Source organism: Nymphaea colorata, chromosome 6, assembly GCF_008831285.2.
Source record: "Nymphaea colorata isolate Beijing-Zhang1983 chromosome 6, ASM883128v2, whole genome shotgun sequence".
Taxonomy (NCBI): Eukaryota; Viridiplantae; Streptophyta; class Magnoliopsida; order Nymphaeales; family Nymphaeaceae; genus Nymphaea; species Nymphaea colorata.
This window is the reverse complement of record NC_045143.1, coordinates 236,910-305,096: the sequence shown is the minus strand read 5'-3', so window position 1 is coordinate 305,096 and position 68,187 is coordinate 236,910. Positions and strand designations below refer to the sequence as shown.

At 38.5% G+C, this 68,187-nt stretch overlaps 5 protein-coding genes and 1 pseudogene across 8 annotated transcripts in view; 5 read left to right on the top strand and 1 right to left on the bottom strand.

The window, feature by feature from the left end:
* The first annotated feature begins 12,000 nt into the window (after positions 1 to 12,000).
* Positions 12,001 to 13,284, top strand: LOC116255861 (elicitor-responsive protein 1-like; annotated as a pseudogene).
* A 3,196-nt stretch (positions 13,285 to 16,480) lies between these two features.
* On the top strand, positions 16,481 to 20,486 carry LOC116256328 (uncharacterized). 4 transcript variants are annotated; one of them, XM_031632665.2, is made up of 10 exons: positions 16,481 to 16,573; positions 16,676 to 16,870; positions 17,303 to 17,419; positions 17,499 to 17,781; positions 17,871 to 18,270; positions 18,340 to 18,439; positions 18,535 to 18,594; positions 18,694 to 18,777; positions 18,864 to 18,971; positions 19,173 to 20,486. In XM_031632665.2, exons 2-10 carry the CDS (start codon positions 16,802 to 16,804, stop codon positions 19,482 to 19,484), a joined length of 1,533 nt encoding a protein of 510 aa, XP_031488525.1. In that variant the 5' UTR covers positions 16,481 to 16,573; positions 16,676 to 16,801; the 3' UTR covers positions 19,485 to 20,486. The 4 variants fall into 4 exon arrangements, with proteins under 4 accessions (XP_031488525.1, XP_031488527.1, XP_049934187.1 ...); XM_031632667.2 differs by having other exon boundaries at positions 16,514 to 16,870; XM_050078229.1 differs by having other exon boundaries at positions 16,517 to 16,870; positions 17,303 to 17,350.
* A 165-nt stretch (positions 20,487 to 20,651) lies between these two features.
* Positions 20,652 to 33,433, bottom strand: LOC116255739 (AP3-complex subunit beta-A). The gene is made up of 11 exons (XM_031631690.2): positions 32,945 to 33,433; positions 32,192 to 32,268; positions 30,734 to 30,983; positions 30,017 to 30,643; positions 29,660 to 29,833; positions 28,753 to 28,879; positions 28,558 to 28,664; positions 27,656 to 27,856; positions 23,357 to 24,426; positions 22,962 to 23,228; positions 20,652 to 21,773 (listed from the first exon to the last, which is right to left on the bottom strand). The coding sequence occupies exons 1-11, from the start codon at positions 33,158 to 33,160 to the stop codon at positions 21,407 to 21,409; spliced, it is 3,483 nt and encodes a 1,160-aa protein (XP_031487550.1). The 5' UTR covers positions 33,161 to 33,433; the 3' UTR covers positions 20,652 to 21,406.
* Positions 33,434 to 48,446: 15,013 nt separating this feature from the next.
* Positions 48,447 to 51,449, top strand: LOC116255860 (protein INVOLVED IN DE NOVO 2-like). Its single transcript, XM_050078292.1, has 3 exons — positions 48,447 to 49,496; positions 49,985 to 50,043; positions 50,937 to 51,449. Exons 1-3 carry the CDS (start codon positions 48,599 to 48,601, stop codon positions 51,162 to 51,164), a joined length of 1,185 nt encoding a protein of 394 aa, XP_049934249.1. The 5' UTR covers positions 48,447 to 48,598; the 3' UTR covers positions 51,165 to 51,449.
* Positions 51,450 to 60,036: 8,587 nt separating this feature from the next.
* On the top strand, positions 60,037 to 67,343 carry LOC116256181 (factor of DNA methylation 1-like). Its single transcript, XM_031632446.2, has 7 exons — positions 60,037 to 60,228; positions 61,091 to 62,083; positions 62,741 to 62,922; positions 63,873 to 63,962; positions 64,071 to 64,352; positions 64,901 to 65,128; positions 66,786 to 67,343. The coding sequence occupies exons 2-7, from the start codon at positions 61,186 to 61,188 to the stop codon at positions 67,011 to 67,013; spliced, it is 1,908 nt and encodes a 635-aa protein (XP_031488306.1). The 5' UTR covers positions 60,037 to 60,228; positions 61,091 to 61,185; the 3' UTR covers positions 67,014 to 67,343.
* A 658-nt stretch (positions 67,344 to 68,001) lies between these two features.
* Positions 68,002 to 68,187, top strand: part of LOC116256182 (syntaxin-112-like) — a 1,151-nt gene continuing 965 nt past the window's right edge. The window contains exon 1 of the mRNA XM_031632447.2: positions 68,002 to 68,187. This exon is cut by the window's right edge and continues 965 nt beyond it. Within this exon, the coding sequence (XP_031488307.1) occupies positions 68,118 to 68,187 (70 nt within the window). The 5' untranslated portion in view covers positions 68,002 to 68,117.

Sequence of the window (68,187 nt, the reverse complement as noted above, 5' to 3'; positions counted from 1 at the left end):
AGTTGCATGAGTCCTGATTTAACTCTAGCTTTCGATGTTTATTAGTAAATGGTCTTATATTTTCTTCACAATGTGCATTATGCACATCGTAAGTGTGACCCTTTTGAGCTTTGATTCTTCTTATGTGAGTTTTTTCACATTTAGACAGTTGCATGAGCCCAGATTTAACTCTAGCTTTCAATGTTTTAATAAACAATATAGGGCCACTTTCTCTTTCTCTTTCTCTGTGTTTGTTATGCTCCCTTCACTATTCTTTTCGTGTGCTGCTGGCTAAAGGATTACAAGTTGCGGCAGACAAAATAAGGCCCTACTTCAACAAGCTTTCAATCTATTTACTACTCAAGAATCATGCTAATATTCCAAATTCAACATAGCTAAACTTTTGGTTGTCGCACACCACTTGGCTACTTCCTTTCAGTTTCTAAACATCAATCATGGTTCATGATAATCGGATATGTTTTGTAAGGTTTTAAAAATTAAGAGTTATCCTCTTGAGACTACAAAAATGATTTTAGTCATCAAAATTTCATACAGTTTGCCTTGTTTCGACTTGCTTTCCATATGTTAGTGTCGACTTTATATGTATATTCGTTTCATGAATATCATATAATGAAAACTGCATCATAGTATGCTTGCTACATGATAGGTTTCAACTGCATCACATTTAAAAGTGTCGAGTAACCAATTTGCATCTGTAAGAGCCTCATCAGCACACCAAAGTGCATAGGCTATGAACCTTGCGATGTGTCATTACTTCATTTTATGAGGCCTTCTTATGCATGGATTGAAAAAGAACCTGCTGCCATATTCCAAAAAGAAAAGCAATACAAATCAACTTTAAAGGAGCATAAGAAAATGATAAGGAAGATTTTTATGTTTATTAACTTAAAGAAAACGTGTGCACATGCTAATAGCATAAAAACAATGAAGAAAAGAGCATGGAATGGATTGGATGCCATATCTGCCAGGCTGCAATGCATCTTCAAGTTATTAGATTTGTAGACAAATTATGTAATGAGAAGAGGACAAAAAGAATAATATTGCTTGGAAAAAAACAGAGGTAAAACAACACCAAGATACATCATTTAAATGCAAGGAAATGAATAAGCAAAATAATCATCTCCATGGTGCTGTAAGTAATAAGAGATACCACCAACATATGGTGCTGTAAGTAGTAAGAGATACCACCAACATGAATAAACTTGCCACCTACATATTCAGAGATTCCTTCCATTTCCCAAGAAATTTCAAATGTACCTCTTGCAAAGCAACTGCAACAGGAAAAATACACAGGAGAAATGATAAAATGCTCCGAATCCATTTCTTCACAAACTCTTGGTTGAGCTTCATTGGCTAGCAATTTTCCTCATTATGAAAATACAATGCATACAAAATGTCGGACATATCCATACGTCACACAAGATACATGATTAATGGCTCATGTTGGCTTCCAATGAATCCTCAGCTTAAAAGATGTCCTTTTTCACACACTCGTAAATTGAACCATAGAAAGAAATGCTCCTAATCCCTTTGTTCACAAGTTTTCATGCAAGGAAAAGCTTAAAAATCTATCAAAAAGAACTGGAAATTCAAAAAATCCTGAAATTTTTTCACAAAACACCAAGAATCAAATCCAAATTCAATTTTATTGCACAAGGCATACATTGAAGAGAGAAAGAAGAAAGAGATAATTGTCATGGTGCTGGTGTCTTGAAGGCGTCATTAGGCTCTATATTGGCATACAACTTGGCATATAACTAATGCATTCAAGTGTTTGAGGACACCGCTAGGCATACACCTTAGCAGCAAGGAAAGCTAAGCATTAACAGAGAAAAGAAAAAAAAAAAAGAAGAAATAGATGATTGAGATGGTGCAGATGCACATACCTTGACAGTCTCATCTGGCAACCATAAAGCAGTGTTTGAAGACAGAGCTAGACATAGTGACATAGGGAGAATACAAAGCATTTTGCCAACAACACCATTACCTGATCTTATATGTGTATGTGTGAATTGTGAAACACACAAATCTTGTTTACCAAGAAGAACAGAAGAAAATGAAATTTATGATGATCCCAAATATTATTGAAAAGGGGATTAGTTTTCCACCCACGGTTGGACCTAGGAGGTGTAAAACCATTTTCAGGGTTTTCTTGAAATGTTTATATATTCAAGACTTACCTAGATCCCATGTTGTAATATTTACTTTTTCAATGTCAATAGAGGGAAGCCCAGAAGTGCCTAGCAATTAACGTTGCTTCAATATTAAACAAGTGGAAATGCAAACTAGCTGAACAATATGTGGACATGATAGCAAAGAATACTCACCACCTGAAAGACCAGCACCCACATGCTGAAAAGAAGAGATTTTCTGGTTGGAAGGAGACGAAGAGAGATGAACATGGCAAGTAAGGAGAAGAAGCATAAATGCACATAAAAAAAAATGAGAAAAAATTCCAACGAGAAGAAAAAAACAATTGAATATGATAAGAGAACAATACTCACCTGAAGAGGGAAATCAATACCATGGAGAAAGAGAGACAGAGTCGAAGAGAGAGGGGAGACCCAATTTTGAAAAGTTTTTAACCCTCTACTTAAACCATGTAGACCCTTCACAAACAAAAAATATGGAGATCAAACACAGAAAAGCCAAAGCCAAGCATGGCCTAAATGTAATTCCAAACTGAACCAAACTCCACTAATTTCAGTCTGCCATAAGAGAAGTTAACAAGAAGAAGAGAAATCAACCAAAAACAAAAAGAAAAAGGTTCTATCCTGCACCTCCTCCCCGGCAAACTAATTGGCCATCCCTCTTCCACTTCCCTAAAACCTCCAAAGAAAGCATTTTTGCTTGAAGTAGAAAATACATGGTTGCTTCTCATCAAGGACCCCTTCAAGCATCATAGTGTTATGATTTAATACTCTAATAAGAACAAATAGCCTTAGGTTTGACCCTACTTTGGTGAGACAGCAGGGATTAATTCTGGGAAAAATAGTTCGATGCAAAGGGGGATGAATTTTGTTTGAAAACTTTGCTTACACTTTTTCATGAGCAAAAGGTGAGCAATATATCAATAGGATCACAACTTTATTTGCCAGAATCTCTAAGAATTTCAACTTGAGCTTTGTGAGTGCAAGTGTTTGTTCTCTTTTACCTAAAATATTTCATGAGTATTAAGATGTACCTCATGGCAATGCTATCAAGCTTCTTGAATGGAACTCTTTACATCTCTAGGATATGAACATAGAGGAGTAATTCTCATCCTCATAGAAAAGCACAACAAAAGAGTAAACATTGACTTGGAATCTCGCATGTACAAAAGATTGTTGCAATTGATACTTGAGATTTTGACCCCCATAATTTTACAATTCCTGACAGGTATCATTTTTTTTTCTTTTCTTCTTCTTTTTTTTAGCACTTCTGAGGTTTGCTTGGAGGAAAGACCATTCCATCACCTTCAGCTTAGTGACAGTACAGAAATTCCCCCCCTTTTGGTGCCTTTCTTTTTTTTTTTTAAGCACTTTTGAGGTTTGCTTGGAAAAAGCTCATTCCATCACCTTCAACTTAGTGACAGTAGAGAAATTCCCTCGCGAGAAAACCCATTCCATCACCTTCAGCTCAGTGACAGTACAGAAATCCTCCCTCTTGGTGCTCTCATATATATATATATATATATATATATATTTATAAGCACTTTGGTGGTTTGCTTGAAAAAATCTCATTCCATCACCTTCAACTTAGTGACAGTAGAGAAATTCCCTCGCGAGAAAGCCCATTCCATCACCTTCATCTCAGTGACAGTACAGAATTCCTCCCCCACGGTGCCCCCCTATATTTTTTTTTATAAGCACTTTTGAGGTTTGCTTAGAGGAAACTCATTCCATCACCTTCAGCTCAATGACAGTAGAGAAATCCCCAAGCCCCCTGCTCTAGGTGCTCTTGTTTTTTTGATATCCTGTCAGAATCTTATAGAATATGAGGGTTTCTTCTCATAGTATTTCCTTGTTGAACCCTTGCAAATGCCTGATTGTCAAAGTCAATGTAATATCCTTTGCCAAGCTTTCTCAACTTCATCGAACTTCACCTCATTGCTCATATCGAAGGTCATCCAAAATTCCATACAACCAACTGATAGCAACAACTTGAAATTTCTCCCCTTTCTCAAGGAAATATCAAGGGTAAATAAAGATATATCTTGATGTAGACATGGCACAGTGATGAAGCCCGAATAGAATTCTTAGAGATTACAAACAAAAGAAAAGCTCTCGACCATAGATTGGTATACTGCTCAACAGATTATCTCTGCTCATGAAATTAGAACTTTACAAAATCAAGATTTCGATGACAACAAAGAAACAACTTTGAGAAACCTTATTGGGAAGTGGGTTCCAAAATATTGAAACCGACCAATTTGAGAAAATTCACTCATTAGTCGGACTTGAACTTATATAATATATTAAAACTTTCTCAAGGCGAGCTACATCGACGCAGAAACTCTTCGCCTCAAGGTAGAGGGTTTTTCTGAAAAATCGTCCACCCCGAAGAGAAAGTTTCAAAGAAACTCTCTCAAGCCTCAAACCCTCTGCCTAGAAGGCAGAGGATTTGTAGAGGAAACCTTTTGCCATGAGGCAAGGGTTTTCTCTGAACTCTGAGACCCTCCGCTTGAGAGTGTTTCAGAGGAAACCCTCTGCCTCGAGGCAAAGGGCTTCCTCTGGTTTCAGAAACCCTCGAAAGAGGGTGTCTAGCATTGAGAGCGAGAGAGAGAGAGAGAGAGACATACCTCTTACCATGGTTTCGTGAGTGGTTGTCGGAGATCCGCTCCGGGGACGCTCCGGTGCATCGCTGGTTGCTGGTGAATCGAGAGATGAGAGAGACCTTGAAAGATCGAGAGACGAGAGGGGAATTGACGTTGAAAATGAGGAAAGAAAACGAGGAAAGTATTGCTCAAAACAAAGAACCGTTGCGATAACCTTGTTTTTTCGTTTCAAATTTTATCTCTTAACATTTAATGGGAAAGGCTATAAAAGGGAAGTAAAGGCTTCCCTTGCATAAAACATTATCGAGAGTTTGAGAACTTTATGCACTCTTTTCATATGTTCTTTCACTGAATTTAATAGTCAAAATTAATGAATATGAATATAACTTCAAAAGCAAATTAAGGAGAATGTTCATGTTCGAATCCAGTTGGTTTATTATACATAAAGGAACTGAATCTGAATCTCAGTTAAATCAAAATATTTATCTTTTCTTGCTCTCGCTTTTAAAGATTGATCCGAGAACTCGGATCAGACTCCTTCATCATAGTCGGATCTGAGTCCCGATTACCAATTTTGGTAAGAGCCTGACCGGTGTACACAATTACTATTTATTTATCCACCGGTTGCCTTTTCTCAATATCTTTAAATGATGTTTTATTCACGAAAGTTGATTATTTTTCTCCCAAATTTTAAAAACAATGATGGTTTTTAAAACATTAAATTTTAATTAAATAAAAAAATATAAATGGGATCTCTATGTCTAGAAATATGAGCTTGTCTTACCAAAATATATGAAGAACAAGGTCGTTGACTTGAAAATCAAATCCATATGTGCAACTAGCTAGTTTTTATAAAATGACACTTGCAATAATATATGAGGAAGATTTTACATTTTATTTGTTCAAGTATCCTTGATTGATCATGAAAATGTCTTTGCCTCCCTCTTGACGGAGTAACTCAAGTACCGAAAACAATCCATATGGAAGATACTACCGACTCAGGTGCCACCATCTTATGACTCAGGTCTCTCTCTTTCTTTTGTGATTAATGTTGGATGAAATCGATGACGTTGTATTTATTGAACACAGTCTGTTGAATTAAATCGTGAAATTTAATAAATGTTTGGTAGAATCTTAGAATTTAGGGATTTATTGAACTTGTGACCAATGCATGAAATCGGCCCTCTCGTAAGTATATTGCTCAAATTACAGAAAGTAATTTTTTTCCTTATAATGTATTAATCTTTGATATAAAATTGTTAATAACAGCTAAAAAATTTTTGTCGGCATAACTGGCAAAACATGTGATCGTTCATTTCGAATTTTGACGTGAAAAAAATGTCATTTTCGTGTTACTTTTTTTATTTTTGACATGACCTTATATATTAGACTATTTTTGCCCTGCTTCACTATGCATCACTTAGCTATGCCTCACTTGCTTCACAGGCTTAGCGCATCGCTTCGTCTTGTTGCTTACTACTAGCTAAAATTTAAAGATACAGCAGCCAGACCAATGAAATTTGGCAACTGTTGAAAAATACTCTATGCACAGGAAGTGCATACTGATAAGATTATGACAAATAACTCAAATCCAAGCAACCAATTAATACTAAAATAAAATTTAAATATTTACCTCAAGAAGAGACTGAAAAAAGGCTCCACATAATCATGCTTTCCTCTCCTTTTTCTTTGGCTAACAAGACAAGGGTTAGGCAGAACCCTCCAAGATTATACCAACAGAGTAGCACCCTAAAGTATTTTTATAAGAATTAGTCCAAATCAGCATGAATTGGCAAATGGACTCAATCAGATGCAGTGGTTAAGTCCAAGGGTTTAAAAAATCTATCAATTTTTTGGCAAAATAGCTTGATATGAATTGGCAAATAGACCCTTGTTTGCAAAACTTTCCAAACCTCACATTCAAAATTAACTGTCAACCATGAAACTCAACTCTAATCCTTAGATGCATCATGTAGCTAAGGGTAGATCGTTATATGGCCTATCATGACAATAAGGACATCTCATTAAAAAATTCTATGTTCTGAAGATCAAATTAGATTTTAATAAGACATTACTTTAAAAACCTAGAACTTTTGTATTTTATTCTTACGTTAGGATGAAGATGATATTTAGATACTTGACAATAGAAAGGTAAATCCTAGTCTTTAGCTTTGGTGAAGCCGTCATATGCAGTCAAGCATCTGACCAATGGTTCAGGTCTCATCTCCCTTTAAAAAAAACCCCACGTAACACTTTTGTAAGTTCTGCAATTTTAAATTGACAAGACTTCTTTCCATCGAGTCCATTTTAACTTAGAACACCCTTTCTATTCCTTTCTCCTCCCTCCAAACAGAGTGTTATAGTTCAAGTGTGACACCATTTACTTACGGATCAGACTTTTAACAACATTGACAAAATTGTTAATAACAGCTAAATTCTTTTTGTCTACACAACAACTGGCAAAACAGTGTCGTCGCTTAGCAATGCTTTGCTTTCACTATGCATCACTATGGGTCGCTTAGTTATGCCTTGCTTTCACTATGCATAGCTTAGCTATGCCTCCTTGCTTCACAGGCTTAGCGCATCGCTTGGTCTTGTTGCTTACTAATAGTTAAAATTTAAAGATACAGCCAAAGCAATTATGAGGCAACTGTTGGAAAAAAATTTGCAACGTTTTTTCGTTTTTAAAAACATGCAAATCAATGGTAGCCAACTTACAATTTTTTTAAACTCGTTTTCCTTGCTTTTGCACTTTTCTTTGTTGTTGAAAGGAAGGTCAACCGTCGAGGGTAAAGCGTAAAAAGAAAACGACGTTTAAAAAGAAAATTGGGTGTGTCCGCATGTGGACGCTGGTACGTGACCCAAACTGCCGTATCCGTGTGACACAACATGTAGATCATTAGTCCTACAAGATCCATAAATTGTTGGATGTCGATCTTGGTATGAGACTCAATCAGTGGTTTTCTCAGATATAGAAATTGTTAGAATGGGATCAGGTATGAGGTCTAGATCGGTGGTCTCATCTGATATGAAAATTGTTGGATTTGAAACTAGCAGTGGGCCCGCATCAACGGTCTTATATGATCCAGAAATTGTTGCATTTGCTGCCGGTAATGGGCTTGAATTTAGAATTGTTGTGGTTTTCGATCAATGTTGATATCAAATCCAGAAATTGTTGGACTTCGCAGTGGTTATGGCTCTGGACCAGTGGTCTTAGCTGATTCGAAAACGTTGGACATGGATCCGGATCAAGGGTCTTGTCTGATCCTTAAATTGTTGGATTTCGATACGTAATGGGTCTACATATGTGGTATTACCTGATAAAAAAATGTTGGATTTCAAATTAGTAGTGGGTTTGCTTCTGTGGTTTTATCTGATTTTGAAATTATTGGATTATGATCTTATTGCAAGTTTAGATCAGTAGTCTTATCTCACCTAGAGATTATTGGACTTGCATATGACTCTGTGTCTGGATTAGTGGTCTTCTCAAATAAGAAACTGTTGATTTTAGATCATGTTGTTGTCTGGATCATTGGTCTTATATGATCCAAAAATTGTCGGACTTGGATCTCGTAATAGATGTAGATCATTGGTCCTATGAGATCCATAAATTGTTGGACTTTGATTTTGGTATGGGCCCCGATCAGTGGTCTTATCTGATCTAGAAATTATTGGAATGGGATCGGGTAGGGAGTCTAGATCGGTGGTGTTATCTGATCTGAAAACTGTTGGATTTGAAACTAGCAGTGGGCCCGGATCAATGGTCTTATATGATCCAGAAATTGTTGCATTTACCGCCGGTAGTGGGCTTTGATCAATGGTCTTATTTGATCATAAAATTGTTGGTTTTGCATTTGGTTATTTCAAGGAATTCATCAAAATGACAGTAAGGGTCTTCTTGACTATGTCAAACAAAAAAAAGATGTTGTAGTTGTATAAATGATGACTTGATTTCATATTGAGCAGCTCCTCCACTGATTCCCCAATGCAAGAGTAAGGCAACCAGAAAATATCACGTGAGAAGTCTAACATGGGTATCGTCACTGCTTGTGACATGATTATTTCCTTCCTTAACCTTTGGTTTTGTCCCATAAGACATATTAAACGAACTAGATAAGCTCCACTTCCACATGAATAGATTGCATCACCTTGTGTATTCCCTTTCTTTATGGGTATTTCATTAAAATCTCTGCAAGCTTTAATTGTCATGTACTTAATATTTTCAAGCACATGTCTATATAAAAGCAACATCATGACACTAAGTTCCTGCCAAATGATACTTGAACTGAGTAATTCCTCCTGAGAATGGTACATTGCAACACTTGTAAGCCACTTTCCCATCTTAAATTAGATCTCCATAAGACCGACCAAAATACGTTTTTGGCCCTAGATGATTGTAGTTGTATAACTGATGACTTTATTCCATGTTGACCAGCTCCTACATGGGTTGCCTAATGCAGCAGTAATGTAAGCACCAAACACCCATTAAAATGTCTAACTGCCAATGCCTCTCACATGATCATTTTCTTCATTAACCATTGATTTTGTTCCAGAACGCTTCAGAAAGAAGGATTCACATCCTCCAACAGTTCTCTAGTCTCTCCTTGCAGTCATCTCCTCACTTTCATGGACTTCACAAAGACGCTAGATAATGATGCACACGTACGATGCCACTTACCTACATAAAAACCTAAAAACAACCTAAAACTAGCTAAATCCTAGGCTAAGAACACAAGATTCACACAAAATTTAAGGAAAACACACAAGTAAGACTGCTTTGTAGACAATGAAGCAAACAGGCTTACAACAATAAAAACTAATCATAAAAACTAGACAAAACAAGCTTCCAAGAGACAAAAAAGTTGCTCTGCACATAAAAGGTAAAATTTGGGCAAAATCAGGTAAATTTTAGAAATTTTAAGTTTGTGCAACTAGGTAGCAAGAAACAACCTCGAACAAAAATTCTATAATTTCCAATCTATAGGTCCAAAAATTTTGAAATTTTGAGGGTACAAAGTTTTATATTTTAAACAGTTTTTAATGTGGTGAAAATTCTGTCAAAGTCAAAGAACAACAGGTACAATTTCGAGGATACTTCAAAAATGATCCTCAAAATTAAAAAAAAAATCTAAATTCTTCAAAAAAAAGCTATTAACTCAACAAAAACAAAAAGAAGCAATCAATTTCAAACATCAAACACAAATATCTATGATACTCTATCCCCACCTGTCTAATCACTCCTTCCTTGCACTTTAAGCTCCATAACTTCAAGAAGGAAAGCAATTTAAAACCAATACATACCTTTCCACCAGTGCCCTGCAATGTTAATGAGAAACATTCAAACTTCTAACAAGAAAATGATGACATAGTAAATAATGTTGCAAATCCAACTTGAGGCCCAACCAAAAGCTGGTTTCTATTTGACAGATATCAAAGTAGTTACATATAGAAAAGCATAATTTTCAAAAGGCAGTTCTATATTTAAAACAGAATTTTACAAAACTGCTTTGCTCATTCAGAAAATTGTAAATTCCAAACATACAAATCCAACAAAAGAGGCCCGACCCAAAACTGGTCTCCATTTTACAGAAAAAGAAAACAGAATTTCTTGATGTGATTTCATAATTTAAAACAATTTTTTAATATGCTGAAAATTCTGTCAGAAACATATATAGCAGCTGCTATATATCCAAGACCACTTCAAAACTGATTATGAAATGTAAAATGGAGTAAGGAAGGTGGGAGTAAGAGCAAGTTTAAACTCTTAAAAAGAGCCAGTCGCAGACTTTAGTTCTCAATCTTGAACTATGAGCGGTTAACCACCATGTACATCATCACTGCCATCCTACGATTCCGATTTTCTTGCATTTATCTACGAAAGAACAAAATTTCAGGAAGCAGCACCGGATCAGAAGTGCCCTTACAGACGACCAGAACAATGAAATACACGTCCTTTCCAAGGGAAGGATCCAAAACCAACCATAAAACTACAATTTACTTCGTGGGTTTCATCATTTACCTTGTATTTTATTGAAGTTTATCGATCAGAACGGATTAATCGGAAACAAAAACATGTCTAAATCACGACCTAAAAAAGAAGAAGCAGGAAAAGTGTCTGAGATTCACTGGGGTCACAAAATCAAACATGGAGAGAAGAGGGTTCTGCCGATCGGTGCTGTAGACCAGGGAGCCAGAGCTGCCTAGATTAATGGCGACGAATCCGGTTGCGTTGGAAGCTAAGTAGTCGATCAGAGCCCTGCCGTTTTTGAGGCAGCAGAGAATGGTCTCTTGAGCTCCTGTTGGGCTCTTGGCCACCGATTCCTCAAACACCGCCAACATCCTTCAAGCCGAGCGAGCGACAGAGACAGAGACGAAGCGCAAGAGAGGAAGAAGAAGAGGGGGGAGATCATCAATGGACGAAATAACAAAATAACCTATACCGGTGATGATGACAACTGGTGCAGATCTATACCAGTGATGATTACGACAACCGTATAGATCTATACCGGTTCTTCCTGGTAAGATGATTTTGCTACGTCTTATCCAAGTATCTCAAATACGAATTTAGGATCTCAATTGTGAGACTGGTTTATAGGAACTGCCAAGACTAGTAGCTTACCGAGAAAAAAATTGTATCGAGAAGATCTCTGGTTGTGAGGCGACTCTGTTTCTGATCTGAATGTTATTGGATCTTATCTTATTTATGATTCCACAAACCATGGAACGTGGACAATCTTGAGATTCATACGCTGAGAAGAACAAAAAATGGTCATCTTGACTGGACGGCCGCAATCCGGCCACTTTCCTCTTCTTATTGACTGTAGAATCGAGGAAGAGAATATACATACATATATATAGAAGGACGTATATAAATAAATGTATACGTTCTTCACTTGATTCATCACGCCCAGAAACCAGAGTCAAAGAAGAAGAAGAGGAGACATCATTTCCTTTTATGTCTTATTCATGGTGTGTATCTCTCTATCTCACATAAGGGGGACGGGGGACATCACGTGCATCTTTTACTGCATCACAAGAAATGAAGAAGAAGACAATCTAATTTCAACTTTTCCCGTTTCATATTCACTACATGTGAACTTTTATCTGACCCTTCTTTTTGTGGATGATGGGATTCTTTCTCTTTTCTTTGTATTTGGATTTTCTTTTCTTGTTCTTTTCTTTCTTGGGTTTCTGATTTGTAGATTTGGATATTAAATGATTAATTAATTGGTTAATCAGGGAAGATGGATCCATACGTCGTGATTTAACGCACGAACTATGAACGCAAGAGCAGTATCGCCAAAGGTCTCTCTCTCCTTATGGTATTGTATTTAAATCTTGAAATTGATAGTAAATATTTACATTCAACATTTTCCTCTTCTCTTCTTTTTTCTTCTTTTGCAATGTATTCGCAAATGTTATATGAGGTTAAATGTAATTTTCCTCCTATTTGTTTGATTTTTTTTTATGACAAAAGATCAAGGAAGCAACCCTGTGTGGAACGAGAAAATCAGTTTCCCTGTGCAACTTCCGTGTGTAGATGAACAGTTCAAGTTCGTGCTAAGGATTTAAGACAAGGATACGTTCTCCAATGATGATTTCGTCGGCGAAACTTCGAAAGCTTTTATTCTTCTTTCATTTTTTTTTTCTATTGATCATATGATGCATAAGTATGTGTCTCCAATTGTACAATTATAGAACGATAGGCAACTAATTAGCCAATCTTTTGCTCCTAATCTCAAAACTGATTAAGGACTCTCAAATATGGACTCAAGTTAAGAAGATTATCACTCGGATAAGGTGTTTGAGGTTCCCAACATTGATCTAAGTTCCAACCCCCAGAAAGAACAATTTATACAATATAAGTGAGTTTTTAACCTGAGAAAGTCCTCCTTTTGGCATTTGTTCAGGAACTTGTTACCTAAACTGATAAGTTCATCAGATTTTTTTTTTTGAGAATTAGGGATAAAAGGTCATTCCTAGACTTTCAATAGGCACCAAATCTTGGTGGAACTATTGTGAAATACCTCAAAGTGAATCTCTGCAAGGAAATGCATCTCAAATATCTATTTTTTAAGTTGTGAATTGGAATTCATCGGTAAAGAGTTCCATCAAACTTTTGGTCTTTGATTACCAATTGATGGAATTGATCACTAAAGAATTGAGATTCTAATGAGATTTGAGATTCATCACTAAAGAGTTAACAGTGAAATCTCTCGAACTTCTTGGTACCAACTTGCGCTATAACCAACGATTTGAGATTCTAATGAGAGATCAACTCAGCACAAAATTTTAAAGCTTCAATACTTGAATGACAATCGACACTGCCACACTGAGCATGTTTTAAATTTCAAGATTTGAATAATAAGTGTGAAGAACAGCTATTACCTATTGACTGTCATTACTTTTAGTTGTTTCCTTTAATTTTCATCCTGTTGGGATTACAGGAAGAACAGACAGAGACAGGGAATGGTTATGCGGACCAAGATGAAGATTTGGGAGGATGGGAAGAGAGTTTTAGGGATTGATGATGTTGAAGTTAATAAACACGCAAATTTAAGTACCTTTGTGGTATTCAAGCTATGTTCATAGATTGATTGAGACCCCAAGAGTTTGGCACCTATGCCTCTGTCTGCAAGTTATGTTTCTCTCTGTATTGTTGAACGATTTCATGAAATTTAGTTGAAAGTAAGTAATCTGCAAATTCGGTTCCATTTTTACCAATCATCCTTCAAATTAGTGAGCAATCTTCCTGGCCCGCATTGTTCCTCTTACTTACTACAGTAGTCTTGCAACAGGAGATGCAAATGGATCTGTTCTAATCAAATATCACATCTCGAATGGACTATGGACCCATTATTTTCACATTCGGATCATGAGAAAGGAACTGTGTTACTCCTCGAATCGGATGTGGGCTTTGCAAAATTAGATTTAATTCCAAGGCTTAATCCATGCTTCAAAATGGATTAGGCTTTGATCTGGATCCGATTTTTCGAGCTGAATGCCTCTTGCGACCTTTTGTCAGACCCCATCTCTTCTCGGCTACTTCCTAATACACCTTTTAATAGCACAAAAGCTGTTAGGTTTGGATCCGATCTCCGTGAACTGGATAGTTTCAGAAACACATACCATTGAGACTTAATAATAGTATTCTGGATCTGGATGCAGACTGATCCACATCCGACCTGATTGCAGACCAGTTCAAGGACATAGGCATCATGAAGGTGGATTTTCGAAGAGACCTCTTCACTACAATACAAATATAACTTGGCTCTTGGAGTATGCAACATTGGCTAAAAGACACAAGAACATGTCCAAGTTCTTATCTGGTTACTTATTTAAGAATAAACACATGATAGGGGACATGGAGGGAGACCAAACTGAACCATCTCAATCACAAACAGGCTCCTCAATATGCCTGGACGTCTTTATCCCCGATAGTAGGATCCAAACAGGTCGGATTGGATCTGGATCTAAATAGGAAGGAAATTGTACGCGAATCAGAGAAACGCAGAACGTCAAGACCAGAGCGGCCTCTTCAGGTTCCGACTGAAGAGTGTTTGATTCACCTTCCAAAATCCGAGTTTACAGTATTGGCTTAAGGTGTATTCCTAATTCCTTCTTGAGATTAGTAGTAAAACTATACTTGAGTACATTTCATAGATGCAGATGGCAGCCAGTGGTGGAGGTTCATGTGGGCTTGTGTGGGCAACTGCCTACACAAACCCACACAAAGCGGCGTTTGATTGTCCTTGATTTAAAATCCTCGGGATTTTAGAAAACATGAACTTAAGATCCTTTGTTTGATGAACTATCAATTTTCTTGTGGATCCGTCAACAAAAGTATCTCACATCAGTCAAGGCGTTGCTAAGGTACAAGATGTTCTGCCAAACGGCCCCTTTTTAAGTATAGAATTCCTGCTTTCTAATGACAAAAAATCATCAGGCTTACAGCATGTAGAATTCCTATCAATTAAAACGTAGGCTTGTTTGCCTGATTTAGACGTCTGCATGTTCTTGGCATTACATCTTTTTTAGAAGACCGTGGGATTAGTTTCACAAAAAAAAGCTTGTCCATTTAATTACAAAATGCAAATGCAGTTCTGTTTGCAGTAACGTTCTTGCTCTAATGAAAAAAATGCGTGGTCCGATGCACCTCTTTTCCATAAATAAGTTGCAGAAAAAATAAATGCAATTCATGTGAATAAAGCGCCTGCACTTTTGCCTTTTTCTGATTCAGTTAGGATAGTTATGCAATTGAGTCGTTCTGAACTTACCTACTTTGCCTCCGGTTGAACTCGAGTATATTACACATATGCATGTGTGTGCCTTAATGGTGCATGTGCATTATGAACTTGAACCAAGCTAGAGCTTGGTGTGCTCATCGGTTCAATCCGGGCTCGCTCTCCTTTCCTTTTTCCTTGTCTCCAGGGTTTGTAGCTACATTAGCTTGCTCAATGGTTGGCTCGCTTTGTAATAGTCAACTGGCAAGGGCAGAGCCAAAAAATTTTGGTTAAGCGGGCACCAGCTATATAATTTTAAAATTGTAAATGAGAAAAACTGTTATGAAATTTCGTTATGAAAATAAAACTTTTTGTGAGCATGCATGAGCAATCGCCCGCACCATGCCCACACATGTCTACGCCCTTGGTCACTAGTCCAACCAACTACGCCAAATCCCTTGAGTCCTTCGTAGACACCTCAAACACTTCCAATTTATGCCACACCTCAAACACTTCCAATTTATGCCACAAGGACATGCAATTGTTGTAGCTTTTGAGATAATTACTATTTATGTTTAAGTTCAAAAAACTTTATTTTATTGATAACTACACATTTTGAACGCCTTAATATGTGCCCTTATATTCTCTTTTCTAAGAAAAAGTACATTTACATTACGTGACGACCATTGGAAAAGGACATGAGTCCAAACAAGCCCATGAAAAGATGGGCACACCTTTACCTAAACCTTGACTAAGCTTTGAGTCCAAACCAAAGTCTCCAAGCATTCATTTTTCCCACTTGAGGAGAGCCTGTCTGTTTCTCCAAAAATGGAAAGAAAAACAACCGATAACAATAGTTTATTCATTTCTTAAGTCAAAATCCAAACTAGCCCATCCCATGAAATCATGCCCATTTTTTTCTTGTCACCATTCGAGATCTGACTGTACTCTTCTATATCCCCGCCATCACCAACCTTGTCAGACACTGAGATTCTTGCACTCTGGTGAAAAAAAAAGAAGAGAAAAGGAACCCTAAATTTTTACTGTTTTACTGTGCGGTTTACTTTGGTAGGAAAAAGAAAGGGAGCATTTATCCCCCAACCAGATGCAGCTTTCCCCACTTCCCTTCTTGATACAACCCACTTGAAGTGAAGGTGGTCATGCTTTTCTTGTCATGAGGGTGACCAAAGGTTGTAGGTGGAGGCATGTGATCCACTCCCAAATTGAAGAAAATCACGGCCACATTTTTGTTCAATCTGTATTTTTTAGATTCTTTGTTCCAGATTGGTAGTGCCAAAGAATCGTGTTTGATCCAACCTGACCCGCATGAAGAAGGTTACACCCAAGTTCTGATTAAAATCTGATTAAAGAACTCATTTGTCTTTGACGAGTAAGTTGGGGTTAACCGGACTACGAATTTTCGTTAAAAAATTGTATGTGGACGTTGAACTCTCTATATCTTTCCGACTTGAAAAGATCTCAGACGCTCCCTCGTTGCCAACTGGATTTAACTTGTAGTTGGCCACTTGGGCTTGGGTCTTGACCATTTTGCTATGTTGAATTTCGTTCTGGACTTAGCACGCTGTGTGTGTAGGTACAAGCCCTTCAGCACCGCTGCACCAGGCTTTTTCATCTTTTTAATTCGCCACGGTTTTCCTAGTTTAACCATCTTTGTTTTTTACTGTTTTAATGGCAGTGATATGGAATTCAAGATTTCCCATTTTTGGCCTCCTGCGAAACAGATTTCCGGAATTTCTGTACTCACCGTTATTTTTCTCCTTATTCTTTGTTGAAATTTAAGTCACTTTCTGTCGGGTTTATCATGAAATTGGTCGACTTGTTGAAGCAGAGCAGTAAGATGGAGCAGAGGAGGATGGAGTTGCAACAGGAGGTACTGCAAGTTCTTCAACATTACGTAAAATGTTTATCTGGGAATGTTTTTCTGTCAACTGTAAGGAAGATGGCTCTTGCTTGATGAGTTTAGTGGTCTCACTGTGGAAACGTACTTCTGTAATTGAGTTTTCTCGTGGTTAATTAAATTCGCCATGAAAAGAGATTTTTAAGTTCTCGACTGGATTCTTCCACATGAATTTGCAGAAATAGTAGTTTCATGTACAAATGGTCGCCGATAGAGAACTTTTGAAGTTTTCCAGAATGATTTCTCAAATGGGTTTTGTGGATTCAAGAATTTAGTGGGAGTAATAAAAGTTTGCCTCTGCTATTGAATGAGTTCATAAATTGCTCGGCTCCTGGAAGATATTTTGCTCCATTTCTTCCCGTTCCGTCTATCCAGACCATCTGATTTAATCTTTCTCCATCTCAGGTGGGTGAGTTGCAGAAAATCTTGAAGGAGCAACAGAAGTTGAAGAAGGTTCTGCAATATGCCCTTCATAAACCTCTGACGTCGCATTGTTACTTCTATCCATGTCTTCCACGCAAGGCATGAAGCTCGTCTTCTTATCCCAAATTGAATTACTTCACTGACCGACTCAATTTGTTCAAACATTTTAAATCTTCAGGTTCAGCTTCTTCTGTCAGAAATCACCATCGTGGAGGAAGAGATATCTTATCTTGAAAAGAAAATTAGTGAGCTCAAATTGCGCCTATATGAGGAAAAGATACAAACGCAAGAGATAAAATCTCGCGGATGGCACCGGCACCACGAGAACTTCTGCATGTTTCAGACTCAAAGTGCACCTGGGGACTTGGAAACGTCTTCCCCACAAAGAGAAAGGAAAACTTCGTGGAGCTCATGTTCTGAAACCAATCCTCTGTTCTGCGATCAAAACTGTACCGTAAAAGGTAGCCAGAGATTCATAACCTGATAATCGATGCACAAATTCTTCCAAGAAAGTGTCCTACATTGTGTAATTCCTTGTTTTTTGCCGCAGATGAAGAGGAACCAGAAAAGAGCAGTCAGAAAGATACAGAACCCGTTAGTGAAAAGCCCAACCAGCTCTCAGAAGAATTGGTGAAGTGTCTGATCAGCATCTTCCGGACACTGAACAAGACACCTTCACAGCTAGACTCTGTATCTTCAGCCACCATTTCCAAGCTAACACTTTCGTGCATGAGCTCTAGGAGCTTCGTTTCCAAGTCTTCTTTCAACGGAAAGCCACCAATCCCTCTCTGGCTTGATTCATATCCACTATCCGACCCTTACGGCGTGGCAGCAAATTACGACTGCTTACCAGGAGATATTGGCCCTTACAAGAACTACGTTCAGCTCACTCGGAATTCGCTGAACTTTAGCCAGATGCCCCAATGCATACCTTCTCTTGACAAATTAAGGTGCGTCACCAAGTCGCTTCTCCTCAGTTGCATGGTTGTTGTCAATCTAACTCCTCTGTTTCTTTTCAGGGACTTGATGGACAAGCTACGTACAGTGGACTTAAGGCTCTTGACTTACAAAAAGAAGCTGGCATTCTGGATTAACACATATAATGCGTGCATTATGCATGTAAGTTTTGCTAGCAAGATTTTATCAAGGGCATATTGCTGTTTGAATCATAATTAGTATCGTTGAGATATGCTTAATCTTTTCTTGCATGTCAGGCATTTCTTCACTATGGACTGCCTTCAACGACGGACAAATTGCTTGCTCTAATGAATAAGGTACCTCCAACAGCCGCTGTTATCGTGAAATTCAAATCCAGAACAATAATCTTCTTCTTTGAATGTGCTAAATTAAGAGCAGAAACTCGTGATTCACAGGCTGCTTTAAACGTGGGTGGTATAGTATTGAATGCATTGGCAATTGAGCATTTCATTCTGAGGCATCCGTCTGACTACAAAAATGTAAGCTGCCATTTTCTCTGTTGTGAGCTAAAATAGCGTGTGTGATGGAAACTCTAAAACGTTGTTTACTTCATGGTCATGAAAAGGGATTAATGGATGAGAAAGAAGTACTCCTAAGGCGCGCTTATGGTCTAGGATATCCAGAACCAAATGTGACCTTTGCTCTTTGCCGTGGAAGCTGCTCATCTCCTGCGGTAGGTGAACTGCTCTTCTTCCAAGCGTGAAATTGACCTTATTTTGGTTGTGCTCCAAACAATTCCTACAACATGTTGTAACTTCACATTGTTACTTGAATCCTCGTCTTGAATATCCTTTCTGCTATTACTTGATTCTACAGAGAGTTGCTCACACTGTGTCAGCTACGTGAACTGACTTGAGATCTGTGGCAATTACAGATAAGGGTGTATACTGCAGAAAATGTGATGAATGAACTGGAGAATGCCAAAACAGAGTTTTTACAGGCTTCAATTGGAGTTACCATCAAGAAAAGGATAGTACTGCCCAAGCTTCTGTACTGGTATATGCGCGATTTTGCAGACGATCTGGAATCGCTGCTGGAGTGGATCTACAGTCAATTGCCAAGAACCACATCCTTGAGGAAGTCAATAATGGATTGCTTAAAAGGAGAAAGAAAATGGCCGATCCAGAAAATGGTAGAGTTGCAGCCGTATGTGTCTGACTTTCGCTACATATTGGCATTATCTTAGTCCATTGAATTCTCAGGTGCAAAGCAAAAAGGCAGCCAGCCATCTTCCACATCCCATTTCCAGTAGAATTTTGTGTACATATGCAAAATTTTAAAATTTTCAAACATGGAAATAAGTTGAGCTAATGGTGCAGAGTCGACCTCGAAGCATCCATTTGTACATGCGTTGTTTCGCAGTGTAAGAAGACGATATTAAATTCTTGAGGAGCCTATGCTGATCCTTTGTCTTCTTGGTAACAACTGTAGTATGTAAACAGTTAACAATAGAGAGGGCAGGGGTTGGTAGGCAGCCAGTTCCCATGGAGACATCAACATGCAAGTTGATATATAGTGAGGTGTTTCCCTAAGGTACCGTGAGTAGGCCCAGTACCTTAGTCCAAGGTTGCACAATTGGATGAAATACTCCACATAAAAATAGATCCAAATCTGACGTACTCGTGACAAACCTATACACATATTCAACCAGCCTTCTTTCAAATAAAAGAATCCCTTTAATACTTTTTACGTGACGTGAATTTTTCTTGAATTCAGAATGACCTCTCGTCTAACAGAAACCTGGCTCCCAATACAACCTTCGACCAAACAATAATCAGATCCCACAGGTCCAAGCCAACTCCATAAGCGGGTCGTCTCTATCAAGAGACTGGAGACCTACTAGGTTATTTGTAACCAAAAGAAAACCCGAGAGCCCGTTCAATCGAAGCTATGGTAAATTGCAGACAAGCACGAGTTTCTTAGACAACCATAATCACGCTTCGAAAGAACGAGAAAAAAGTTTAGCTATTAAAATGGCCAGCAAGTATTTCTCAAGACACCAGACCAATCATCGGTACCTCGGTTCAAAAAAATGGGGTTGATTTTGGATGAGCTATTACACTGGTGCTGAGGCTAATCACCCGCTTTATGTTATTCTGCTCAGGAATTTTTGTAGATACTGGAATCCTGGTTGCTATGGCTGGGATCCATTTAAAGTACCCTTTGTGCAGAATTAGAACCTTCTGGCGGTTTCACAGTGCGGCAATCTATTATTATCAACATGCCTATGAAATTCTGACGTATAAAAACAATACCGTGGGACGCATTCCTACTTCCCCGTAGTCGAAGATTTACTCCGACGACTGTAGAGTGCAACATACAAATGATAATGACATACGGGAAAAGAAACAAATAAAGTCTCAACCGAACAACTCAAAAACCGGCATATTTGCAAGAATAGCATTTGCTCCTCAAACGACATCATTCTCTAGTATCAGCTAGTTACAGGGAGAACACGACAAAACACATTTCCGTGTAATGCATGGACGCTTCTTCCTCTAAAAAAAATTCTGAAGCATCACCGCTTTTTCATGGGTCCAGTCATTGGATGCTCAATGTTGCATGAAATGAACCAAGAGATCCTGAGCGTCAGCCCCACACTGTTACCCATAAATGTGTTACAAGGGCCCTTCCTCATCTGGCCAAGAAATTCAAGTATATTCATCTAACTAATAAGCTATTCTACATTATTGCTACCAGAGCTGAACCCTTCATAGGTTTGCAACTGATATCTATTTCCCAGTAAGCCCCTTTGCTTTTCCATGTTCACTCAGTGACTGCGCAGAAGCATCCATAGCTTTTCCAAGTTACTCACGTGTGAGACCCATTTAGTCGTAAAAAACCACTAGACGTTTCCCTGCACCAACTATATGCAGACCCAACATATCTTGCAAAAAAGATCAGAAGATCCATGATCATTCTCCTCACTCTCAGAAAATCCAAAACGACCTTTTGAGCCTCCAAAGTTCACCACTTCTGACCCGATTCCTTGCTTTGTCGCTAAAATCAAATATTGCCACCACAAAAAGAACATGTTGCTGACACAAAAACTGAATGATAGCAAACCATACTTCTATCTGAATCTTGGGCACATCTTCATTATAAACCTCAAGCAAATACTGCACCTATCCTATTCAACAAGTTTAAACCAAATATGCTTTCCTCGCAGTTGATTCTTAATACAACTGTGAGAGGTCCACTGTATCTACCTTCAGCAGTAACAGTAAGCAGACAGGGAATAGAACTACTAGAGATTTCACAACCAAATCGCAAGCACAAGCCAGAAACATCATCAACGTCCTTCACATGAGCATCAGTTACAGAGACTGGTATGGTAACTGCGACCAGTGAAATATTTGCATTGCTGAGTATTTCTGATGCTAACCTCTGGGCCACCACAAGAACCTTGTCGCTGCTTGCAGAGCCATCAAATCTCTCAGAATGCAGATCACCAATGTGGGCAGTGAATGTACATCTGCTTAGATGGAAAATAACCATAATGTTTTCCCACGTCAATTGCAAGTGATCCACCAAGCAAAGACAAGATATCAAACAAGACAGTGAAAGGCATCAATACCAGGAAGAAAAAAAGTTTGTATATGCATAACAGAACCCATTTCAATGAAAAAGTCAACAATCAAGCAAGTATACAAGCATGTTACAATAATTAACAGTAGAAGGAAAGATTAAACAAACAATTAACAATGAAAAAGTGGTCATAATTGTTGAAGAATCATATAAATTCTAATCTCAACCTCCAGCAATGCATGCATATAAAAGACTCTAGCAAGATGGAAATTCAAATATCTTCCGCCGATGCAACCAATTCCTCTTATCTCCTTCCCATTCCCTGTCAAAACGGTAGGAACCAGGCCAAGACATGCATAATGGGATTCATTGAGACATTCAGATTGACCTAAAATTTTAAGAGCAGACCCAAACAAAAGTTGTTTCCTTTTCATGTCACAGCATGCGGAAAGATTGAGAAAGGAACAAATTAATCTAAAATTTGAATATCAATTCCAAACAAACAAACTTGCTTCTCATGTTATAACATTAGGAAAGACAAGAAAAGGAATCTCTGGATCTCATGGTAAGAATATGTTGAAGATTAAAGCACCATTAATTAACCAAGAACATGAAAATATCTCCTGCCCCAACTCATGTTACTTTATCATAACATCGTTCCCAGCATATTGGTCTTGATATGTAATTACACAATTTCCTCATCAATACAAGCTTGTCACACTACAGATGCTGCCACTTACATGCTGTGCAACCTCACAATAATGTAGATAAGACTTTCTGGAGAGCAATCAAAATTGTGCAACATTATAGACTACGTTTAATAGCGCCAAGGTGATAGACAGTATGATGCTATATGCAAATCAACAGGGACAACTCAACTAATAAGTTCTTTATGTTGCTTTGCCTGTTTTAATCTGATTCATGTCTACAAAAGCACCATTTACAAATGATCAGCCTTCATGGTGTAAAATGAAAAAAAAAAAAATGTGACATTCAAAGACAAAGTTAAGGGAAGTTACGACTTGAGATCCTAAGATACAGTATTTCATCCTTAACTACCAATAGCCTATGTTTAAGAACTTAAAAAAGCAGGGAACTTGTAATTTCTGCAAACAGAAAGAAAAAATTTACTAACCTTCGAGTATATTCAAACATTCCAGGAAGCTGAGATTCCTTATCAACAAAAGTTTTCAAATCCAAGAAAAGCGGCTTTATAAAATATCCCACGTCTGGCCGCAACTTAGCAGGATACTTCTTGCCACTGCAGCATATAGAAATCTTGATAGGCAAGAGATGATGGTGAAAACGGACATGCAAAAATCTTTTGATTCCTTCACCAGGATGAAGACAGGGAATTTCCTCCATTGGAACTATCCCTTGCATCTGAGTTGGCGTCACTGAGCTGCAAAGTGCAAGAAGAATCACTAAAGGAGGGAAATCCAATTCTCCTATATAAAATCTTGAGACAAGAAAGAAAAAGGCAAGGAGTATCACTGCATAAAAGGTAGAGTGTAGGAGTTAAATATTTACATTTCAGCTATTTCAAGTTTTTGAGCCACACTGTCTTGACTTTTACTTGAACCTTCATCCATCACAGATATTTTTGTCAATGGTTCAGTAGAATGGTTCTCAAAGTAAATCTCCAAACAAACAAGTTCTGGAGAAATGCCTGAAACCTCAGAGGAGAAAGAATATTCAACACCCAACCCATTCCCACTCGTGGGGTCTAACAGTTTATGGACTTTGGGTTTGATTGTTAGGTCAGTCTCCCTTATTGTAATTCTAGCTGTAGAAGGTAATGAAATCCCTTCTGCTGGACACCTTGGCTCAGACATGCTTTGTTGTTGTCCCAACCATGACTCCAGCTTTTCCTTAGATAACAATTCAGAAACATTCAGATGAGACGATGAAGAACCATTGCCGTCTGCAGCTTGATTCAGTTCGTTATACTCAGCATCAACATCTGAAAAATGTATTAGTGCACCTGAGGTCTGCATGTCCTCAACATCAGCAAGGAGTAATCTGCTAGTACCATTACCCCTTCCACCGTCAACAGAGGCAGCCCCTTCATTTTCATTAGAATCAGGCCCTTGAGAATCATAATCTGATCTCTCTTTTTCTGAAGATCCTGACAATGAGTCAGAATCACTTGACCCATTCTCAGTATAACTTGAGCCAGGAGAATTACATTTGTCACCAGTCACCTTTTCCTCATGAAGATCCTCCAGGCTACAATGAAGGTCAACATTTGCAAGACTACAAGGCTTGGGAAGTGATTCATAGCCCGGAGCAGGATGCAGCACAATATGTGAAAGAGATCCAGGAAGATAAAAGCGACTGCAAGCTGGAACATGTGAAATTGGTTTCACTTTCCTTCCCAGCATACTCTCTGCAAGCTCATAGTGCAAGCTTGGATTTAGAACAGGATGGGTTCTGCCGCCTTCAGCATTTTGAGAATTGACATGGCATGCTAGAAGTTTACTTACAATGCGTGCACGATCACGCACATCATAGTTCAAGTCACACCTTGCTAGTTCCAGTACATAAATAAGCACCTTGATGCATGTATGCATATCTTCAGTTTGGGAACATACTACGACCTGCAGAGGAAAGAAATATATATTTTGTATTTTGGTCAGAAATGACGCCAAATTATTGGTGTAGCTGTATACTGCAAAAGTATATTACATGGACACTCCTTAAGGATGCTGCACAGTGCCAACACAACAGGACGTAATTGCAGTCTCAAACACAGATAAAGCAGTGTTAAATGCAGTCATGCACTCATGTTCATTCTCATTTAAAATTGGAATTAGTCAACAAGGACCCATTTTATCTGGCAGATGAAAGAAAATTTTATCCTACTTTTGTGAGCTCATTGAGGCATAATTTTTTATTGTGGTAATTAAAATGCTTTTGCACAATAGTTACTTTTTCTTATCTGATATGCTGCTATTAGGGTCTCCAACTGCTCAAATAGCTTAACATTGTTGTCAAAAGTAAACTATAATATTCAGTGTAATTTAGCTCGTTAATTCTACTCTTCATGTATTAGTTAAAAATGTTTATTGATTTTCATCAATTATTTTTTATAAACCTACTCTATGATTTTGTTTTGTCATCATACTACTATATGCATGTGTGTGTATGCATCTGTCTTCTTTTAAACGTAGTAGAACAAACATCCTTCTATAAGCTTTCAACTGTGGAGTCAGTTTATAAATACAATTTCATTGTGTCGTTGGTATTGGACTTTTGAAGGTAAAATAAGTGATGTTCTTATATTCAGTTTGCTTTCCTGTAAATTTAAAGATTTAATTGCTTAACTTCTTCATGATAACATAGCTTCTTATGTTTAATATTATGTTGCTTGACTCGTTATAGCACATTTGACTTCATATATACTATATCTATCATTGACCCCGATCAATAAAATATTGTTTTATTCTTGAGTATCTTTTGTAGGGAGTCAACCACCTAAAACTGTTGACTTTATTTGACATGGACTGAGAAAGATCGGGATAGGATAGAACATGTGATTAAGGCAGGATGAAAGCAAAGCACATATATTATTCCAAACTTACTGAAAGGATGCCTCAACAGATAGACAACAATGACTTGAAAAGCCAGAAAATCGGGTGACTGAAAACTTAGACAACCATAGGCATTGATCACTTATGGCACAGTGTGGTTTAATGGCAGATTGGATCCCAGACTCGGACCCAGTTAGCCTTTGGATTTGGTCTTAGTTGGCATTGATTTTCTTTGGGATTTGGACCCTTTTGTTTAGTGGATCCAAGATCCAATTCGGATCTAGGGGTTAGGCTTCTTAAAAAGGTCTTTTTTCTTTTATTTAGAGCAAAATTGATGATCAAGAAAACCTTAAATTCCCTCTGGTATTGTTTCATATTTTTTCCTGTTTTTCCCATCATTCTTTGCTCCTGGTGCTTTTCCCACGAGTATTAGAGTGAGGAACTCTAATCACTCCTTCAAGTTACTCCTACATATGAGAAAGAACTTGAATTTTAAACTCCAGACACCATGGTTAGCCCTGCCCACATCTTTAGTGGTAACCTAACAAGGATGTGACATAGTTTGTGCCCCTCAACAAGTTAATGCAGAACCACTTGATCTGGCATATCTGAAGAACGTGTATACATTTTGTCTGTTTTCTAAAATAATGAGAGGATAGTAAAAGAAGTTCTGGAAAAAAAAATAGCAGAACAACATATTACAAACAGAAAAGAAAATGAGATTTTGCAAAATCAAAAATTTAAAGTCATATTCAAATAAAAAAGATGAAAAGAAAAAAAGAAAGGAACTTGCTCATTGCAATAATATTCAACGCTTTTTCAGGGTGATCTACAGAAAACAACAAATCCATGCCTAGAATCCGCCTGTGAAAGCACACTTTTTTTGTTGTTGTTTCTATTCAGGCTTGTTCAGACTTCAGGTTAGGTTATAGGCACTAAACAGGTACATTCAGAAGGATCAAGCATTTTAAAAAAAAAAATTGAAAGTTTATAAGTAGATAAAAAAACAACTGCCTCTCGGCCTATCTGAAGCCATCTCATAGAGGGCCGGAGGTGGGCAAGGGGCCTTGCATCCAACCCCCGCCCCACCCCCAAAAAAAAAATGGCAATTTTTAAAAATTTTCATTTAGTCCAATATAAAGATTTTGAAAAATTATATTTCGACCCATGTTAAAATTTTGAAACTATAGCTTGGCCCTACTAATGAAAAATTCCTGGCTCTGCCCCTGATCCCATATAATCTGAAAACTAAAAACCCAGACATATAACAGATTCTATCCTTGTTCAAGCTTGATTGACAGAAAGCAACAGAGCAATAGGCAACGGAACCCCTAAAGATGACAAGAGCCATCCCACTAGTTGAATCTCCTTATTCATATGTGGCCTATGACCTGAAAGATTTATATGAATTCACGTCACAGAAAGCTAATAAAAGTTCCTTCTCATTTAGATCTCATGAGTGCCAATACTAGAAAATTTGAATAAACCATGAAGTATATTCTATTTCTACATGTCAACCACTAGTCATAACATGGGCCAAACCCACCATTTGAAAATCGACTTCACAGAAGCCATTACATCTATCAGATGCAGAACATGGAGAACAGAACTGATGTATACTGCAGGAATTGCAATAGAGAACTAAGGAAAAAATACAAAGTAGTTCTGTATTGGAAGATTCCAGAGAACAACTCCAGGAAAAGCTATAGCAAGATAAAAAGAATAATAGTGGAATAATGTAATGGTAACATAATAATAATAAATAAATTCCTATTTAACTCCAATCAGCATTCTTAAAGTCCAAGAAGAACATGAAAGCAAAATTATTTAAAAAGATGCACCATGTGGCATTCTTCATAAAAACATGGGTGCAGGACACATGTGCGTGTGTGTGTGTGTGTCCACTCAGTTATTCAATGGAAAAGCAAGCAAACTGTCCATTGCCTTACCTGAGTTTTGTCGACTCAAGTGTGGCAACCTTTCTAAAGAGTCTATGTTACTTAGATTAGCAGAGTAGTAAGAAATTTTCAAAAGCAGACACCATTTCTCATTTATGACAAAATGTGTAATTATTACTTATCATTTCCCTATGCAATCCCCCAAACCCCCCCCCCCCCTTCTCCAACCCAACCCGCAAAAAAAAAAAGGCAAAAAATATTTGGACCACAACATTTTTAACCTGTAATAAATAATAGAAGAAAAATAGCAATCTCAATATAGCAGACACACCATTAAGGCAACAGTCCTGGTTCTTCAATCTTCACATCCACTACACATCTATGTGCAACATCATTACCTTAGCAGTTGTATTAAGGATTTGTTGCTTTGTTTCCATGTTTTCCGAACTGAAGTGTTGAGCAAGATATTGAAGTATGACAGGTATCGTCTGCAGAAAGTCACGCCCAACTGTACAATATTCTCCTATCATCCAAACAATCAGAGCACGAGCAGCAGGGACCTTGATTATATCTAAGCAACGAGCGAGACGGATAATCACCTTCAAAAACATAGAAACAATAAGTTAAACTGACAGCAACTCTGAAATGATATTGCAAATTATGTTCTTTTTGTTGAAGTTTCACCATCAATTTGAATCACTACAATTTGCAAGGATTTCAAAAGTTTTGAGATTGGATTGCAACTTATCTCAAGGTGGTTAGATTGCACTAGTATAAGGAAGAGGTCACGAATTCAGACCCCATAGAGGACTATCTTAGCTAGATAGAAGGAACATGGTTTCTAAGAACATATAAATATCTAGAAAGATTGGTGGTGGTCCATGAAATTTCGGAAAAAAAATTAATCATATGAACCTTGTTGCCCTCCAATTCGGGTGACATGAATAGGTTTTCTTTTTCAATGATTGGAACATTAGCCCTTGACTTCCACAATGAGGTCATGCTGCACCATGAAAAGCCAAGTGGTTCTACTATAAAACTCATCAGATTCACAGAAGTCTACAATTTTAAACATTGTAAAACACATTCCTACATCTAACCATTATAGAGTCAAATATAGAAACAAATCATGGAACATAAATATCAAACTTCAAAGCTATATATTGTAATTAAACTGGGCAACCTCATATTGCATGTATGGAAGAAGTCTATAAGAAATTTGACGTGTCAATTTTTAGAACCTGGACTTCTCCTTTGACTTATTTCAGAGAAAGAGGATGTAGTTTACCAAAAACATTACCTTTTCATGCTTAGCAGGACTGTCTTTTACAATTGTTTTGAGGGCAACCACTGCCTGCGATAGCACAGCTCCCTCTTCTTCCATATTCATGATATTTTCAGAGGACTCTAAAGAATGAAGTGCTATGTTAGTGGAATATCTTCTCCAACCAAAAGAGAAATGCATTCATACTAATGCAGAGAATATTTTATGAACCTTGTCTGATCAAATTCAAAAGTCCTTCCAAGCATGTAGCAGAAACTTTTGGAAGCCGTTGTGCACATTCACCAATCACATGAACTGTATCAGCAACAAATCTTCTATCTGGATCTTTAAGATAGTCCTAACAATACACTAAAAAGGTAAGAATCAGACCTAAAACTTCCTCAGCAGATTGAATGAAAAGTTGATTTAATGTAGTCAATGCCTTGAAAGATTATCATAAACTTAGTGCAACCACATAGCTCTTTAAATGCATGAATGTTCCCTACTATCACCAAATGATCGAAAATCCTGCCTGGCCAGGACCAAGCACTCATGCAAAAACCAATGTGCGTATGTCTGAAGAGGTTTTTTTTTTTTTTTGGTGTTCGGGGGGGGGGGGGGGGGGGGGGAGGGAAGAGGGGAGAGAGCCAGACAATCAAAAACTGATTAGATGCTTAGGCAGTCAAGGCTCTAATAACCTGAGCAGGACTTTGAAAGTCCAAAAGACAAATTTAAAAATTACAAAATTAAATTTAAAAATGAAAAATAATTGAAAAAATAATAACAGACATTTTGAGGATTCCACAAATTGTATATTTTCATAAAAAAAAAACAGAAGAGGGAAAAAAAAGAAAACTAGATCCCTCACATTTTGACAGCAGGCTGTAAAACACTAACACTTGACTTGTGATGATGATGCATATAGGTGGTACATCACCTAATCTTTGACAATGTGCGTGTAAGTATGTGTGTGACTTAGAGAGAGATAGAAACTGTAAGCAAACCTACTTGATTGTGAAATGTGATAGGTGACTTTACATTACAGGACTGTGCAAAATAGCAGTCTTTATCATTTGTTAATTGCTAGGAATCCCAGTCAACATTTGGAATGCAACTATGAAAAAGGATAAAGCCCTACCTGAAACTCTTGAAAAATAAGTGGAATTGATGAGTCAGTAGCAATGATAGACAGTATCTCAAGCTTCATAGCCCTGATATGGTATGAATCAGAAGAATGCACAAAAAAGTTCTTGAAGTATGGTGCAAAGAGAGAAGGCATTGCCTTTGCAAACACTAATAAGTTGCACAGAACCTGCAAAGGCAATATTAGAACTTAAAGAATTAATTAAATGAATGGAAATATTTCACACAAAAAGTCAAATGGAACATACTTGCACAAACCAAACAAAAACGAAGTTCCCACAGACGTCATGATATTGCATTTCATGAAGGTGATAAAATATAAGCTGCTTGCTTAATTGAATCAGTTGTTTACCACATATAATGAGGAGTTTGCTGATCTGAGAAGAAATAAAATTGGATTAATGATCCTCTTGATATCTTCCCTGGGAGCCACAATCCAGTGGACTCCAGCTGCTGCAAGGACCACAGCACTGTTTTGACTCCACAAAAGAGGTGAAGTACATTGCAGAAGAATCTTAACATCATGGTTTTCACCACACGAAAGACCTGGACTTTCTAAGAAGTCTGAACTTTTGGTTGTACAGTTTGATCTTAACAAGAACTCATCTTGTCCTTCCACATAAGAACTGAACAACAACGAAATAAAATTTGAATCATCAACTTGTCCTTCTGTCATTCCAAAACGATTTTCAGGTAAAGCATCCACATTTACAGAAATTGTTTTAGAAAATGAGCTCCGATTCTCAGAAGATACACCAACAGATGATCTACTTGGAAGGCCATATCTTGCCACAGCATATCGCAGAAGAATCCCAATTAAGATTATCTGTCCCCATTCATCAACATCAGGAAGAATCTCACAGAGTCTGCGAAATCCTCTGCCTATCAGCACCAAATTAGTGGGGCAAATATAATTAAATGCTGCTGCAGCAGCTCCAACAACACCAGGTGAATTGTCGTTCAGCAAGATTCCAATAAGCTGCATGACAGGACGATAAAAGATGAAAAAAAGTAGCCATTATTTAAAGACGAAATATGGGATAAATATGGGATAAGTAAAAATTTTTACCTCTTCAATAGAACCATAGGTTTGCTCCTGACGCAAATCATACAACTTTGGAAGGGCATTAGCAGCACATTTCCTAACATATGCAGATGGATCTCGAGCGCACTTCCCAACAGCTGCTAAAACAAGAGGAGCTACAACATGTAAGCGAATACCTGCCATTGCACGAAGAGCCCAGGCACGTACCAATGGGTTCAGATCTGCTAAGTCCTTCTGGTAACAATTAATGGATAACAGTGCTTCATTTGGTCGTCTGGAACAATGAAATATGAAAAACAAGAAGCAATTTGACATCAATCAGATACAAAGAGTTTCAGAAAGAAGACAATTTCTTTTCAAAATCAATGGCTTATAAACTGAAAGAAGGCCAGATACTCAGACAACATGGTAAGGGGGAAGGCAGTACTTGCATGCAGATACCATCAAGGAGACTGAGACAAATGGCTGTAGCATGCTGTGCTCTACCACAGAACATCCTAACTTATTATAATTTTATCGACAACTAGCTCGCTGACTCGCCTAGTCACCCACAAACATAACCTAGTGACAATTAAGCAAATACATTGACCAACATGGTCAAACAAGCTTAGACTATGAGATCAACTTTAAAAATAAAGAAGAACTACAAAAATTTAAATAATAAAAAGTCTACATGAAAACCTCACATTTTACAAGACCTTCCAATGAAAAGCTAAAATAAGAAAATAAAGCCTGGATGATTCTCATTTTGGTGGTTACCTAGACCCCCATGTGCTACACTTGCACTATAGAAGCCTAAGCATTATCTAGACACAGTTATTTAGTTACACCAGCCCACATGATAGGTAATCTACTCAATTAACCATTCACAAGCAGCTCTAGCCAATGGGGTGCCTAAGGCCTCATCAAGAGACTTCAAAGAATACTTCATTCAACATACTAAATTCCATCTATTAATCAACTAAATGTTACACTAACATGACTTTGATTGTTCTATTTTCATTTGTTTCAGTAATCTGTTTTACTGAATGGTAGGGCAGTTCAAAAACATGAGAGCTTAATCAACACAGTGAGAAGCTCGAGAAAAAGGAACCCAAAAAATCAGATGTCCACTCAAACATGTTCCATTAAAGCCACTGACTTGTACTTAATCAATGCTAACAAAACTTAGTGGAAGGAAGGGGATGTGTGACATATCAGTTGGACAACTATCAAACTTGTCCAAGCTCAGGCAGCTGTTCATGGCATAGTGGAACATGAAAAACCTTTAAAATCACTGGGAATCAGAGGCCAATACACCATGAGTCGCCCTTTGCCACCTTCAATTTGTGAAAGAGAAAGTGTCACATTCGTGCTTCTATCAATTTCAAATCCGATAAGGAAACTCCAACGCAATTCAGTATCTTAGCCTGTGTTATTGACGCCAGCTCATGGAAAGCTTACCCAAATAAACATATGAAGACACGGAAGGAGATAACGTACTTTTCCGCATAATGCAGTAGATACAAGTAGACGAGCTTCTTCACTTCCAATGATTGAGATGCAACATTTTTAACAACCTACATTTTCAGTTCCCAGAAAACATGAACCAGAAAGGAAAAGATTAGCCTCACAGCCAGAATGGAAGTACAATAACAGAAGAGGTTAGACACGAGGTATAAAAAAACAAACAGACGTTTCACGCTGCTCAATCAGTTACCAAATTCTAAGAACCAAAGCAAAGAAGGGGAGAAAAAAGTATTTCTACCAAAAAAGAAAGGTAAGATCCAATAAAATAATAAAGATCATTAGAGTCGGCGATCTTTTCTTGGCATTGCTGGATGCTCAAACTTCAGGAAAAACGTTACTCCATATTCTGAAGTAAAACCAAAAAGAAGAAAAAAGAGCACCTGGCTATACAGAAACCCAATCTCACGTAGTCGTCTTGAACTACTATCAGAAGACGGCCGTACGAACTAAATTTTCGATTTCTACATCGAAATTTGCCGTGTTACCAGCCAATCAGTGACTACAGTTAATCAGTGAACCAAGATCCGCCATTCCTAACACCCATACTCAATATTGGATCAGCAACTCATTAGCTATCTCCCACATGAACTACTTTTCCATTCGAACAATGGAAACCCTTTGTTCAATTGACCGATAAGTGAATATAACCGGACGATCTCAGAATTCGACTAGGAGATAACAGAAGGTACGTAATCAAGCCCTAAATACAGAAGGAAAAGATGAAACCTGAGGGAAGAAATTGACGACGTCGCAACCCTGGGCGATGAGCGCGAGGAGGCGCTTCAAGGCATCGACCTTCTCCGAGTCGAATTTGCTGTCGAGGAGGGGCCCGATGCTCACGTCCTCTGGGTCGTCGTAAAGGTGGGCATCCGTTCCGATCCTGAACACCATAGTCGACGCTTTAGTTATGCTCGCCGCCGTCGGCCCGAATTGAGGGAACATCTTTTCCGGACCACCGCTGCTCCTCCGCCACCCTAATCTCTCTCCCTCCTTCCTTCCTCTATGGCTCCTTCTTCTGCTGCTTCATCTTGCTCAGTGGGAGAGCGAGATCTCGATCAGGCAACGGAGATCGGGGAGTGGATCTTTAGCCGTACGTCTTCAAGATGACCGGAAGAAACCTGGGTCATTGGGTTTCGGGGGGCTCCGCCCGTCACCGTTCTCCGCCTTTCTCCCATTCATCTTTCAGATGGACGCTATAGATGACGTGTAGACGGCCTCCATTTCCCGCGAAATGATGCGACGGCTGGAGCGACAGCAAAAGTTTAGAAAATAAAAAAGAAATTAATCGCTTATTAATTGGACTGAGTTTCGACTTCCGAGTAAAGTTTAAATATGAGAGAGAAATTTACCGACGAGGGCCTTTTTTTATTTTTAGCTGTCAAAATCCGTGTAAAAAGTACATACGCAACGGTTTTTCTTTGGCTTTGGTTTCTGAGGACGTTTTTTTGGTTTTTACTAAGAAAATACTTTTAAAAAATCATCTCTCTACAAAAGTAATATGTGAATTTTAATTATATATATATATGACAATTCAAGGCAGTTGGCTGCTTCGACGTTAAATGATTGTGTTTTACTTTGCCTTACATCACAAGATGTGTATTGAGGTATTGATGATGAAATTCACATAAAATTACATCACAAGATGTGTATTGAGGTATTGATGATGAAATTCACATAAAATTATTTGGTCAGTTATAATATACAAAAAAGTTTCTTACCAAAACATTGAAGGCATCGGGAAGGGGAGGCCATGACCTCCCTTCCCAAAAAATAAAAAATAAAAATATGTTCCACCATTGGCAATTGCAATGATAGACATAGGACAGTTGGGCAATTCATTTTATAATGTAAAAAAACATTAATTTTTAAGCTAAGAAAACTACAACCAATTATTTTTTGTAATCTTGGTGTGATAGGTTGTATAGGCATTGGACAAACATAATTGTTCATTGTTCCTCTAAACAAATACAATATTCAAATTACAACTAAAATTTTCAAATGATCCCAAATGAGCATCGAGCCCAATGGGTCTGCCCTTCGTCTGAGAGATTTATATAGAGATTGAACATGGACTACAAAATGATCAAACTGGGTATAGAAGCAGCTGGTTCGACAAAACGTATGAATCTAACATATATATGACCAACTGAGGCATTGGTCATCAGTTGACAGATATTATATTGAACTAGTGTGACAGCCTAACCGTGGCCCTTGGCAATGGTCATTCCTCCAATAACTAGGAAGACTACCTGAGAAATCCCTCGAACAAAAAAGTTTCCCGATCAGAGTATATAACCACCTTTTCTGGGACCGATGGGTTCTTCATTGGTCTACTTGCTCACCCGAGGGCAGGATCTGATGAGAAAGCTCTTCTTCTCTCCCTCCTTTTATGTTCTTGTAGTGACAACTTGTCACCCAATTTTGTTAATGCATTTCGATCTCTTCTGTGCTTCCTCCCTATATTATGTGTTTGTGGCAAGGTAAATTCGATGAGTGTAGGCTTCAAAATGCATCCCTACAGGATATACGATATAAACTCTTTCTTCCACTTGACGACCATTTAACGAGATCTAGCGACGATGTGTACTCATTTTGGATATATATATATATATATATTCACAAAAGACGATAGAACATATGACAAATGATGGCTGATGGCTTTATAATGTTAGCGCCTTATATATATATATATATATATATAAGGCGCTAACATTATAAAGCCATCAGCCATCATTTGTCATATGTTCTATCGTCTTTTGTGAAGCTATAATATGAGGACTGAACATATTTCTCCTTTAAAAAGGTAGTTAGCGTCTGTGTTTGCTGGTTTTGTGTTTAATCAAAGACTAGGAAAGCAAAGATAGTTTTCAGCATTGCTCGGGATAGATATATATCAGTTTCTAGCTTTAAAAAGGTTAGTTTCAATGGTATCAAAACATGGTTCAACACTCAAATCTATAGCTCCACAAAAGTAGAAGGTGTGCTTTAAGGAATGTGGATTTTAACATCCCACTTTTAAAAGTTTGATATGGTATCTAACATAGCGAGAAATCTCAAGAAACTCATAAAAGAGGTTGTTAAAGTAGTCAATCATTTTGATGTCCAACCTTTTCCGAGCTGAAAGCAAAACTACTAAGAACCAATTCATCAAACCATGGGGCCATATAAAAAAGGATCAATATGAGAGTGGACTAGGTCATTATATAATCAGGTGCCAGTGCATTACAATACATACTTGAACTTGCTAAACAAGCTTCAATGGAAATAACATCAAAAGGCAGGACTGAAATTCGACAAAACAATGTAACACACAATTCCTAAAGGCAACGTTCTACGGGTTTAATCAATCCCCTTTACTTGAAAAACATCTTTTCCAGCTCAGCCGTCGTGAGAAGTTAGCGTTCAAATATTCTTTTACACCCTCTAGCTGCCAGAAAGAGACCCTCGCAATGTTGAGAGCCACATTCAAGAAGGAACGAGAGAAGGCAGCCTGTTGCTACTGCTGCTGAGCCGAGAGCAGCTCCCTGTTTAGCCTCCTCCATGCATCCCTTAGCAAGTTCCTTATGTGTTGTCGTGCTTGCTCCTTCGCTACCGTTGTCTCATTCTGTTAACGATAAGGTTGAAAGACAACCGTGTTAGAGAGATTCAAGGAAAGAATCTCAATAAGATCAATTAAAAATAATGATAAAAGAAAAAGAAAATCTTTTCAAAAAAATCAGATTTAGTTTCCTATGTTTATCGTTGTCAAGATTATAGTGTTAACGATAAGGTTGAAAGGCAATCGTTCTAGAGAAATTCAAGGAAAGAATCTCAGCAAGATCAATCAAAATTAATGACAAAGGAAAAGAAAATCTTTTCACAAAATCAGATTTAGTTTTCCATGTTTATCATTGCCAAAATTATAGAAACTTCAACTATTTAAGCCCGTTCTATGTGTTGTGTAACTAAGGCTCATAGTAGCCTTCCATGGTGAAAAACCATGCACATTTAATTAAAATAATCTTTTTATTGCTAGTTTTTATTTGTTTTGTTTTTTCTTTATTTTTTAACTTGATATCAGAGCAGAATGCTTGACGAAGAAGAATTAAGCCCATAGGTGGCCTGCAAATAACCAAATACATGGCTGCCTCCTCCATCAAAGTGAAGACTTTATTCTGTGAAGAAAATCTTGAAGAATCAAACTTGAGTTTTCTGAATCGCTGCCAAAACAGGATCTAGCTTCACAAAAAATTTTATGAAGCAAATTTAGGTTCACCGAATCACTGCCAAAGAGATGGCATGATCACCTTTTACAAAGCAACAAACTTTGAGTTTTAGATCTATCGTCTACTTTGAGGGATGATGTTAATGATAAGATTGAAAGATAACCGTTTTAGAAAAATTCAATGAAAGAATCCCAGTATGATCAATCAAAATTAATGATAAAGGAAAAAAAAATCTTTTCACAAAAATCCGATTTAGTTTCTCATGTTTATCGAAGGTTATAGAAATTTCAACTATTTACATTCTTTCTATGCATTTTGTAACCAAGACTTATAGTGGTCTTCCATGGTGAAAAACCATGCATGTTTAATGAAAAGACATTGAACCAAGTGTACAACCCACCATTTAAGACATCAATAAATCACAATCCATTAAAACTTGGAGAGTTATAATTTTACCATTGTATTTCTTAAAATATTATTCAAAGCATAATGTTTCATAAACAACAATTGCCACAAATCTATTTATGCTTCACATTGTAAAAAAAAATGTATTTTAAACATTGCATACACATGCACGCGAGTACTTAAGGGGGTATTTAATAAGAAAAACTTGCGCTTTTAAAACACATGTTTTAAAAAATATATATATGTGCAATATGAATATAATTTATAAGTCCAACAACCAAATGAGGGACCTAGTCGAGTTATATTTCTTCAAGTAAGATCATAGTATTACTAAAACACTTGTTTTAAGAATAAAGTGTTGTTTTTTATTAAACACTACTTAAAGAGCACAATTTAATTTTTTTATAAATAAAGTGACAAATTAAAGAAGAAAAAACTTATTTATATAAAACAAAAGAATAATTTACTTTTTAAAAAGTGTCATTTTGTAGAATTAATTTCCACGGTATAGTTTCCGACGCTCATTCTTTTTTCCACTGTATAGTGCCAGAAAAAGAGAGAGAGAGAGAGAGAGGTTGGAAGCAGTGCAGATGGCCTGTCGCAGCTTTCACTCATCGCCTAAATTTTGACGGCATATCGCCTAAATTTTCACACCAGAAGTGAGGGCATGTTTGTTAAGGTGGACGGACGGTCGTGGAGCACCCTGTTATTTCTCCGTTAAATTTCCACCACGTGGAGCACCCTTCTTCCTTGTCAGTATATGTATGGAACGGCAGTGTGAGTGCTTGGCAGTCCAGCGTGTATGCTAGAAATGGATAGACGTTGATGATTTTAGATTATAATAAGATCAAGAGTTCCTTTCAACTGATGAATTGGATAAGCCACTTCCTACAAAAAATATAAATTGCTCGATTCATGTGCACATCTAAATCAAATCTTGCTTGTATATGTATACTTTTCCAAACAACCTCCTTGACTTTTGTGTCCTCTCTTGGTTAATAAAAGGAGAAACAAACACGATTGAAACTAATGATCTACAAAAGATCTTGTAACAAAAAGTAGATCATTAGTTTCAATCGTGTTTGTTTCTCTTTTTATTAACCAAGAGAGGACACAAAAGTCAAGGAGGTTGTTTGGAAAAGTATACATATACAAGCAAGATTTGATTTAGATGTGCACATGAATCGAGCAATTTATATTTTTGTAGGAAGTGGCTTATCCAATTCATCAGTTGAAATGAACTCTTGATCTTATTATAATCTAAAATCATCAACGTCTATCCATTTCTAGCATACACGCTGGACTGCCAAGCACTCACACTGACATATACTGACAAGGAAGAAGACGCAGAACTGAAAGCGGTCTGGAGGCTTCGTGGACGATGGATCACAGAGGTAAAAGCCGTCTTGTTTGTGATAATTTGCAACACGACGGGAGAGCCAAATGAGTCCTAGCTTAGCTAGCTACTCCTCATTTTAATGGATGGTAGGGCTCATTCTTAACTTTAAATGTTGAGTTGAGGAAAGTGGCGTGCACATGAATCAAACCGGCCTTCTACATCCGACCAGCCATCCTTATACTATATTAAGCATCTTGAAATCTTATCTGTACTTTAAGTATTACCTGTACATACTTATAAGAGAGAAATTCACCGAACAGTTAACTGCTTTCGATGTTAAATGATTGTGTTTTACTTTGCTTTACATGACAAGATGTGTATTGATGACGATACTTGCATTTAGTATTCAAATGTACCTTCAATGATATAAAATTAAAAAAAAAGTTATTTGGTCAGTTATAATGTACATAAAAGTTTCTTTTTATGTCAATTATTTGGTGTAAGGGACACTATAAAAACAAAAATACGTAGCACCCTTGACAACTGCAATGATAGACATAGGACAGTTGGGCAATTCATTTTATAATGTAAGAAAACATTAATTTTTAAGCTAAGAAAACTGCAACCAATTATTTTTTATAATCTCAGCGTAATAGGTTGTATAGGCGCATCGGACAAACATAAAGTTGTTCCTTGTTCCTAATTTTCTCTTAACAAACAAAATATTCAATTCATCCCAAATGGGCATCGAGCCCAATGGGTCTGCCCTTGGTCTGAGATTTATAGAGATTGAACGTGGACTACAAAGTGGGTAGAGAAGCAACTGGCCTCGTCAAAGTTTAGGTGCTCTGAGTTGAGTTGGCTCGGTCCAAGCTTAGCTCAAAACCAAAGGCGAGTGGGGATGATGATAGAGGTGTACAATACGGTACATAATGGCTGGTGGAGTGTCCGGCTGGCCCGTAAAAGCACCAGCTAGTCTGTATAACTATACACCGAGAATAAAAGGACAAAGAGAATTGAAAAAGTGAAGTGCTGTCAAAACCACTGCATCATTACGGCCTCGCGTGGAATCCCCATCACAACATGGAATATATATATATTGAAATCTGTTAAAAACGTTTTGTGGCTGCATGGTTAGCTAAAAATCGTTTAAAAAAAAAATATTAACCATAGAGCTATGTTTTTTAGCGACGAAATGTCCTTTTTGCGACAATATTTTTTGGCAATATAAAATAAAAAACAACATAGCAATAAACGACGCTAGTTACTGAGCTTCGGACTTTGGGTAGCCGACGGGCACTTGATATCAGAAACCAACCTCGACCGCCCAATGATTATCGAACCAGCCTGACTTGGGTCGGCTCGATGGGACCCAATTCCATTTAATTAATTTTTTCAAAATTTTTATTTTATATGAAAACCAGCAGGGCATGAAGTGCTAGCAAGAAGATGCATCGAAAGAACCCCAAAAATCAAGTAGACAGCAGTCAGATCGCCGGAAGAGAACGCATATCTAGCTAGTATGTGCATTTTCATTATCTCTCTCTATCGTGTGTGTGTGTCTGTAGTTAGTGAACCTGCCACCACACCCACTTGTACAGAGAGTTAGTAATAGTTAACTCTCCTTCATAATTAGATGGAATGACGTGTAGCTGATTAGGTTAGAGGTGTGTTAAGAAGCATGTCACAGTTCATTTTCCATGAGTGCTATCTATCCTCCCGATAGCATTGAGATTTAGGCTGAGGGTTTTACATTTAGTGGTTCAAATGAAGAAGGTAGTGGTTTAGTCTGTACCCATTTATCTATCTATCTATCTTTCTCTTCTTTTTTTTTCCCTTTCTCTCTCTCTCTCTAACACACACACTAAAAACACACACACACCAAGTTGATTGCAACCGGTTGGGTTGGATGGCGTGCTATAGCCACATCTTTAGTTTGATTTTTGAAGGATGTTATCTTAATAATATTGAGAAGTAGTGTTCATCTTGAAATTAGATGTGTCATGATCAGGCCAAAATTCAAATGGACTGGTTCTTGTCTCTCTCTCCCCTTCTCCTCTCTCCCTCTCTCTACCATTGCTTATACGGTAAAGCTGCCGACTGCCAATAGATACAAAATCTACACATTAATCACACAAACACACGACACATTGGTGCCTAGGGGTGCCAGAGAGTATTAGAGATGCATTGAGACACTACCATGGACCATAAACCCTAAAAGGAGCAGGTGTCGTCATCGCCATAGAGGAAGAGGAACTAACGGAGTATCTTATCAAGGCAAACACATTTGTGTCACTAGATATGCACTATCAATTCAAAATCTACACAACTGGTTTATATATAGTCAAATCTATAGATCCACTAAATAGTTATATATAGATAAATTTATTGCTCTACCCTGCAAAAAAAGTTATATTGTTTAGATGTTTTAAAATAAATCCACTAAATAGTTACATAATTTTAGATATTTTGAAATAAATCCACTAATATTAACTTTTGTTATAATCAAAATAAACTTGTTTTATGATCAAAATAGACTCGTTTTTTTTCCTAATGACACAGTTTTATAATCGGAAAGTTCATGTGTCAATTTGGCACACGACACAGTTTTATCATCGAAAAGTTCATGTGTCAATTTGGCACACATACATTTCCTTCAAATGACGGGAAAACAAATTTGTGGTATGGGATTAGAGACTATTCGAGATCGGGCAATATCTCACACGGATAAATTCCAACGAGAATCATGTCTCTTGTCTAAAAGACGTTTGGTTTGCATTAATTCCATGAATTTTTCATTCCACTCATGACAGACAATGACCATTTTGTAGTTTGAATATCGACGGTTTGACAAAACTTACGAATCTAAAGTGAGTATGTGGCTAACCAAATATTGCAAAGCTATTGCAATTGTTTTCATGCCAGCTGGTCATATATATATGACCAACTGAGGCATTGGTCAAGAGTTGACAGATATTATATTGAACTAGTGTGACAGCCTAGCTCTGGCCCTTGGCAATGGTCATTCCTCCAATAACTAGGAAAACAACTTGAGAAATCCCTTGAACAAAAAAGTTTCCCGATCAGAGTACATAACTACCTTTTTTGGGACAGATGGGTTCTTCTTTGGTCTACTTGCTCACCCGAGGGCAGGATTTGATGAGAAAGCTCTCCTTCTCTCCCTCCTTTTATGTTCTTGCAGTGACAACTTGTCACCCAAGTTTGTTATGCATTTCGATCTCTTCTCTGCTCCGTCCCTATATTATGTGTTTGTGGCAAGGTAAATTCGATGAGTGTAGGCCTTGAAATGCATCCCTACAGGATATACGATATAAACTCTTTCTTCCACTTGACGGCCATTTAACGAGATCTAGCGACGAATATATATATATATATATAAGACGTTAACATTATAAAGCCATCATTTGTCATATGTTCTATCATCTTTTGTGAAGCTAGAATATGAGGGCTGAACATATTTCATTTCTTCTTTAAAAAGGTAGTTATTGTCCGTGTTTGCTGGTTTTGTGTTTAATCAAAGACCAGGAAAACAAAGATAGTTTTCAGCATTGATCGGGACAGATATATATCAGTTTCTAGCTTTAAAAAGGTTAATTTCATTGGTATCAAAACATGGTTCAACACTCAAATCTATTTCTCCACAAAAGTAGAAGTGTGCTTTAAGGAATGTGGACTTTAACATCCCACTTTAAAAAGTTTGATATGGTATTTAACATAGTGACAAATCTCAAAAAAATAATAAAAGAGGTTGTTAAAGTAGACATTCATTCTGATGTCCAACCTTTTTGGAGCTAAAAGCAAAACTACTAAGAACCAATTCATCAAACCATGGGGCCATATCGAAAAGGATCGATGTGAGAGTGGACTAGTTCATTATATAGTCAGGTGCCAGTGCATTCCAATACAAACTCGAACTTGCTAAACAAGCTTCAATGGAAATAACATCAAAAGGTAGGGTTGAAATTCGAGGCAACATTCTTCGACTTTGATCAATCCCCTTTACTTGAAAAACATCTTTTCCAGCCCAGCCGCCGTGAGAAGTTAGCGTTCAAATATTTTTTACACCCTCTAGCAGTCAGAGAGAGACCCTCGCAATGTTGACAGCCACGTTGAAGAAGGAACAAGAGAAGGCGGCCTGTTGTTGCTGCTGCTGAGCAGAGAGCAACTCCTTCTTCAGCTTCCTCCATGCATCCCTTACCAAGTTCCTTATGTGTTGTCATGCTTGCTCTTCCGCTACTGTCGCCTCATTCTGTTAACGATAAGGTTGGAAGGCAACCGTGTTAGAGAGATTCAAGGAAAGAATCCCAACAAAATCAATTGAAATTAATGATAAAGGAAAAAGCAATTTCACAGCCATCTAACCCATCCACCAGCTCAAGCAACAGACCTCTGGCGGAGCAGGCGATGGACGTTGGCAGACTGAAGATACGATACACGCCGACAGGGCAAACAGTGGACAATGGAGTAAGACAACGAGCAGCGGCAGGAGGGAGACGACGAGCAACAGGCAGGCAGACCAGGGGAGGCAAGGCAGCAGCGGCAACAGGGAGACGAGCAGCAAGATGCGATGCGCGGGTGCTCTAATGGGAAAAAAATAAACCCGGAAAAATATATAATCAGGACTGCATTATGTTGCGGTTTTGCCTTTCATGTTCCACTCCATTTTGTTTTGTTTATGGAATAATGTCGTGATGAAGATATATTATGGAGTATGTTTACCTTTTTCTTATTTGAGGGCAGCTGGTTACGTCGGACTGGCTTAAAGCACAAGAAAGCTTTCGCTTTTTTCCCAGATTGGCAGAACGATGCAGAATGAGAGAGAGAAAGGAAAATAACAAAACATAAGCCCAACAACTTGAAAAAAAATTACATCTACAAATCAGCTCTTAATGCTTGTATGAGGTTGAATGTACCAGTATTTTTCCATAGGTTACTGAAAATTAACCAAACGTCATACCAAAAAGGAAACCATGCGTTTCACTGAGACCGCCTCATTTCTATAGATAATATCATTTCTGGAACGATGCGGAATGGAACCTAACAAAAGTTCACTCCGTCATTCCTGATCATTCTACCATCAAACATGGATCGAGATTTGAAAAATCAAAATTTTTCATTCGGAATGTTTTTCCTGAAATTTTTTCACTGGGTAAATTTACCCTGCCATCAAACGGGGCTTCAAGAAAAAAACAAAATGTTGTTTAATCTTTTAGCAATAATTTTCACGTCCGAACACATTTTGAAATGATTTAATTTCTGTTCTTGACAAATACTTTGATTCATGCAACCATGTGTTCAATTCCTCGTTCTGAATGTTAAAAATGTTTTGGCCTCGCGAGCAGTGGCATCTCCTCTTCGTTCCAAGGCCATCCTTCTTGCCAAGCAGACCAAGTTCTTGCTGCCCGTTAAACTGGTATTCAACCCAATATATATATATATATATATATAAATTGGTGGCACCTGTTTAGGTGGAGGATGGTTTGTGGGCATCTTCTGGAAACCCATTCCTTCTCGTTTTGCTTTTGTTTGTTCTCAATAAAGGTAATGAGGGGAACAGTGGCGGTGGCGGAAGAGCATGGAATATAACCCTCGCCCCTTGGAATGGAACTCTCTCCTTGTTTTCACATTCTCCCCTTAATTTTTTAAGCGAAAGGGCCAGGAGACGGAGAGAGAAGAGATTTAACCATCCTCGACGTTTGCCCCCTAACCTTTGATCTGGGAAGGACGGGTGAGTAAACTGGAAGGAGAAGGAATTCCGAACGGCTTCTATAGTGATGGGTGGCGCCAACTGAGTCCACTGGTTTCTCCAATCGATGACGCCGGGAATCTAGACAGAGCATCAACGACGATCTTGAAAATGTCGTAACCAAGGCTCTAGTGTAAATACCAGTTTAAAAGGAAATACTTAAGGGTCATATATATATATATATATATAATTTTGGTTATTTATTTTCTAACGTATGGTTACATTTTTGTGGTAAGATGAATTCGATGGATGTGTTCGTTACTTTTTGAACAGTACGAGATTAATAGTTTTGATTGAACCAAAGCTCAACGACCGAACGACGAAGGCTTTTAATAAAATAGTTAAATTGGAAGCATATAAACAATGCGAAAATTTTTTAAAGAACCATCTATAAAAGTATAGTATATAAATAAAAAGTAATATCTAATAGAAGATAATAATAGTACCTTTTTAAAGACAAAAAGAACCAAAGGAAGAGTAGTTTTTAAGGAGAGGCATTTTTATCATATTTTACTGTTTTCTATTAGTAAATGGTCGGTCCTTTGAAAATTCTTCTCAAAAGTTAATCATCTGTTTGCTGACATTCAAAAGTTGAACGGGGATTTGTTATTTGATCAAACTTCAACTGACTTTTTGTATTTTTCACTTAATTTTAATTAAAAGGTATTGGATTGAATACCAGTTTAACGGGCAGCAAGAACTTGGTCTGCTTGGCAAGAAGGATGGCCTTGGAACGAAGAGGAGATGCCACTGCTCGCGAGGCCAAAACATTTTTAACATTCAGAACGAGGAATTGAACACATGGTTGCATGAATCAAAGTATTTGTCAAGAACAGAAATTAAATCATTTCAAAATGTGTTCGGACGCGAAAATTATTGCTAAAAGATTAAACAACATTTTGTTTTTTTCTTGAAGCCCCGTTTGATGGCAGGGTAAATTTACCCAGTGAAAAAATTTCAGGAAAAACATTCCGAATGAAAAATTTTGATTTTTCAAATCTCGATCCATGTTTGATGGTAGAATGATCAGGAATGACGGAGTAAACTTTTGTTAGGTTCCATTCTGCATCGTTCCAGAAATGATATTATCTATAGAAATGAGGCGGTCTCAGTGAAACGCATGGTTTCCTTCATTTTGTATGACGTTTGGTTAATTTTCAGTAACCTATGGAAAAATACTGGTACATTCAACCTCATACAAGCATTAAGAGCTGATTTGTAGATGTAATTTTTTTCAAGTTGTTGGGCTTATGTTTTGTTATTTTCCTTTCTCTCTCATTCTACATCGTTCTGCCAATTGGGAAAAAAGCGAAAGCTTTCTTGTGCTTTGAGCCAGTCCGACGTAACCAGCTGCCCTCAAATAAGAAAAAGGTAAACATACTCCATAATATATCTTCATCACGACATTATTCCATAAACAAAACAAAATGGAGTGGAACATGAAAGGCAAAACCGCAACATAATGCAGTCCTGATTATATATTTTTCCGGGTTTATTTTTTTCCCATTAGAGCACCCGCGCATCGCATCTTGCTGCTCGTCTCCCTGTTGCCGCTGCTGCCTTGCCTCCCCTGGTCTGCCTGCCTGTTGCTCGTCGTCTCCCTCCTGCCGCTGCTCGTCGTCTCACTCCATCGTCCACTGTTTGCCCTGCCGGCCTGTATCGTATCTTCAGTCTGCGAACGTCCGTCGCCTGCACCGCCAGAGGTCTGTTGCTTGAGCTGGTGGATGGGTTAGATGGCTGTGAAATTGCGTCAGAACTCAAACTCTAGAACTTGCAATTTTGGTTTTGAAGGATAAAACTCCTGCGGTGAGCACCCAAAGAATTAATGCTCTTGAACATCAACAGTACTAGGACCAATCTCTTGTTGGCTTGAAGACAGGTTTCAATATAATATATTCGGTTAATGTACAACTAGGCTAGATGTTACTTAATTGGATAGGTAAGGAGAGGAACGCAAGCAAATTGTGGACATGCTGTCCTGCATCCTATTCATGTGGATGTGTCTGTTGATTCCACAATCAGCATTTTCTATGGACTTGATATGAGATGGAGATAGTGCAGGACAACAGGAGTCAAAATGGAGAATCCGCATATCATGGATTTGTTGAGATGAGATCATCTCTAGAATCTTGGATAAGATTAATCATATTGATGCATTGAAAGAAATTCACAAGTCTGCTCGCATTTCCTGGTTTGTGATTTCTTTGTCTGAAGAAGAATGAATTGTACAATTCTTAATTTAGAGATGGCTATTGGTTGGTGTGGTTATTTCTCTATAATTTCTGTCTCTCTATTTATCTATGTATCTCTCATTATTGGGAAGGAGCTTTTGGTTTGTAAGATGCTCCAGTGCAAAGTGGGTTCTCTCCAGCACTCCTTTTTCTTTGGAGGGGCTGCCGCCTGCCAGAGAACCCCTCATCGGTGCTTGATTTGTGTCGGGCTTTTTCTTATGCTTCTTTTAGTTGAAGGTTTTGCTTGTGTTGGTAAAATCTTGTTTCGCTTGGAGTTTTCTCTCATCAGAGGGCGTGCCAGTGTAATTTTCATTGGAGTTTCCTGTTTGTGAATGCTCTTGTGTTGATGTAGATGACAACTTTGATTCAGGTGCTCGGCCAATCTGAATCTGTCCTTTTTGGGCGGTATAGTTTTTAGAAGTTACTTAACAGCGTCATCTCTTGTTTATTTGAATGTGTCTCTGCATCAGATGGCCATATGCATATAGTTCTGTAGCTGCTTAAACAGTAGTTGATTGGATAGATCTGAAAGCCATTTTGATTTTGACAACGCTACATCGGTATGTCTGATATAAGTAAGACCTGTTATCATCAATGTTCTGGTGATGGTCGTTTTGAGATGCACTGAGGTGATATGGAACTTGAGAATTGGCTATGAGTAGCACATAGAGGCATTCAGCAGCTTCAGGAAGCTGAGATCTGCAGTAGTGAAGCTTTCAGTTGACAGTCTAGTGGGCAGATGAGAGGTGGAACTTGTTGAAGGTCATTGTTGGCCAAGGGGAACTTACTGGGCAGGTTAGGTGTATATGTCTATAAATGAGGCTTTATCCTCTTTGTAAAGATATTCAGACTTTTGGTAATAATATTTCATAGGGGTTAACTTTTTGATATTGTTCCAGAATCTGTGTGTCCTTAGCAGCCAAATATGTGAGAGTGTGAGGCGTGGCCAGTGTCAGTGCTGATCACCATGGCTGAGCTACTTAAATGCATAGTTTGGGGGGGTCATGCTGATTGTCGTTATGTCCAGGGAAGGTCCGGCCTTACAATGTCGTATTTTCTTGCTACCTATTTTGAGTACTAGGTGCAGAGAAGTTAAACAAATGCTCTTGACCTTGAACATGAGGATCTTGTAAAGAAAGTCTGGCTCTTGGGTGAGACAGGCTGCTACAGGCCTGCTGATGCTAGAACCTGTTGCCTATCACAGAAGTGAGATTTCTAAGGCCATCACCTACCAGTTTCTTAGTCAGATTTTGACAACAGTTGGGGGTTCATCCCATAGTTTTTTCCCTTCAACCTAGCCTCCGAAGGGGGGCTGAGAAAGTGGCATAGAGAAGGAGAGCACTGAGGGGATCGTGTTGAATATTTGATATCCAGGTAGAAGTTGATAGAATCTTCACAAAATTATGTCTCTCCGGCTGAAAATAAGAAAGATCGAGAAGAGAGGATAGAAAGGAAGACAATGGAGGAAAAGGTGCAGTCGGCCAATGCAGCCCTGCAATCCTTAATCTCTATTAAAACATTAACCTAATCAGGTTACAACAGATTGTACAAAAATATATAAAAAATTACAAGAGTGCCACCGCCTAGTATATTTGGGCGTGTGGATATAAAAGAAGTGGATCAGGTCTGAACAAACCCGATCCCCCATATGCACAAACTTAACAGGAGTTTTGTGCTGTAAGCTGTTGCTTGAGCTGGTGGATGGGTTAGATACGTCAGTCATCACACACACACTAAAATTGGAATCGGAAAGATTTTTCCCATTCATTTTTTCCAGGAAATATATTTCCAATTCCACATTTTCAAGCCATCAAACGGCCCCAGTGGAGACGTTAGAAACGCTGCTTTGTCTGCATTGTGATGGATAAGGAAGAAGACACAGAACTGAAAGCGGTCTGCACTGCTTCCAACCTTTCTCTCTCCCCCCTCTCTCTCTCCCCCTCTGGCTCTTGTTCCGTTTCTTTTGCTGTTCCAGTGTCATCTCTGGTATTCTCTACAGAAGGTAAAAATCAGGGTTTTGGCTTCCTTTTCCATGGTGACATGAAGTACTTCTTTAACCACGCTCTTTTGGCATCCTGGATTCGTCATATGATTGAGAATTGAAGTTTCTGTTTTGCAGGAAGAGTGACCCTGGGAGTTGTTTACTGTGCATCCCGAAGTTTACCATCAAGTTGCTAATTTCAGCTATTCTAAGCACTGGGGAAGCAACCGGATATGTCTTCAGATGAAAATAGTGATTTCAGTGAATTGGAAGTTGGACATGAAGTACTTCTTTAACCATGCTCTTTTGGCATCCTGGATTCGTCATATGATTGTGAATTGAAGTTTCTGTTTTGCAAGAAGAGTGACTTTGGGAATTGTTTATGTGCATCCCGAAGTTTACCATCAGGTTGCTGATTTCAGCTATTCTAAGCATTGCGGAAGCAACTGGATATGTCTTCAGATGAAAATAGTGATTTCAGTGAATCTGAGCTTGAAGATCGAGTTCAGAAATCATACGCACAACTGAAAGAAGGAGGAATTTTCCGAAGGAATGCAGATGGGACATTCAAGTGCCCTTTTTGTCTGGGGAAGAAAAAGCAGGACTATCGATATAAAGATATTCTCCAACATGCGAATGGAGTGGCAAATTCACCTAAGAGTTTGGAAAAGGCTGCCAAACATCGTGCACTAGAGATGATTTTGATGGAGGATGCGGAACAGCTGAAGCCTTCCGGGCCACCCATGATTGATTCTAGACCTCCCAAGCGTGTAAGACTAGAACGTAAGGAAGAAAGATTTGTATGGCCTTGGATGGCTATTGTTGCTAATATACCAACTGCGTTGGAGAATGGGGCTTATGTTACTAATGGAAAGCTAAAGGCACAGTTTTCTGAATTCAGCCCAGCAAAAGTAACCCTTATGTGGGATGCACTGGGCTTTCGAGGAATGGCGGTTGTTGAATTTGAGAAGAATTGGACAGGTTTCTACTGTGCAATATCATTTGAGAAGTCATTTGAGCTGAGGTGCCATGGTAAAACTCAGTGGATTGAGTCAAAAAAGTGTGATTCAAGTATGTATGCATGGCTAGCGCGGGAAGATGACTATCACAATTCTGATGATTATGTAAAGATGCAACTTCATCATGGTGATCTAAAGACTATTAGTGAGCTCCAAGAGGAGGAAGAACGAAAGAAGAACACTCTAGTAGACGACCTCACACTTAGAATCGATGAAAAGAATAAGGACTTGCAGTCTTCGGGTGAACAGCTGATGGAAATGACTTACTCATTGAATCAGTTTAAGTCTGCACTTGAAAGGAAAGACAGTGAGATGGCACGACTGCTTGAAGGTCATTAGCTGTTTTTTTTTTCTAAGCTCAAACATTTTGTTCCAAACCACCATGATTGCTTGTTGCCATCTAATTGTATCATTATGTTCTTTGTCTGTTTATTGTAGGTAATTATGTTTTCATGATTATTTTATGCAAAAGAAGATAACACCTGCCTAAATGGTCTGATACACTAGGCGTTGTGCACTATGTATCCTATTTTGTCTGCTTATAGTTGTTAGATACAACATTTTAGTATTACTGCACTATGACTTGAAAGATTCCATATAATTGTGGGCAAAGAAACAGGAATCACTTTTCTCTGCAGTGACATTGAATGTTTACATATAAAGTATAACACTCACTTTTAAGTTTCTCTCTCTAGTCATCTTAATGAGAAGACATCGCCACTTTATATGGCCAACCACCTTATTCTTCAAGCACCATCTCCTTTTTTCCCTTTCCGTAGAGTTTATTCATTGCTTGATCCTGGACCTAATTTTTTTCAGTCAACGTGGGAATTGTAGGTTCTGCCTTGGGTTTTTGCATATTTGTCATGGTAGATGTGGTTGGATGTGAAGGGTGTAAAACGGCATTTCATTAAAACTGGGGATACAAAATGCATGCATACATTGGCGAGTGCAGTTGAGCTAAAGAACAATTTTATTCAGAATGAAAGATCAGATCACTTTTGATGCCTAGGTCAGGGCTCATCCACAGAGAAGCTAACAAGAAGAGGTAAAAGGTAGGCTTTTTCGTGACCAGAGTTGAGCCAGCTTGAACTCAAGGTCGTGTTTGCCTAGCCAAGCATTAAAAAGAGTATTTTATTTTAAAATGAAAGTGAACACCCAGTAATTTGAAATGAGGACCTACCTTTACAAAGGCAAAGAGGACACACGGTGCAATAAAAAAAAAAAAAAATCTAGCTCAACTCCGAAAGAAACAAAATGCATTTGTGTTTTTTAATCGAACTTGACTCGCTTATTAAACGAGTGGAGCTTAAGTGGAGTTAACATGAGTCGAGCTTGAGTCCAGTTCATATGAGCCGAGCATAGCTCGACTCGTTGTGCACCTCTAGTAGAAGGAAGTGCAGGAGGAAGAGATTTGTCGTGAAACCCTAGTAAAAGGAAGTCCAGGAGGAAGGATACAAATGTAAAAAAGTAGTTTCAGTCAAACGATTGGTCTTATTTTTGGGCACAGCGGATCCTAATTGACCGTACAAAACTTTGTCTTGTCTGTGCATGACGCTTTTGGGCTACACCCTGGACAGTACCTGGCCCAAGATGCAGGTCTTTTATCTCGCATGTTGGGTGCTAGACTTGCTTGCTTATAGCATCTTATTGTGTTGACGCAGGTTTTGCTGCCTTCTAGAAGCACTTTTCTACGTGCTTGGGACTTAAGTTGTGTAGATTCTTGACTTCTAGGATCGTCTCTGATATATGATATTTTTTTTCCTTACAGGGTGTCATAGATGAAAATGATGAAAAGTTAAGGCGCTTAAGAATTGAGTGGGGTGAAGGCCCCCACGAAGCTGTAGTGACTGCCATGAAGCAGTTAAATGAATATAATCCCAGTGGACGGTATGTAATCGAGGAAATGTGGAATCACAAGGAAAACAGAAAGGCAACCTTAAAAGAAGTTATTGGCTATCTTGTAAAGACTTACAAGACACGCACCCGCAGGATTTAGGAGTGCTCATGGTTGATACTTTTGATTCTCCATCCTGTGTTCTTTCTGGTGTCGCCTCCGAAGCTGAAAGGTTGTTTTGCAAACCTGATGCTGTGAATGTTTCCACTGGTAGCCGTGAAAGATTTGATGGATCAACATTGTGAGAACCAGTTATCTTTGAATTCCTTGTACATTGTCTGACATTATCAGATACTGAAACTTGGGTTCTAATTACCTTGTACATATCACTTGCTCACATTTCTTCCAAGTGTTGGCTTAATTCGAGAAGTTTCTTGCTCAAGCGTCAAAAATATTTGAATGGCAATATGATTTTCTGATCTTGGTTTCTTTCAGCGTTAATGTGTCATTAGCCGTAGAATTAATGCAGCAGAATATAAATTTATATTGAAATTTTCTGTATCTATTCTACTGTCTTCTGCATGCGGGTTTAGCTTTAAAACCTTCAAATAGAACAAGATCACGACAGCAGTTTCTGGGGTTTATCTCTTGGTAGGATTGATTAGATATTGCCACCAGACTATATAGAAGCGTAGAAGGATTTTGCTTCACGAAACGTAGGTTGTTCGGGCCTGGATATGACCGCCTGTACAAGATCCAGATCTCTCTCCAGTCTGATCTCCGATTGAGTTTAACCCTGATCCGTATTTTTTTTTCTTTTTTCTTTTAGGGTTTTAATGATCAGATATTAGCCAGAGTTGAATGAGGACCTTGTCGTGGCATGAAATTCCATGAAAACGAGGACTACTTGGGTACGGAATAGATCTGATCGAATGTGATTCCGATTTTCTGGGTCCATTTACATACCTATGACATCTAGCAGTGGTTCTTTTGCATGGTTTTGAGCAGACGAACGTTGGAGTGATGAGAACGAACCCCCGCAACTTTTGAATTTGAAAATTAAAGGAGAATCCGGTGATTGGTGAACGTCTAGAAGGGATGCGTCGCCTGGCTCTCTCCAGTACCTCCGCTGTACCAGGACTTTGTGCTAATTAATTATATTAAATCAGGCTTTGCTTTCTCTCTCTCGTGGACAGTTCGCTTCAGTATCTTTTGTAACTCGTCTCCCCTGTTCCTGCTTTGTTCTTGAAGAACCAATTGTCAAGATGAATGATCTGATGACAAAATCCTTTATGAGTTATGTGGAGTTGAAGAAGCAGGCTCTCAAGGATTTGGAGGCCGACCAAGATCTTGAAATGGGCCAACTCAGCCACGCCGATATAGAACACCTCTCACAGTTCTTCGAGGAAGTGGGCGCCATTAAATTCGAGATGGAGGTCGTCTCCCACCTCTTCCAAGGTCTCCAAGGATCAAACGAAGCGGCGAAGTCCGAGCACGGGGCAAGGCTGGAGGCAGCTTCATCCAACTTAATTCCTATTCTTAGCATCATGGAATCACTTTGTGATCATGCACACCAGAAGGACATGGAAGAATACCGAGGCGTAGTGTGTGTCACTCGCCCTTGTGATATTTATCCTTCCGCTGCTCGCCAATTGGGCCATAAATCCATTGAGGCATATTAAACTATATGAATAAACTATATGAATTTGGATAGCATCTCTTCATGATGATGACTATTATGTACTTCAACTTACCTTTGCTAACTAATCATCATATTCACCAGCATTTTCATGTTCACATCGGTGTGCGCATGCATGGTTGAATGCGCGATGAGTGCTTCAGAATTCACAAATTCGAATCTCTGTAAAAAGCAAGAAGAAAAAGGATTGGATTCACCAACTTCCTAGTAAGCAGTGTGCCCAAGGACAGGGGCCGGTCTGTGGTTCCTTTTTCAAACATGGGCTAACATTCATCTCTTGGATGTGAGTGAAAATTTGGATTTAAATTAAATTAAAGCTACCAGATTATGCCAAGACACTATCGCAGGATCGAACTCTCAACCTCCATCAGCTGGTGTTAAGTCGACTAGGTTATTTAATTGGTGTCTGATGTGCAAACATACCTTGTGCCTTCCATCCAACCAGGGAAATGGTCATAATAAGTGCTGCTCTCAATTACTGTATGTTGGGTGTATGATCAAGACTAGTATATCTTGATGGCTAAGTTGTTTCATGGCATACCTCTCGACCTTCATCCATCCAAAGTTACTCCAATCTCCTGGTCATGAGCTGCAACTCAATTCTATGTCTAGACTCGAGCTTCCAGCAAGTGTTTAACCCATTGGAAATGCCGATATCAAACCAGTTTTGGTGCCGATATCAAACCAGTTTTGGTTGCCAGCAACATATGCTTTAAACCACAACAAACATAAAAAGAAAAGACATTATTTCGTGTTCAATACATCAACAACACATTCTTAAGGATGCCTTCAACCAACTCAACAACCTCCTTTGGTTGTATTAAGGATTTTGTTTTTTCTAGAAAAGTTGTCGTTGAATGGGTGAATGGCATCAAGGGCTCTTGGTTCGCCAATCACAATAGGCATGGGCAGACAACCAAGTTCAGGAAAACCCAAAATGTTAGGATCAAGTTCACGAATTCATGCAATAGTGCCCAACCTCTGCATAAAATGTTTGCCATATCAAGTGTTAGGAATTATTCTTGAAAAAAAAAAGTATCACTGTTCACCTTCTAGTTCATGATCATGGGTTACCTGCAGCAACAACATTTGGATAAAAACATCAAAAACAAGACCAATAACAAATCTAAAAAGAAGCTTTCCACGACATTCTGAAATAAGGTTCATGATCATGGATTACCTGCAGCAACAACATTTGGATAAGAACATTAAAAACAAGACCATTAACAAATCTAAAAAGAAGCTTTCTATGACATTCTGAAATAAGCCTTAGCTTAAGCCTTAACTGTGTCATTTTCATGCCTAAAGAACTTACATTCTGATATAATTTTGGACCAACCTCAACCCACCTTCTCCTCCAATGTAGGAAAAACATCTCGGTTATGGGAAGGGAAAGAACTAGATTAAAAGCAATAGCCTCAATCCATGGGGAGCAGGTCGAACAACCAACCTTAAATGAGAGGCACAACATAAATAGCATCAATGAGAAAAGATTCAATAATATCATAATTTTTCCCCAATGCAGGATATTGTCCTGATTTATGGATAAACAAACACATACTAGTCAAAATATCCATAACTCTCAACTAACATGACACACAAGAAGAAACAAGAAAGAACTGAATAATAACCTGGTCCAATCTATGAAGGACCCAGCTGTCGAAGCAAAAGCATGGGTGGGTAGTTGGTGATGATGAAGAATAATTCCATCCGATTTTGCAAAACCATGCATTTCAAGCCAAGACAAATATTAGATTAAGCCAAGACAAATATTAGATGAAGCCAAGAACAAAACTCAAAACTTCAAAGGATATAATATACTGAGAGAGAAGCCACAATGTTCTATAATATCTTGGCAGGTAGCAAATGAGGGTTGAGAGATGGGCTCGGGGCTTGTGTAGTTGTTCTTCTAAGTCAGTAATCAAAAGTACTGAGTAGGCATAATGCTGATTTATGTCTATTTCGCGAAGATAATGACTTATAAACCTTTGACTCGTCGAAAACTCATAAGGTGAAGCGGGTTGGACACGTGACAAAGCTACACATAACCACCAAAGCGGTGGAGCTTCGTAGTAGCTTTTGAGGTGGTGAGGTATTCCCTCAAAGGTGAAGGTCAACCTGAAAAAAAATCAATGGAAAAAAAAATCAAAAAGGCAAAAAACTGAATGCAAAAGAAAGAAAAAAAACTAAGAAAAAAAGACAAATGGTGTCTGCCAAGAGATGAAAGACATGAAGGCTGAACTCGCAAGAATTAAATGTGACAATCTTTGGTTGTGCGATTTTGGAGTCAAAATATGCTCCTCTTTTTTATTACCTAAGATGTCGAGGATGCTTCCTTTATGTTCACATTTTGGAAATTGAAAGATATCCCTTCTATAGGTTTGATGACATTGATGCGAAAATGAATCCTAATGCTTGTATAGTACTATGGGTAAATGAATGACATATTGTTTGCACAACACGAGCACTTAAGTTTATGAGTTAAATTGACAATTTTAAACTATTTCAAAGTAAAAACTTGACATCTCTTGTTATGTTTCGAGGTTTTCTAGGCATAAGAGGAACTAACCAATCCCCTTTGGTCTTGAAAGGTGTCCACCATTTCATTAACAAACCACTAGTCCGTTCATAGAATAGATGAAGTCATGGAACTCCTCAAACCTAGTCCACTTATGCTAAATGTGACAAATTGTCCATCTTTTCGAAGACACAGATCATTTGGAAAACTGACACATTATTCCATCTTAACAGAGTTCAAGATTTTTTATAGTCACCTTACTTGTTCTGAGTTTCGTATGAATAAATACAATTAGGTTTGGGTTTAGGGAATGAAATCTGACATGATTCATTCAGGTATAATTCAGCTTCGAGTGATATCAGGTATGCCTGGGTGTCGGGCGTGGCCGGCCCGGCCCGGTATGGGCCGGGCTTGGGCCGGGAAATTTTCTTATTGGGCTCAACTTGAGTGAGCCCGGCCCAGCCCGACGGCCCATTACGTCACTCCTCCCACGCACTCCCCTCCCTAATTTGATTTTTCCATCGAGGGAGGCAGAGCCGCAAGGATCGAGAGGGGCGAGATGAAGGAAACGGAGATCACACGCGCACTCCCCTCCCTAATTCAATTTTTCCATCGAGGGAGGCAGAGAAGCAAGGATGGAGAGGGGCGAGATGAAGGAAACGGAGATCACGCAGAGGGAATCTGAGCTCCCTGGTTGGGAGAAGCAGGAGGGCAGAGGCGGCAAGAAAGAGGCAGAGGACGAGGACTCGCCGCCGTAAATTTCGCTCTTAGGGTTTCGCCGTCTTCCAACTCGTTCGTTGCTTTTCTCGTTCGTCCGATCTAGGGTTTCCTATTTTTCTCAGATCGTTTCTTTTTCTCATCCTTCACCTGATCTGGGCTTGTATTTTTAGATCTGTGGCCGTTGTAATTAGTTTGATCTTCTCCTTTGTTTACACCTTTTGGTGTTCCCCTGATTTCCTTGTTCAAGATTAGTTGGAAAAATCATCTCTGTTGAGGCTTCTTCCGTTTTGGTATTCCCCTGATTTCCTTGGTCAATCTCTGTTCATGATTAGTTGGAGAAAATGTTTCTGTCCAGATCGCCTCCCACCCCACCGGCCGGTTCCTCGCTGCCGTCCTCCCCTCCCGAAAGTTCTGCCTCCCCTGGTTCGTCGAGTTCTCCCTCAACCCCTGGGCCGGCCCATCAATAATCGGGCCCGGGCCTGATTTTTGGTGGACAGGCCCGATATCCGGCCCATCCCAACCCGTCAGTTAACATTAACGGGCCGGGCTGGGCCTGATTTTTGGTGGACAGGCCCGGTAACCGGCCTGGCCCGATACCCACCCCTAATATCAGGTTGGATTCGGACTCGCATTGGACAATTCTCAAGGGTCACACTTGTCGATGCCTTCGTGCAAGTTTTGGCAGGAGAACAACAATTAGTTCCAAAGCGAAGAAACAAACTTTCAAAAACACAAAATCTACTATGGATATTGGGTGCTTTTTACTCTTCTTACTCTTTGGAGAATCGTAGCAGGGATTAAGATCCTTAGGAGGTGGCACAACACTATCTTCAGGACGGTTGTGATATTCGTCCATCCTTCCGCCGCTCGCCAATTGGGCCATAAATCCATTGAGGCATATTAAACTATATGAATTTGGATAGCATCTCTTGGTGATGATGACTATTATAACATACCTTTGCTAATTAATCAACTTATTCACCAGCATTTTCATGTCCGCATCGGTGTGCGCATGCATGGTTGAAAACTTGAATGCGCGATGAGTGGCGCTTCAGAATTCACACATTCGAACCTCTTTACAAAACAAGAAGAAAAAGGATTGGATTCACCAACCTCCTAGTAAGCAGTGTGCCCAAGGACAGGGGTTGGTCTGTGGTTCCTTTTTCAAACATGGGCTAACGTTCATCTCTTGGATTTAAGTGAAATTTGGATGCAAATTAAATTAAAGCTACCAGATTATGCCAAGAGACTATCGCAGGATAGAACTCTCAACTTCTCTCTATTCCAGTCAAGCCATGCCTATGAGCTCTCTCTCTCTCTCATTCATATATATGGGTTTAACCTTTCTTTCATGCTCTATATATCCTGACTGCTACTTGACCTATTATAGATACCCGCATCAGTAGGGTGTAAAACAAATAAAAAGTAAAGGAAAATGATAGCATTGGTCACTCCCCAAATGAGTAAACTAATCAAAGCATCCCATAAAGGAGGTTAGGGCTCCAACTTCATACAAGCCACATAAAAAGGTGGTGGTAAGGTAAGCAAATAGATCCAACAGGCCCACTTGCTCCTAAGGATGAGGGGAGGAAGGAGATGGGGATGTGGGGAGTTTGGTCACCCAATTATTTGAGAGGAAAATTACCAAAACCTACCTGACTTTCTTGCAAGAAGACAAGGGAAGCCACCACCCACATCTAGAAATGGAACAAAACTAAATTCTGTAATCACTTTGATTCTATTTCCTTGAACAAGACCACAACAAAATTAATAGGTCCACTTTTTCCCCGTTGATTAGTGTTCCTTTCCAAATCTAACACCAGCGATCATCATCGTGCCTTGTCAATGGGGAAACCCCTGGCCCTCACCAACTTGATGACCATGTCTTGGTATGTAGGGGCGGAGTCAGGGGGGGTCCTCCTCCCTTCCTAAAATTTCATTTATCTTATATAAAAATTTTAAAAAGTTATATTTCAGCTTCTGTTAAACTTTTGAAACTATGATTCGGCCTCTGGCATGAAAAATTTCTGGCTTAATGCCAATTTGGTCGACTTCTCGGAGCGGACGGGAAGACACCTTGCCTACACAGTCTCTTCCTCTGAACTTTTTTTTAAGTCACCGATGCAACTACCTTCAAATCGACATAGGTGCGATGCTTTGCGTTGTCAAACGCTAGCAGCTTTACATCTCTCCTTCTGAAAGCATGAACCAAAATAAACACCAATAAGATTACAGGACGGCAAAGTAATCAGATGGTAACAGCACATAGTGTCAGATGTATATATTTTTTCTAATAATTGTAGCAATTGTTTTCTGACGTCCTTGGATTTGACTAGTTCGTCCATCTCTCTTTGCCCTTCGAGAAAATATGCAGTAAACAGAAAGGCTAAAGAATTATCAGATTGTAAACTGGACATACAGTAAACAGAAAGGCTAAAGAATTATCAGATTCTAAACTGGACACACAAACACAAGTAACACACCTCCCAGTTCCGATCTTATCGACTGCCTTTACCAGTGCTTCTACCTCTGAGACAGAGAAGGCTATATGGGGGAGGGCTTTAACAAAAACAACCGAAGGAAAAGGAGGGCAAGGGAGAAGACAATATGCAACAGAGGTAAATACGGTACCAAAGGCGAGTGGGGATGGATGATAGAGATGTACACATATATATATATATATATATATTGAAATCAGTTAAAAACGTTTTGTGGTTGAATGGTTAGCTAAAAATCGTTTACAAAAAAGTATTAACCATACAGCTATGTTTTTTAGCGACTAAATGTCCTTTTTGCGACAATATTTTTTGGTAATATAAAATAAAAAACAACATAGCAATAAACGACGTTAGTTACTGAGCTTCGGACTTTGGGTAGTCGATGGGCACTTGATATCAAAAACCAACCTCGACCGCCCAATGATTATCGAACCAGCCTGACTTGGGTTGGAGTGCTAGCAAGAAGATGCATTGGAAGAACCCCAAAAATCAAATATACAGCAGTCAGATCGCCGGAACAGAAAATACCAATTGAAATTTAGGTCCTCAAGCATTGATAAAAACTAGTATACAAGTTATATATACGAAATCCGTAACAAAATATTTTAATAACAAATTTTTATTTGAAGCAAACATTTTTTTTAAGGCTACGGCATTTAGTGTATATATATATATATATATATATATATATATATATATAGATAGGCGGAAGCATAGGCATTTGCCTTTACAATCCCACAAAAATTGATCATTTCCATATTTATACCTAGAGCCATTTTCTTCTGTTCCCTAAAAATTCAAAACTTGAGTACCACTGTCCCTCGATTAGAAATTTTTTGTTCCACCCCACCAAAAACAATTACATGGTTTTGGATGTTCTAAAATAGATCCACTAAATAGTTATATATAGATCAATTTATTGCTCTGCCCTGCAAAAAAAGTTACATCGTTTAGATGTTTTAAAATAAATCCACTAAATAGTTACATAATTTTAGATATTTTGAAATAAATTCACTAATATTAACTTGTGTTATAATCAAAATAAACTTGTTTTCTAATCAAAATAGACTCTCGTTTTTGTTTCCTAATGACACAGTTTTATCATCGAAAAGTCCATGTGTCAATTTGGCACACATGCATTTCCTTCAAATGACGGGAAAACAATTTTGTGGTATGGGATTAGAGACTATTCGAGATCGGGCAATAACTCAGACGGATAAATTCCAACGAGAATCATAAGTCTCTTGTCTAAAAGACGTTTGGATTGCATTAATTCCATGAATTTTTCATTCCACTCCTCACAGACAGTGACCATTTTGTAGTTTGAATATCCACGGTTTGACAAAACGTATGAATCTAAAGTGAGCCCCGGAACAAACCAGACCAGCGGATCCGAAATTCCGGGGATCAAATGCCTCTTTAGTTAAACTTTACTGCGTTTCTCTCGTGTTTGGGACATTCACCCTCGGCTGCAACTTTCCGGGGCTTTGATTCCACTGTAGTACGGCGCTACCTTGGACCTGGTGGAAATTTAACGGAGAAATAACGGGGTGCTCCACGTGGACGTCTCGACTGGCCCTCCACCTTAACAAACACGCCCTCACCTCTGGTGTGAAAATTTAGGCGATGAGTGAAAGCTGCGACAGGCCGTCACTCCCTCTGCACTGCTTCCAACCTTTCTCTCCCCCCGCCCTCTCTCTCTCTCTCTCTCTCTCCCCCTTCTCTGGCTCTTCTTCCGTTTGTTCTGCTGTTGGTTTACTCCAGTGTCGTCTCCGGTATTCTCTACGAAAGGTAAAAATCGGGTTTTTGGTTTCCTTTTCCATGGTGACATGAAGTACTTCTTTAACCACGCTCTTTTGGCATCCTGGATTCGTCATATGTTCAGGCACCTTGCCACTGTGTTTGTGTGGATTTTGAGGTTTTATGCATTTGACAACAAATGTCTGGATGCCAAGAAATTGTGTTTAAGTTTTTTAGACGTCAGACTGTTCCCCCACCCTTTCCTCTTTTGGTGTGTGTTCCTTTTACTTGCTTGTCCAGACAAATCAGGGATTCAGGATAAGTAGGAATGCGGCATGGTTTACCAGGACGCTTGTACTTCATTTTTTTTCTCGGTTAAACGATGCATTTCGGACATTCCCTCTGTGCTTTCTTTAGTTCATCTTTTGCTCATTGGACGAAGAGGCGGCAAAAGATTTCCTTTTCCCGGTGCATGTTTAGACCAATGTTGGTTTTCATTGTCCTCAAATTGCAGAAACGGTGTTGGCAGGGAGAATTTTTCCCAAAAAGAAAAAAAAAATCCTGAAATAGTTGCTTTGAGGTACATGACACGGTTCGTAGAAGTCAGGCTCGTAAACATTGCCATGCACTTTGCTCTGAAGTTGGGGGATTTAGTATTGCATTTCCCCCTTGATTGGTGGCGAAGATTGACGAGAGGGAATGCAAGGCCCAGCACGACAACTTCATGATCTTTTGCTTGGTTTGGTTTCTAAGCGTAATCCTGCAAATTGTTAGGATTCACAAGAAAATTGGTAGAGATTGGCGAGGAAATTCTGTTTGATGTGGTGTTGAAATGGAGCCTTAAGGTGTCACATGCAACGTAGGCATCGGTATTACGCTGCTAGCACTGAGAATTGAAGTTTCTGTTTTGCAGGAACAGTGACTTTGGGAGTTGTTTACTGTGCATCGCCAAGTTTACCATCAGGTTGCTGATTTCAGCTATTCTAAGCATTGCGGAAGCAACTGGATATGTCTTCAGATGAAAATAGTGATTTCAGTGAATCTGAGCTTGAAGATCGAGTTCAGAAATCATACGCACAACTGAAAGAAGGAGGAATTTTCCGAAGGAATGCAGATGGGACATTCAAGTGCCCTTTTTGTCTGGGGAAGAAAAAGCAGGACTATCGATATAAAGAGATTCTCCAACATGCGAATGGAGTGGCAAATTCACCTAAGAGTTTGGAAAAGGCTGCCAAACATCGTGCACTGGAGATGATTTTGATGGAGGATGCAGAACAGCTGAAGCCTTCCGGGCCACCCATGATTGATTCTAGACCTCCCAAGCGTGTAAAACTAGAACGTAAGGAAGAGAGATTTGTATGGCCTTGGATGGCTATTGTTGCTAATATACCAACTGCGTTGGAGAATGGGACTTATGTTACTAATGGAAAGCTAAAGGCACAGTTTTCTGAATTCAGCCCAGCAAAAGTAACCCTTATGTGGGATGCACTGGGCTTTCGAGGAATGGCGGTTGTTGAATTTGAGAAGAATTGGACAGGTTTCTACTGTGCCATATCATTTGAGAAGTCATTTGAGCTGAGGTGCCGTGGTAAAACTGAGTGGATTGAGTCAAAAAAGTGTGATTCAAGTATGTATGCATGGCTAGCTCGGGAAGATGACTATCACAATTCTGATGATTATGTAAAGATGCAACTTCATCGTGGTGATCTAAAGACTATTAGTGAGCTCCAACAGGAGGAAGAACGAAAGAAGAACACTCTAGTAGACGACCTCACACTTAGAATCGATGAAAAGAATAAGGACTTGCAGTCTTCGGGTGAACAGCTGATGGAAATGACTTACTCATTGAATCAGTTTAAGTCTGCACTTGAAAGGAAAGACAGTGAGATGGCACGACTGCTTGAAGGTCATTAGCTGTATTTTTTTTTCTTTTGTTTTCTAAGCTCAAACATTTTGTTCCAACCTCCATGATTGCTTGCTGCCATCTAATTGTATCATTTTGTTCTTTGTGTGTTTATTGTAGGTAATTATGTTTTCATGATAACTAGTTTTATTTTATGTAAAAGAAGATAACACCTGCCTAAGTGGTCTGATACACTATGCGTTATGCACTATGTATCTTATTTTGTCTGCTTATAGTTGTTAGATACAACACTTCAGTCTTACTGCACTATGACTTGAAAGATTCCATATAATTGTGGGCAAAGAAACAAGAATCACTTTTCTCTGCATTGGCATTGAATATTTACATATAAAGTTTAACACTCACTTTTAAGTTTCTTGGAATTGAGGTTTCTAACTGAATCCTTTAATTATTGGACATGCGGAAGAAATTCAGATTTTGAAATCAATGTATGTAGAGTTCATAAATATGTTCTATTGGCTCCATTGAATGATCAGTAGCTTTGATGAACCATAGGGTTGGCAATGCATGCTCATTTCTGGGGCACCACATCTGAAACCGAGTAAAATGTTAACTCCTATTTATAGGACAGAGGGTCCCAATTTCCTTGATCATGCTATTTAATTTTACTTGGCTCATTGTTGTGCTGATTTTATGCAGAGGTGAAAAAAGCAGAAAGTAAAAACTCTGATTTGCGGGATCAGGTTCTGAAAGAACGTGAAAAGTGGTGCAAAGAGTTGGCTCTTGAACGGTCCAAACTTGCACAACGTGATATAGAGTTGCAGGAACGAGAAGCCCAAAATGACTTTGAGAAAAAGAAACTTGAAGAAGAAAAGAAGAAGGTTTGCAGTTTGCACTCCCCATCACATTTGCAGATGCTGGTGTTCATTGAAATGTGTAGATTCTTTAATTTCTTGGAACGCATTGGCATGGTCTACTAATTTAAAATGCAATAGCTTTTATATGTTTGTTTATTTAAAATAAACCAGAGGTTTCCTTTCAAGTTACAGATATGAGTTTGTTTGGTTATGGTTTTTCACATAATCCTATATGTATTTTATGAGACTGAGGATGGATTTGTGTATACTCGCTTCATAATGATCTGCTTCTGGTTTCGCTCCTTTTCTGAAGAAAATAAATTGATACGTGAATTCATGATTTAACTTCAGAATCTCGGATGTGTGCATGAATGTATAATAGAGGTGCAAATAGCTTAATGGCAGTGGGCTTTTCTAAAATTCTGACTGTAGCATGTCCATCGGTAACCTGATTCTTTATGTATCTAGCTAATTCAAATCTAATCCTTTTGTAACCATGTGATTTCCTGAAACCTTTTTCATGCCTTTGAAGTTTAAACTAAGCTTGATCAAAGCTCTCCAGCATCTATAATAGCTCCAAGCCCTCCAACCCAGATGCAGTATAGAAAGTTCATTGAAGAGCTACTGCATATTATGTTCAATTGAGTTAAACTTGGTAGACAGATCAAACAGAGCTTTACACTGTGAACAAGCTCAAACCTTTCATTTGCTACTTCTCTGTTTATTTGATTTCAGAAGGGAATCTCTAGTTCTATGCCTCTTCTGTTCCTATTCTTACTTTGAAATGTTTGCACAATTTAGTATGAATCTAGTTTCTGTTAGTAACTGAATTGTCCCTTATTTGCATTGCATGCCACAATTTGAATAATTATTTTTAAACTAATGTCTGTTCGAAGATGACTAGGGATATTTTTCTCCTTTCAATTTTTTGTAAAATCTTTAACCATATACTCAACTTTATGTTGTATTTTCAGAATGCTGCTAGAGATGCTGCTCTTCAAATGGCTAGTATTGAGCAGAAGAAAGCTGAAGAAAGTTTTATGAAGCTCATGGAATACCATAAGGTTTACTCCTAATTATGTGCTTCAATTAGTGGCTTCAAATGTTGAGCTTTCACTCTCCACACATTATTCTTTCACTCAATCCAACATGAATGTGTCTTATACTTGCAGAGAGAAAAAGATGCGGAATTAAAAAAATTCTGTGACGTGGAGAATAGATTGCAAACAAAACAAACATTAGAGTTGGAAATAGAGAAGTTGAGAGGTAATTTGCAGGTCATGAAGGTTATGGAAGGTGATGATAACATAGATGAGAAGATAAGATCTATGGGTGAAGAGTTGGCAGAGAAACAGAATGATCTGGAATATCTGGAAACTCTCAATCAAGCTCTAATAGTTCAACAGCGGAATGCAAATGATGAGCTGCAGGGTGCTCGTAAAGAAGCAATTGCAGTAAGGAGCTTTTTTCTTTTTGTTTCAATTTTGAGCCTCATTATTGTCACTGCTATTCAAGTGGGCAGGGTAGGTCAGTTTTGGTGTACCACACGTTTTAAAAGATTGAGCACATAAAGAGTGCTTTCTGCTTCTGTTTTTAACCTTGTGCTTGCATTTGTCTCAGAATCTAAATCTGCCTATGGTTTAAGTTCAACTACCTGTATTAACATTTATTTATCTGCTTGAAATGAAATGGTTAAAATATGTTGATTTCAAGTAACAAAATAAATATTTTAGGTCTGCTTGGATTGGAGCTAGAAACCGGCTAATTATATTCAGACTGACTGTGCTTGTGTTTCGAGACCCATTCATGACCTCCTTAATAATCCATTTGCTTCATGCTCATTTCTGGACATCCTTCTGAATTTTCTGCTTGAATGCTTTCGGGTTGTTTGTTTTGACACAGTATGCCTTGGGTTGTTAGATCCATTTGCTTCAACAGTTTTGTTCCAAAAACGGAGAACCATGTAGTGGTTTTACTGCACCTAACTCTCCTTGTTCCATAGGGTTTCAAAAGTTTGTTCAGGAACCGCACAGACATTGGGATCAAATTAATGGGGGAACTTGATAAGCAGCCATTCAAAGAAGCATGTATCAAGGTATTTTCTTCACAGAAAATTTCTGTAGAAGATTGTGAAATGAAGGCGTCAGAGTTGGCATCCTTATGGGAAGAACACATGCGGGATCCAATGTGGCATCCGTTCAAGGTGATCCAGGATGGACCTAATGAGAAGGTACAGAACTATATCAAATTTTTAAGATTTTAGCTAAATCACCATTGACATACTCCTTAAATGTAAGATGTGTGAACCTGTAAATTCATGGCATTAATTAATTTTTATTATTTATTTGTCAGCTATATTTCTGATCTATGCAAACTTTGTTTGTCATGTTATTTGAATCATAATTTTTTATATAGACAAAATACCTATTCTTTTAGGCTACATGTGCTTTATGATGCTATCTTGCTATTTCCATCATGTGCATGTCACCTTTATTTTGATTCATAGCATTGTTATCTCTTATGCATTTGCTTGTGCTGTCTCTGGGGCAACTTCCTCCCAGGTATGGTTCCACATTTTTGTGCTATTACTTACTATGCTTAATCATAGAACAAGGGAAACTGAAAGAATCTTCTTGACTGGTTTACATGATCATTGTTTATATTGTGCCATGACCTGGGAGAACAAACTTCTGCCCCAGTGTAATTGAGCTGACATTCTAATATTTGTATCCTAATGCAAGGTAAAATTTACTACGTTTATCTGTCCATAGATTACTAAGATAACTTTTGGTTACTTGCATGGTTTCTTCTTTTCAGTTTTGGGCTGTCTGCCATCTCTAGTCATCTTAATGAAAAGACATCGCCACTTTATATGGCCAACCACCTTATTCTTCAAGCACCATCTCCTTTTTTCCCTTTCCGTAGATTTTATTCATTGCTTGATCCTGGACCTAATTTTTTTCCGTCAACGTGGGAATTGTAGGTTCTGCCTTGGGTTTTTGCATATTTGTCATGGTAGATGTGGTTGAGTGTGAAGGGTGTAAAATGGCATTTCATAAAAACTGGGGATGCAAAATGCATGCATACATTGGCGAGTGCAGTTGAGATAAAGAACAATTTTATTCAGAATGAGAGATCGGATCACTTTTGATGCCTAGATCAGGGCTCATCCACTGAGAAGCTAACAAGAAGAGGTGAAAGGAAGGCTTTTTCGTGACCAGAGTTGAGCCAGCTTGAACTCAAGGTCGTGTTTGCCTAGCCAAGCATTAAAAAGAGTATTTTATTTTAAAATGAAAGTGAAAACCCAGTAATTTGAAATGAGGACCTACCTTTACAAAGGCAAAGAGGACACACGGTGCAATAAAAAAAAAATCTAGCTCGACTCCGGAAGAAACAAATACATGTGTTTTTTAATCGAACTTGACTTTCTTATTAAACGAGTGGAGCGAATCGAGCTTGAGTCCAGTTCATATGAGCCGAGCATAGCTCGACTTGTTGTGCACCTCTAGTAGAAGGAAGTGCAGGAGGAAGAGATTTGTCGTGCAACCCTAGTAAAAGGAAGTGCAGGAGGAAGGATAGAAATGGAAAAAGAGTAGTTTCAGTCAAACATTTGATTGGTCTTATTTTTGGGCACAGCTGATCCTAATTGACCGTACAGAACTTTCTCTTGTCTGTGCATGACGCTTTTGGGCTACACCCTGGACAATACCTGGCCCAAGATGCAGGTCTTTTATCTCGCACGTTGGGTGCTAGACTTGCTTGCTTATAGCGTCTTGTTGTGTTGATGCAGGTTTTGCTAGAAGCACTTTTCTACATGCTTGGGACTTAAGTTGTAGATTCTTGACTTCTAGGATCCTCTCTGATATATGATATTTTTTTCCTTACAGGGTGTCATAGATGAAAATGATGAAAAATTAACGCGCTTAAGAATTGAGTGGGGTGAAGGCCCCTACGAAGCTGTAGTGACTGCCATGAAGGAGTTAAATGAATATAATCCCAGTGGACGGTATGTAATCGAGGAAATGTGGAATCACAAGGAAAACAGAAAGGCAACCTTAAAAGAAGTTATTGGCTATCTTGTAAAGACTTACAAGACACGCACCCGCAGGATTTAGGAGAGCTCATGGTTGATACTTCTGATTCTCCATCCTGTGTTCTTTCTGGTGTCGCCTCCGAAGCTGAAAGGTTGTTTTGCAAACCTGATGCTGTGAATGTTTCCACTGGTAGTCGTGAAAGATTTGATGGATCAACATTGTGAGAACCAGTTATCTTTGAATTCCTTGTACATTGTCTAACATTATCAGATACTGAAACTTGGGTTCTAATTAGCTTGTACATATCACTTGCTCACATTTCTTCCAAGTGTTGGCTTAATTCGAGAAGTTTCTTGCTCAAGCGTCAAAAATATTTGAATGGCAATATGATTTTCTGATCTTGGTTTCTTTCAGCGTTAATGTGTCATTAGCCGTAGAATTAATGCAGCAGAATATAGATTTATATTGAAATTTTCTGTATCTATTCTACTGTCTCCTGCATGGGGGTTAAGCTTTAAAACCTTCAAATGGAACAAGATCACGACTGCAGTTCCTGGGGTTTATGTCTTGGTAGAATTGAGTAGATATTGCCACCAGACTATATAGAAGCGTAGAAGGATTTTGCTTCACGAACCGTAGGTTGTTCGCGCCTGGATATGACTGCCTGTAAAAGATCCAGATCTATCTCCAGTCTGATCTCCGATGGAGTTTAACCCTGACCCCTATTGATCTTTTTTTTTTCTTTTTTTCTTTTTGGGTTTTAATGATCAGATATCAACCAGAGTTGAATGAGGTCCTTGTCGTGGCATGAAATTCCATGAAAACGAGGACTACTTGGTTACGGAATAGATCTGATGTGATTCCGATTTTCTGGGTCACGACGATCCATTGACGTGTAACTCTAGCAGTGGTTCTTTTGCATGGTTTTGAGCAGATGAACGTTGGAGTGATGAGAACGAACCCCCGCAACTTTTGAATTTGAAAATTAAAGGAGAATCCGGTGAACGTCTAGAAGGGAAGCGTCGCCTCGCTCTCTTCAGTACCTCCGCTGTACCAGGACTTTGTGCTAATTAATTTTATTAAATCAGCCTTTGCTTTCTCGTCTCCCTCGTGGACATTTTGCTTCAATATCTTGTTCCTCGTCTCCCCTGTTCTTGCTTAGTTCTTGAAGAAGCAATTATCAAGATGAATGATCTGATGACAAAATCCTTCATGAGTTATGTGGAGTTGAAGAAGCAGGCTCTCAAGGATTTGG

What these genes read in the sequence shown, in the direction of transcription:
- LOC116256328 (XM_031632665.2), top strand. Translation starts at nt 16,802, where the DNA reads ATGAAATTGGTCGACTTGTTGAAGCAGAGCAGTAAGATGGAGCAGAGG. An exon ending in GGATGGAGTTGCAACAGGAG is followed by an intron (nt 16,871 to 17,302) that starts GTACTGCAAGTT and finishes TCTCCATCTCAG; the next exon opens with GTGGGTGAGTTGCAGAAAAT. An exon ending in ATCCGTCTGACTACAAAAAT is followed by an intron (nt 18,778 to 18,863) that starts GTAAGCTGCCAT and finishes GGTCATGAAAAG; the next exon opens with GGATTAATGGATGAGAAAGA.
- LOC116255739 (XM_031631690.2), bottom strand. Translation starts at nt 33,160, where the DNA reads ATGTTCCCTCAATTCGGGCCGACGGCGGCGAGCATAACTAAAGCGTCG. An exon ending in CCTATGGTTCTATTGAAGAG is followed by an intron (nt 30,644 to 30,733) that starts GTAAAAATTTTT and finishes CCTGTCATGCAG; the next exon opens with CTTATTGGAATCTTGCTGAA. An exon ending in AAACTTGAAATAGCTGAAAT is followed by an intron (nt 23,229 to 23,356) that starts GTAAATATTTAA and finishes TGCACTTTGCAG; the next exon opens with CTCAGTGACGCCAACTCAGA.
- LOC116255860 (XM_050078292.1), top strand. Translation starts at nt 48,599, where the DNA reads ATGTCTTCAGATGAAAATAGTGATTTCAGTGAATCTGAGCTTGAAGAT. An exon ending in GATGGCACGACTGCTTGAAG is followed by an intron (nt 49,497 to 49,984) that starts GTCATTAGCTGT and finishes AATTTTTTTCAG; the next exon opens with TCAACGTGGGAATTGTAGGT. An exon ending in TATTTGTCATGGTAGATGTG is followed by an intron (nt 50,044 to 50,936) that starts GTTGGATGTGAA and finishes TTTTCCTTACAG; the next exon opens with GGTGTCATAGATGAAAATGA.
- LOC116256181 (XM_031632446.2), top strand. Translation starts at nt 61,186, where the DNA reads ATGTCTTCAGATGAAAATAGTGATTTCAGTGAATCTGAGCTTGAAGAT. An exon ending in TTGAAGAAGAAAAGAAGAAG is followed by an intron (nt 62,923 to 63,872) that starts GTTTGCAGTTTG and finishes TTGTATTTTCAG; the next exon opens with AATGCTGCTAGAGATGCTGC. An exon ending in AGGATGGACCTAATGAGAAG is followed by an intron (nt 65,129 to 66,785) that starts GTACAGAACTAT and finishes TTTTCCTTACAG; the next exon opens with GGTGTCATAGATGAAAATGA.